The following is a 70,332-nucleotide window of genomic DNA, read 5'->3' as shown; positions in this document are numbered from 1 at the left end:
ATGATTCTAGGACTGCACAGTTGTTTCCCTCTCGCCTCAGCAGCCCCTGGCTCGTCTGCCTCAGGCTTCAAGTGTCCTGCAGTATACCCAGCATGTCTCAGGCTACACCACCCACATGGAAGAACAGGTATGGGTAGCGGTCAAGGGCCACTGCAGGCTAGGACATTTCTTAGTGATGTCCTGAACCTGGGCCCCAGGGGGGCAGCAGTCTTCCCTAAGAGGAGGGTCTGTCTGGCATATTGGACCCTCTGTTCCCCGCAGAAGGGAGTCACCTACAACTGTACCCTGTCTTTTTCCTCCCTCATGGAGGCAGTCACGATCTGCGGGTAGGCCTTTCTGACCTTGGCAACAGCTCTGGTGTAGATGGACCATCACCCACATCATCCATTGACTGGCCTGCCACAGCCAGAGCCTCACACCTGTTCTACAGAGGCACCTGGGAAGGCAAGAAGGGGGTTCACCTGCCACCCCAAGCACGGACTGGCCTCCACTCGCTCCTTTCCTTTAAAACACTGCCTCCAGCCTGGCAGGGGGAGGGTTCAGGATCCCCTTGATCTGGGTTTTTTTCTGGTGGCTGTCCCTGTTCCTGTCTCAGGGAAGGCGGAGCGTGGCTCCACCAGCCTCTTTCTCAGGCTCCCTGATGCTCCTTTTTTTCTGTTTCCTCCCGTGGCTCTGCCACCAGGCTGAGCAGGTTGTCTACCCGGTCACACCTCGCACAGCTGCGCTCACTCCTGCCGTCCCTTACCAGCCTGCGAAGGGCTCTGGCATGCCCTGCGGCCCGAGGCCTGGGTGGCTGCACGCTTTCCTGGGAGCTCTGCCCGGGCTGCCAGAGGACAGGGCTTTCTGCCGGGCGGACCCAGAGCCAAGCTCCTGCCGGGAGGGCGGTGACCAGCAGCGAGACTCACCTCTCGGGCTGGGAGGCTGCCGGCGCCCTCCCGCACCAGCCGCCGCTCCGGCCCCGGCCCCGGCGCCCCCGCTCGCCGGCGCTCCCCAGCCCGCTCTCTGCAGGCGCGGGGACTGCCGCGGCCCGGGACCTGCCGCTCGGCCGCGGACGGGACCGGGACCCGCCCCGGCGCGGCTCCCCTCGGCAACTGACAGCTCGCCGTTGTGACCGCGCCTTTAAACCTCCCGCCGTTGCCGCGGCAACGCCCCCGCCTCGCGGCGTCCCTCGCGACGGCTGCCGTGGCGCGGCGGGTCTCTCACCGCCCCGGCCCGTGCGGCGGCTGCGTCGCGTGCCCCTCGGCCGCCCCTTCCCCAGGCAGGGGCGACCCGGCGCCCTCCTGTGCCCTCCTCGGCCGGGGCCGCACCCGAAGGGCTTCCCGGCCGGCGCGGGGGGCCCGAGACCACGGCCGCGGGGGTCCCTCGCCTCCTACGTTGCCGCATTAGTACCTCTCAAAATATTTTCAGCTGTTATTCAGGGACCTGGCATCCCGGGTAGCAGCCCCAGGCTCCTCCAAAGAATCTACCCAAGCCTATTTCTCCTTTGAAAAATAAGACCATTGCTCTGGGAGCCAAACAAGATTCCTAGCAGGCTGCTCCTAAACTCCTTTCACTTCAGCTTTAGGGACCTGCGATCCTGGGCAGCAGCCCCACACTCCTCCAAGAAAGCTATCCCAGGTGCTTTTTTCATCTTCAAAGGTTGTCTCACCTCTGGGATCCACCCAACCCTCCTCCCAGGAGTCTCCCAGAGTCTCTTCAGCTGCACTTTAGAGACCCGAGTTCCTTGGTAGCAGCCTCAGCCCCCTCTAAGATACCCAGATGCTTTTTCAGCTTTAAAGGATGTCTCTCCCCTGGGATCTGCCTAGGTTTCCTCTATTGCACCTCCCAGAGTCATTTGTTCTGCTAGTTAGGCACCTGACATCCCAGGTAGCAGCCCCAGACTCCTCCAAAGAATCTACCCGAGCTGATTTCCCCTTTGGAAAACAAGGCCACCGCTCTGGGATACAACCAAGATTCCTCCCAGGCATGCCCTAGATACCTTTGCCTTCTGCGTTAGGGACCTGACGACCTGGGTGGTGGCACCTCAGACTCCTCATGAGAAAGTTACCAGAAGTGCTTTTTCTCCTTTAAAGAAGCTGCCTTCAACATGAACCACCTGACACACCTCCCTCACTGCTCCTAGGGTCCTTTCCCTTCTGCTTTGGGGACCTGAGATCCTGGGTAGCAGCCCCACACGCCTCCAAGGAAGCTACCCGAGGTGCTTTTTTTTCTTTAAAGATTCCCTCTCCTCTGGGATCTGCCTATGACTCCCCCCAGGTATTTCCAAGGTTTTTGACCTCTGCTTTACTGACTTGATGTCCCTCATAGGAGCCCCACACTCCTCCAAGAAAGCTACCCAAGGTGGTTTTTTTCCTTTAAAATAACCTCTTTCTCCTCTGGGAAGCCTCACCCCTGTGAGTCCTCCCAGGCATCTGTTGCCGCCTTTTCCTGATTTCTTACTCTTGGGGAGGAAGAGCATGGCCAGCAGGTCAAGGGAGGTGATTCTGGCCCTCTACTCTGATCTGCCAAAACCTTACCTGGAATACTGTGTCCAGCTCTGGCGTCCTCAGCAAAGGACTGACATGGACTGAGCTGGTCCAGAGGAGGGCCACGAAGACGATCAGTGGGGTGGAACGCCTCTTCCTGTGCTGACAGGCTGAGAGAGCTGGGGTTGTTCAGCCTGGAGAAGAGAAGGCTCCTGGGAATCCTTACTGCGCAGGCTTTCAATACTTAAAGGGCGCCTACAAGAAAGATGGGGACAGACTTGTTAGGATGGCCCGTAGCGATAAGATAGGGGGCAATGGTTTTAAACTCAAAGAGGGTAGATTGACACTAGATACGAGGAAGACGTTTTTTTAGGATGAGGGTGGTGAAACACTGGCACAGGTTGCCCAGAGCAGTGGTAGATGTCCCATTCCTGGAAACATTCACGGTCAGGCTAGAAAGGACTCGGAGAAACCTGGTCTGGTTGAAGATGTCCCTGCTCACTGCAGGAGGGATAGGACTAGGTGACCTCCAAAGGTCCCTTGCAGCCCAAATGATTCTAGGACTGCACAGTTGTTTCCCTCTCGCCTCAGCAGCCCCTGGCTCGTCTGCCTCAGGCTTCAAGTGTCCTGCAGTATACCCAGCATGTCTCAGGCTACACCACCCACATGGAAGAACAGGTATGGGTAGCGGTCAAGGGCCACTGCAGGCTAGGACATTTCTTAGTGATGTCCTGAACCTGGGCCCCAGGGGGGCAGCAGTCTTCCCTAAGAGGAGGGTCTGTCTGGCATATTGGACCCTCTGTTCCCCGCAGAAGGGAGTCACCTACAACTGTACCCTGTCTTTTTCCTCCCTCATGGAGGCAGTCACGATCTGCGGGTAGGCCTTTCTGACCTTGGCAACAGCTCTGGTGTAGATGGACCATCACCCACATCATCCATTGACTGGCCTGCCACAGCCAGAGCCTCACACCTGTTCTACAGAGGCACCTGGGAAGGCAAGAAGGGGGTTCACCTGCCACCCCAAGCACGGACTGGCCTCCACTCGCTCCTTTCCTTTAAAACACTGCCTCCAGCCTGGCAGGGGGAGGGTTCAGGATCCCCTTGATCTGGGTTTTTTTCTGGTGGCTGTCCCTGTTCCTGTCTCAGGGAAGGCAGAGCGTGGCTCCACCAGCCTCTCTCTTTCTCAGGCTCCCTGATGCTCCTTAACCTTTCTGTTTCCTCCCGTGGCTCTGCCACCAGGCTGAGCAGGTTGTCTACCTGGTCACACCTCGCACAGCTGCGCTCACTCCTGCCGTCCCTTACCAGCCTGCGAAGGGCTCTGGCATGCCCTGCGGCCCGAGGCCTGGGTGGCTGCACGCTTTCCTGGGAGCTCTGCCCGGGCTGCCAGAGGACAGGGCTTTCTGCCGGGCGGACCCAGAGCCAAGCTCCTGCCGGGAGGGCGGTGACCAGCAGCGAGACTCACCTCTCGGGCTGGGAGGCTGCCGACGCCCTCCCGCACCAGCCGCCGCTCCGGCCCCGGCCCCGGCCCCGGCGCCCCCGCTCGCCGGCGCTCCCCGGCCCGCTCTCTGCAGGCGCGGGGACTGCCGCGGCCCGGGACCTGCCGCTCGGCCGCGGACGGGACCGGGACCCGCCCCGGCGCGGCTCCCCTCGGCAACTGACAGCTCGCCGTTGTGACCGCGCCTTTAAACCTCCCGCCGTTGCCGCGGCAACGCCCCCGCCTCGCGGCGTCCCTCGCGACGGCTGCCGTGGCGCGGCGGGTCTCTCACCGCCCCGGCCCGTGCGGCGGCTGCGTCGCGTGCCCCTCGGCCGCCCCTTCCCCAGGCAGGGGCGACCCGGCGCCCTCCTGTGCCCTCCTCGGCCGGGGCCGCACCCGAAGGGCTTCCCGGCCGGCGCGGGGGGCCCGAGACCACGGCCGCGGGGGTCCCTCGCCTCCTACGTTGCCGCATTAGTACCTCTCAAAATATTTTCAGCTGTTATTCAGGGACCTGGCATCCCGGGTAGCAGCCCCAGGCTCCTCCAAAGAATCTACCCAAGCCTATTTCTCCTTTGAAAAATAAGACCATTGCTCTGGGAGCCAAACAAGATTCCTAGCAGGCTGCTCCTAAACTCCTTTCACTTCAGCTTTAGGGACCTGCGATCCTGGGCAGCAGCCCCACACTCCTCCAAGAAAGCTATCCCAGGTGCTTTTTTCATCTTCAAAGGTTGTCTCACCTCTGGGATCCACCCAACCCTCCTCCCAGGAGTCTCCCAGAGTCTCTTCAGCTGCACTTTAGAGACCCGAGTTCCTTGGTAGCAGCCTCAGCCCCCTCTAAGATACCCAGATGCTTTTTCAGCTTTAAAGGATGTCTCTCCCCTGGGATCTGCCTAGGTTTCCTCTATTGCACCTCCCAGAGTCATTTGTTCTGCTAGTTAGGCACCTGACATCCCAGGTAGCAGCCCCAGACTCCTCCAAAGAATCTACCCGAGCTGATTTCCCCTTTGGAAAACAAGGCCACCGCTCTGGGATACAACCAAGATTCCTCCCAGGCATGCCCTAGATACCTTTGCCTTCTGCGTTAGGGACCTGACGACCTGGGTGGTGGCACCTCAGACTCCTCATGAGAAAGTTACCAGAAGTGCTTTTTCTCCTTTAAAGAAGCTGCCTTCAACATGAACCACCTGACACACCTCCCTCACTGCTCCTAGGGTCCTTTCCCTTCTGCTTTGGGGACCTGAGATCCTGGGTAGCAGCCCCACACGCCTCCAAGGAAGCTACCCGAGGTGCTTTTTTTTCTTTAAAGATTCCCTCTCCTCTGGGATCTGCCTATGACTCCCCCCAGGTATTTCCAAGGTTTTTGACCTCTGCTTTACTGACTTGATGTCCCTCATAGGAGCCCCACACTCCTCCAAGAAAGCTACCCAAGGTGGTTTTTTTCCTTTAAAATAACCTCTTTCTCCTCTGGGAAGCCTCACCCCTGTGAGTCCTCCCAGGCATCTGTTGCCGCCTTTTCCTGATTTCTTACTCTTGGGGAGGAAGAGCATGGCCAGCAGGTCAAGGGAGGTGATTCTGGCCCTCTACTCTGATCTGCCAAAACCTTACCTGGAATACTGTGTCCAGCTCTGGCGTCCTCAGCAAAGGACTGACATGGACTGAGCTGGTCCAGAGGAGGGCCACGAAGACGATCAGTGGGGTGGAACGCCTCTTCCTGTGCTGACAGGCTGAGAGAGCTGGGGTTGTTCAGCCTGGAGAAGAGAAGGCTCCTGGGAATCCTTACTGCGCAGGCTTTCAATACTTAAAGGGCGCCTACAAGAAAGATGGGGACAGACTTGTTAGGATGGCCCGTAGCGATAAGATAGGGGGCAATGGTTTTAAACTCAAAGAGGGTAGATTGACACTAGATACGAGGAAGACGTTTTTTTAGGATGAGGGTGGTGAAACACTGGCACAGGTTGCCCAGAGCAGTGGTAGATGTCCCATTCCTGGAAACATTCACGGTCAGGCTAGAAAGGACTCGGAGAAACCTGGTCTGGTTGAAGATGTCCCTGCTCACTGCAGGAGGGATAGGACTAGGTGACCTCCAAAGGTCCCTTGCAGCCCAAATGATTCTAGGACTGCACAGTTGTTTCCCTCTCGCCTCAGCAGCCCCTGGCTCGTCTGCCTCAGGCTTCAAGTGTCCTGCAGTATACCCAGCATGTCTCAGGCTACACCACCCACATGGAAGAACAGGTATGGGTAGCGGTCAAGGGCCACTGCAGGCTAGGACATTTCTTAGTGATGTCCTGAACCTGGGCCCCAGGGGGGCAGCAGTCTTCCCTAAGAGGAGGGTCTGTGGCATATTGGACCCTCTGTTCCCCGCAGAAGGGAGTCACCTACAACTGTACCCTGTCTTTTTCCTCCCTCATGGAGGCAGTCACGATCTGCGGGTAGGCCTTTCTGACCTTGGCAACAGCTCTGGTGTAGATGGACCATCACCCACATCATCCACTGACTGGCCTTCCACAGCCAGAGCCTCACACCTGTTCTACAGAGGCACCTGGGAAGGCAAGAAGGGGGTTCACCTGCCACCCCAAGCACGGACTGGCCTCCACTCGCTCCTTTCCTTTAAAACACTGCCTCCAGCCTGGCAGGGGGAGGGTTCAGGATCCCCTTGATCTGGGTTTTTTTCTGGTGGCTGTCCCTGTTCCTGTCTCAGGGAAGGCGGAGCGTGGCTCCACCAGCCTCTCTCTTTCTCAGGCTCCCTGATGCTCCTTAACCTTTCTGTTTCCTCCCGTGGCTCTGCCACCAGGCTGAGCAGGTTGTCTACCCGGTCACACCTCGCACAGCTGCGCTCACTCCTGCCGTCCCTTACCAGCCTTCGAAGGGCTCTGGCATGCCCTGCGGCCCGAGGCCTGGGTGGCTGCACGCTTTCCTGGGAGCTCTGCCCGGGCTGCCAGAGGACAGGGCTTTCTGCCGGGCGGACCCAGAGCCAAGCTCCTGCCGGGAGGGCGGTGACCAGCAGCGAGACTCACCTCTCGGGCTGGGAGGCTGCCGACGCCCTCCCGCACCAGCCGCCGCTCCGGCCCCGGCGCCCCCGCTCGCCGGCGCTCCCCAGCCCGCTCTCTGCAGGCGCGGGGACTGCCGCGGCCCGGGACCTGCCGCTCGGCCGCGGACGGGACCGGGACCCGCCCCGGCGCGGCTCCCCTCGGCAACTGACAGCTCGCCGTTGTGACCGCGCCTTTAAACCTCCCGCCGTTGCCGCGGCAACGCCCCCGCCTCGCGGCGTCCCTCGCGACGGCTGCCGTGGCGCGGCGGGTCTCTCACCGCCCCGGCCCGTGCGGCGGCTGCGTCGCGTGCCCCTCGGCCGCCCCTTCCCCAGGCAGGGGCGACCCGGCGCCCTCCTGTGCCCTCCTCGGCCGGGGCCGCACCCGAAGGGCTTCCCGGCCGGCGCGGGGGGCCCGAGACCACGGCCGCGGGGGTCCCTCGCCTCCTACGTTGCCGCATTAGTACCTCTCAAAATATTTTCAGCTGTTATTCAGGGACCTGGCATCCCGGGTAGCAGCCCCAGGCTCCTCCAAAGAATCTACCCAAGCCTATTTCTCCTTTGAAAAATAAGACCATTGCTCTGGGAGCCAAACAAGATTCCTAGCAGGCTGCTCCTAAACTCCTTTCACTTCAGCTTTAGGGACCTGCGATCCTGGGCAGCAGCCCCACACTCCTCCAAGAAAGCTATCCCAGGTGCTTTTTTCATCTTCAAAGGTTGTCTCACCTCTGGGATCCACCCAACCCTCCTCCCAGGAGTCTCCCAGAGTCTCTTCAGCTGCACTTTAGAGACCCGAGTTCCTTGGTAGCAGCCTCAGCCCCCTCTAAGATACCCAGATGCTTTTTCAGCTTTAAAGGATGTCTCTCCCCTGGGATCTGCCTAGGTTTCCTCTATTGCACCTCCCAGAGTCATTTGTTCTGCTAGTTAGGCACCTGACATCCCAGGTAGCAGCCCCAGACTCCTCCAAAGAATCTACCCGAGCTGATTTCCCCTTTGGAAAACAAGGCCACCGCTCTGGGATACAACCAAGATTCCTCCCAGGCATGCCCTAGATACCTTTGCCTTCTGCGTTAGGGACCTGACGACCTGGGTGGTGGCACCTCAGACTCCTCATGAGAAAGTTACCAGAAGTGCTTTTTCTCCTTTAAAGAAGCTGCCTTCAACATGAACCACCTGACACACCTCCCTCACTGCTCCTAGGGTCCTTTCCCTTCTGCTTTGGGGACCTGAGATCCTGGGTAGCAGCCCCACACGCCTCCAAGGAAGCTACCCGAGGTGCTTTTTTTTCTTTAAAGATTCCCTCTCCTCTGGGATCTGCCTATGACTCCCCCCAGGTATTTCCAAGGTTTTTGACCTCTGCTTTACTGACTTGATGTCCCTCATAGGAGCCCCACACTCCTCCAAGAAAGCTACCCAAGGTGGTTTTCTTCCTTTAAAATAACCTCTTTCTCCTCTGGGAAGCCTCACCCCTGTGAGTCCTCCCAGGCATCTGTTGCCGCCTTTTCCTGATTTCTTACTCTTGGGGAGGAAGAGCATGGCCAGCAGGTCAAGGGAGGTGATTCTGGCCCTCTACTCTGATCTGCCAAAACCTTACCTGGAATACTGTGTCCAGCTCTGGCGTCCTCAGCAAAGGACTGACATGGACTGAGCTGGTCCAGAGGAGGGCCACGAAGACGATCAGTGGGGTGGAACGCCTCTTCCTGTGCTGACAGGCTGAGAGAGCTGGGGTTGTTCAGCCTGGAGAAGAGAAGGCTCCTGGGAATCCTTACTGCGCAGGCTTTCAATACTTAAAGGGCGCCTACAAGAAAGATGGGGACAGACTTGTTAGGATGGCCCGTAGCGATAAGATAGGGGGCAATGGTTTTAAACTCAAAGAGGGTAGATTGACACTAGATACGAGGAAGACGTTTTTTTAGGATGAGGGTGGTGAAACACTGGCACAGGTTGCCCAGAGCAGTGGTAGATGTCCCATTCCTGGAAACATTCACGGTCAGGCTAGAAAGGACTCGGAGAAACCTGGTCTGGTTGAAGATGTCCCTGCTCACTGCAGGAGGGATAGGACTAGGTGACCTCCAAAGGTCCCTTGCAGCCCAAATGATTCTAGGACTGCACAGTTGTTTCCCTCTCGCCTCAGCAGCCCCTGGCTCGTCTGCCTCAGGCTTCAAGTGTCCTGCAGTATACCCAGCATGTCTCAGGCTACACCACCCACATGGAAGAACAGGTATGGGTAGCGGTCAAGGGCCACTGCAGGCTAGGACATTTCTTAGTGATGTCCTGAACCTGGGCCCCAGGGGGGCAGCAGTCTTCCCTAAGAGGAGGGTCTGTCTGGCATATTGGACCCTCTGTTCCCCGCAGAAGGGAGTCACCTACAACTGTACCCTGTCTTTTTCCTCCCTCATGGAGGCAGTCACGATCTGCGGGTAGGCCTTTCTGACCTTGGCAACAGCTCTGGTGTAGATGGACCATCACCCACATCATCCACTGACTGGCCTTCCACAGCCAGAGCCTCACACCTGTTCTACAGAGGCACCTGGGAAGGCAAGAAGGGGGTTCACCTGCCACCCCAAGCACGGACTGGCCTCCACTCGCTCCTTTCCTTTAAAACACTGCCTCCAGCCTGGCAGGGGGAGGGTTCAGGATCCCCTTGATCTGGGTTTTTTTCTGGTGGCTGTCCCTGTTCCTGTCTCAGGGAAGGCGGAGCGTGGCTCCACCAGCCTCTTTCTCAGGCTCCCTGATGCTCCTTAACCTTTCTGTTTCCTCCCGTGGCTCTGCCACCAGGCTGAGCAGGTTGTCTACCCGGTCACACCTCGCACAGCTGCGCTCACTCCTGCCGTCCCTTACCAGCCTTCGAAGGGCTCTGGCATGCCCTGCGGCCCGAGGCCTGGGTGGCTGCACGCTTTCCTGGGAGCTCTGCCCGGGCTGCCAGAGGACAGGGCTTTCTGCCGGGCGGACCCAGAGCCAAGCTCCTGCCGGGAGGGCGGTGACCAGCAGCGAGACTCACCTCTCGGGCTGGGAGGCTGCCGACGCCCTCCCGCACCAGCCGCCGCTCCGGCCCCGGCCCCGGCGCCCCCGCTCGCCGGCGCTCCCCAGCCCGCTCTCTGCAGGCGCGGGGACTGCCGCGGCCCGGGACCTGCCGCTCGGCCGCGGACGGGACCGGGACCCGCCCCGGCGCGGCTCCCCTCGGCAACTGACAGCTCGCCGTTGTGACCGCGCCTTTAAACCTCCCGCCGTTGCCGCGGCAACGCCCCCGCCTCGCGGCGTCCCTCGCGACGGCTGCCGTGGCGCGGCGGGTCTCTCACCGCCCCGGCCCGTGCGGCGGCTGCGTCGCGTGCCCCTCGGCCGCCCCTTCCCCAGGCAGGGGCGACCCGGCGCCCTCCTGTGCCCTCCTCGGCCGGGGCCGCACCCGAAGGGCTTCCCGGCCGGCGCGGGGGGCCCGAGACCACGGCCGCGGGGGTCCCTCGCCTCCTACGTTGCCGCATTAGTACCTCTCAAAATATTTTCAGCTGTTATTCAGGGACCTGGCATCCCGGGTAGCAGCCCCAGGCTCCTCCAAAGAATCTACCCAAGCCTATTTCTCCTTTGAAAAATAAGACCATTGCTCTGGGAGCCAAACAAGATTCCTAGCAGGCTGCTCCTAAACTCCTTTCACTTCAGCTTTAGGGACCTGCGATCCTGGGCAGCAGCCCCACACTCCTCCAAGAAAGCTATCCCAGGTGCTTTTTTCATCTTCAAAGGTTGTCTCACCTCTGGGATCCACCCAACCCTCCTCCCAGGAGTCTCCCAGAGTCTCTTCAGCTGCACTTTAGAGACCCGAGTTCCTTGGTAGCAGCCTCAGCCCCCTCTAAGATACCCAGATGCTTTTTCAGCTTTAAAGGATGTCTCTCCCCTGGGATCTGCCTAGGTTTCCTCTATTGCACCTCCCAGAGTCATTTGTTCTGCTAGTTAGGCACCTGACATCCCAGGTAGCAGCCCCAGACTCCTCCAAAGAATCTACCCGAGCTGATTTCCCCTTTGGAAAACAAGGCCACCGCTCTGGGATACAACCAAGATTCCTCCCAGGCATGCCCTAGATACCTTTGCCTTCTGCGTTAGGGACCTGACGACCTGGGTGGTGGCACCTCAGACTCCTCATGAGAAAGTTACCAGAAGTGCTTTTTCTCCTTTAAAGAAGCTGCCTTCAACATGAACCACCTGACACACCTCCCTCACTGCTCCTAGGGTCCTTTCCCTTCTGCTTTGGGGACCTGAGATCCTGGGTAGCAGCCCCACACGCCTCCAAGGAAGCTACCCGAGGTGCTTTTTTTTCTTTAAAGATTCCCTCTCCTCTGGGATCTGCCTATGACTCCCCCCAGGTATTTCCAAGGTTTTTGACCTCTGCTTTACTGACTTGATGTCCCTCATAGGAGCCCCACACTCCTCCAAGAAAGCTACCCAAGGTGGTTTTTTTCCTTTAAAATAACCTCTTTCTCCTCTGGGAAGCCTCACCCCTGTGAGTCCTCCCAGGCATCTGTTGCCGCCTTTTCCTGATTTCTTACTCTTGGGGAGGAAGAGCATGGCCAGCAGGTCAAGGGAGGTGATTCTGGCCCTCTACTCTGATCTGCCAAAACCTTACCTGGAATACTGTGTCCAGCTCTGGCGTCCTCAGCAAAGGACTGACATGGACTGAGCTGGTCCAGAGGAGGGCCACGAAGACGATCAGTGGGGTGGAACGCCTCTTCCTGTGCTGACAGGCTGAGAGAGCTGGGGTTGTTCAGCCTGGAGAAGAGAAGGCTCCTGGGAATCCTTACTGCGCAGGCTTTCAATACTTAAAGGGCGCCTACAAGAAAGATGGGGACAGACTTGTTAGGATGGCCCGTAGCGATAAGATAGGGGGCAATGGTTTTAAACTCAAAGAGGGTAGATTGACACTAGATACGAGGAAGACGTTTTTTTAGGATGAGGGTGGTGAAACACTGGCACAGGTTGCCCAGAGCAGTGGTAGATGTCCCATTCCTGGAAACATTCACGGTCAGGCTAGAAAGGACTCGGAGAAACCTGGTCTGGTTGAAGATGTCCCTGCTCACTGCAGGAGGGATAGGACTAGGTGACCTCCAAAGGTCCCTTGCAGCCCAAATGATTCTAGGACTGCACAGTTGTTTCCCTCTCGCCTCAGCAGCCCCTGGCTCGTCTGCCTCAGGCTTCAAGTGTCCTGCAGTATACCCAGCATGTCTCAGGCTACACCACCCACATGGAAGAACAGGTATGGGTAGCGGTCAAGGGCCACTGCAGGCTAGGACATTTCTTAGTGATGTCCTGAACCTGGGCCCCAGGGGGGCAGCAGTCTTCCCTAAGAGGAGGGTCTGTCTGGCATATTGGACCCTCTGTTCCCCGCAGAAGGGAGTCACCTACAACTGTACCCTGTCTTTTTCCTCCCTCATGGAGGCAGTCACGATCTGCGGGTAGGCCTTTCTGACCTTGGCAACAGCTCTGGTGTAGATGGACCATCACCCACATCATCCATTGACTGGCCTGCCACAGCCAGAGCCTCACACCTGTTCTACAGAGGCACCTGGGAAGGCAAGAAGGGGGTTCACCTGCCACCCCAAGCACGGACTGGCCTCCACTCGCTCCTTTCCTTTAAAACACTGCCTCCAGCCTGGCAGGGGGAGGGTTCAGGATCCCCTTGATCTGGGTTTTTTTCTGGTGGCTGTCCCTGTTCCTGTCTCAGGGAAGGCAGAGCGTGGCTCCACCAGCCTCTCTCTTTCTCAGGCTCCCTGATGCTCCTTAACCTTTCTGTTTCCTCCCGTGGCTCTGCCACCAGGCTGAGCAGGTTGTCTACCTGGTCACACCTCGCACAGCTGCGCTCACTCCTGCCGTCCCTTACCAGCCTGCGAAGGGCTCTGGCATGCCCTGCGGCCCGAGGCCTGGGTGGCTGCACGCTTTCCTGGGAGCTCTGCCCGGGCTGCCAGAGGACAGGGCTTTCTGCCGGGCGGACCCAGAGCCAAGCTCCTGCCGGGAGGGCGGTGACCAGCAGCGAGACTCACCTCTCGGGCTGGGAGGCTGCCGACGCCCTCCCGCACCAGCCGCCGCTCCGGCCCCGGCCCCGGCCCCGGCGCCCCCGCTCGCCGGCGCTCCCCGGCCCGCTCTCTGCAGGCGCGGGGACTGCCGCGGCCCGGGACCTGCCGCTCGGCCGCGGACGGGACCGGGACCCGCCCCGGCGCGGCTCCCCTCGGCAACTGACAGCTCGCCGTTGTGACCGCGCCTTTAAACCTCCCGCCGTTGCCGCGGCAACGCCCCCGCCTCGCGGCGTCCCTCGCGACGGCTGCCGTGGCGCGGCGGGTCTCTCACCGCCCCGGCCCGTGCGGCGGCTGCGTCGCGTGCCCCTCGGCCGCCCCTTCCCCAGGCAGGGGCGACCCGGCGCCCTCCTGTGCCCTCCTCGGCCGGGGCCGCACCCGAAGGGCTTCCCGGCCGGCGCGGGGGGCCCGAGACCACGGCCGCGGGGGTCCCTCGCCTCCTACGTTGCCGCATTAGTACCTCTCAAAATATTTTCAGCTGTTATTCAGGGACCTGGCATCCCGGGTAGCAGCCCCAGGCTCCTCCAAAGAATCTACCCAAGCCTATTTCTCCTTTGAAAAATAAGACCATTGCTCTGGGAGCCAAACAAGATTCCTAGCAGGCTGCTCCTAAACTCCTTTCACTTCAGCTTTAGGGACCTGCGATCCTGGGCAGCAGCCCCACACTCCTCCAAGAAAGCTATCCCAGGTGCTTTTTTCATCTTCAAAGGTTGTCTCACCTCTGGGATCCACCCAACCCTCCTCCCAGGAGTCTCCCAGAGTCTCTTCAGCTGCACTTTAGAGACCCGAGTTCCTTGGTAGCAGCCTCAGCCCCCTCTAAGATACCCAGATGCTTTTTCAGCTTTAAAGGATGTCTCTCCCCTGGGATCTGCCTAGGTTTCCTCTATTGCACCTCCCAGAGTCATTTGTTCTGCTAGTTAGGCACCTGACATCCCAGGTAGCAGCCCCAGACTCCTCCAAAGAATCTACCCGAGCTGATTTCCCCTTTGGAAAACAAGGCCACCGCTCTGGGATACAACCAAGATTCCTCCCAGGCATGCCCTAGATACCTTTGCCTTCTGCGTTAGGGACCTGACGACCTGGGTGGTGGCACCTCAGACTCCTCATGAGAAAGTTACCAGAAGTGCTTTTTCTCCTTTAAAGAAGCTGCCTTCAACATGAACCACCTGACACACCTCCCTCACTGCTCCTAGGGTCCTTTCCCTTCTGCTTTGGGGACCTGAGATCCTGGGTAGCAGCCCCACACGCCTCCAAGGAAGCTACCCGAGGTGCTTTTTTTTCTTTAAAGATTCCCTCTCCTCTGGGATCTGCCTATGACTCCCCCCAGGTATTTCCAAGGTTTTTGACCTCTGCTTTACTGACTTGATGTCCCTCATAGGAGCCCCACACTCCTCCAAGAAAGCTACCCAAGGTGGTTTTTTTCCTTTAAAATAACCTCTTTCTCCTCTGGGAAGCCTCACCCCTGTGAGTCCTCCCAGGCATCTGTTGCCGCCTTTTCCTGATTTCTTACTCTTGGGGAGGAAGAGCATGGCCAGCAGGTCAAGGGAGGTGATTCTGGCCCTCTACTCTGATCTGCCAAAACCTTACCTGGAATACTGTGTCCAGCTCTGGCGTCCTCAGCAAAGGACTGACATGGACTGAGCTGGTCCAGAGGAGGGCCACGAAGACGATCAGTGGGGTGGAACGCCTCTTCCTGTGCTGACAGGCTGAGAGAGCTGGGGTTGTTCAGCCTGGAGAAGAGAAGGCTCCTGGGAATCCTTACTGCGCAGGCTTTCAATACTTAAAGGGCGCCTACAAGAAAGATGGGGACAGACTTGTTAGGATGGCCCGTAGCGATAAGATAGGGGGCAATGGTTTTAAACTCAAAGAGGGTAGATTGACACTAGATACGAGGAAGACGTTTTTTTAGGATGAGGGTGGTGAAACACTGGCACAGGTTGCCCAGAGCAGTGGTAGATGTCCCATTCCTGGAAACATTCACGGTCAGGCTAGAAAGGACTCGGAGAAACCTGGTCTGGTTGAAGATGTCCCTGCTCACTGCAGGAGGGATAGGACTAGGTGACCTCCAAAGGTCCCTTGCAGCCCAAATGATTCTAGGACTGCACAGTTGTTTCCCTCTCGCCTCAGCAGCCCCTGGCTCGTCTGCCTCAGGCTTCAAGTGTCCTGCAGTATACCCAGCATGTCTCAGGCTACACCACCCACATGGAAGAACAGGTATGGGTAGCGGTCAAGGGCCACTGCAGGCTAGGACATTTCTTAGTGATGTCCTGAACCTGGGCCCCAGGGGGGCAGCAGTCTTCCCTAAGAGGAGGGTCTGTGGCATATTGGACCCTCTGTTCCCCGCAGAAGGGAGTCACCTACAACTGTACCCTGTCTTTTTCCTCCCTCATGGAGGCAGTCACGATCTGCGGGTAGGCCTTTCTGACCTTGGCAACAGCTCTGGTGTAGATGGACCATCACCCACATCATCCACTGACTGGCCTTCCACAGCCAGAGCCTCACACCTGTTCTACAGAGGCACCTGGGAAGGCAAGAAGGGGGTTCACCTGCCACCCCAAGCACGGACTGGCCTCCACTCGCTCCTTTCCTTTAAAACACTGCCTCCAGCCTGGCAGGGGGAGGGTTCAGGATCCCCTTGATCTGGGTTTTTTTCTGGTGGCTGTCCCTGTTCCTGTCTCAGGGAAGGCGGAGCGTGGCTCCACCAGCCTCTCTCTTTCTCAGGCTCCCTGATGCTCCTTAACCTTTCTGTTTCCTCCCGTGGCTCTGCCACCAGGCTGAGCAGGTTGTCTACCCGGTCACACCTCGCACAGCTGCGCTCACTCCTGCCGTCCCTTACCAGCCTTCGAAGGGCTCTGGCATGCCCTGCGGCCCGAGGCCTGGGTGGCTGCACGCTTTCCTGGGAGCTCTGCCCGGGCTGCCAGAGGACAGGGCTTTCTGCCGGGCGGACCCAGAGCCAAGCTCCTGCCGGGAGGGCGGTGACCAGCAGCGAGACTCACCTCTCGGGCTGGGAGGCTGCCGACGCCCTCCCGCACCAGCCGCCGCTCCGGCCCCGGCCCCGGCCCCGGCGCCCCCGCTCGCCGGCGCTCCCCAGCCCGCTCTCTGCAGGCGCGGGGACTGCCGCGGCCCGGGACCTGCCGCTCGGCCGCGGACGGGACCGGGACCCGCCCCGGCGCGGCTCCCCTCGGCAACTGACAGCTCGCCGTTGTGACCGCGCCTTTAAACCTCCCGCCGTTGCCGCGGCAACGCCCCCGCCTCGCGGCGTCCCTCGCGACGGCTGCCGTGGCGCGGCGGGTCTCTCACCGCCCCGGCCCGTGCGGCGGCTGCGTCGCGTGCCCCTCGGCCGCCCCTTCCCCAGGCAGGGGCGACCCGGCGCCCTCCTGTGCCCTCCTCGGCCGGGGCCGCACCCGAAGGGCTTCCCGGCCGGCGCGGGGGGCCCGAGACCACGGCCGCGGGGGTCCCTCGCCTCCTACGTTGCCGCATTAGTACCTCTCAAAATATTTTCAGCTGTTATTCAGGGACCTGGCATCCCGGGTAGCAGCCCCAGGCTCCTCCAAAGAATCTACCCAAGCCTATTTCTCCTTTGAAAAATAAGACCATTGCTCTGGGAGCCAAACAAGATTCCTAGCAGGCTGCTCCTAAACTCCTTTCACTTCAGCTTTAGGGACCTGCGATCCTGGGCAGCAGCCCCACACTCCTCCAAGAAAGCTATCCCAGGTGCTTTTTTCATCTTCAAAGGTTGTCTCACCTCTGGGATCCACCCAACCCTCCTCCCAGGAGTCTCCCAGAGTCTCTTCAGCTGCACTTTAGAGACCCGAGTTCCTTGGTAGCAGCCTCAGCCCCCTCTAAGATACCCAGATGCTTTTTCAGCTTTAAAGGATGTCTCTCCCCTGGGATCTGCCTAGGTTTCCTCTATTGCACCTCCCAGAGTCATTTGTTCTGCTAGTTAGGCACCTGACATCCCAGGTAGCAGCCCCAGACTCCTCCAAAGAATCTACCCGAGCTGATTTCCCCTTTGGAAAACAAGGCCACCGCTCTGGGATACAACCAAGATTCCTCCCAGGCATGCCCTAGATACCTTTGCCTTCTGCGTTAGGGACCTGACGACCTGGGTGGTGGCACCTCAGACTCCTCATGAGAAAGTTACCAGAAGTGCTTTTTCTCCTTTAAAGAAGCTGCCTTCAACATGAACCACCTGACACACCTCCCTCACTGCTCCTAGGGTCCTTTCCCTTCTGCTTTGGGGACCTGAGATCCTGGGTAGCAGCCCCACACGCCTCCAAGGAAGCTACCCGAGGTGCTTTTTTTTCTTTAAAGATTCCCTCTCCTCTGGGATCTGCCTATGACTCCCCCCAGGTATTTCCAAGGTTTTTGACCTCTGCTTTACTGACTTGATGTCCCTCATAGGAGCCCCACACTCCTCCAAGAAAGCTACCCAAGGTGGTTTTCTTCCTTTAAAATAACCTCTTTCTCCTCTGGGAAGCCTCACCCCTGTGAGTCCTCCCAGGCATCTGTTGCCGCCTTTTCCTGATTTCTTACTCTTGGGGAGGAAGAGCATGGCCAGCAGGTCAAGGGAGGTGATTCTGGCCCTCTACTCTGATCTGCCAAAACCTTACCTGGAATACTGTGTCCAGCTCTGGCGTCCTCAGCAAAGGACTGACATGGACTGAGCTGGTCCAGAGGAGGGCCACGAAGACGATCAGTGGGGTGGAACGCCTCTTCCTGTGCTGACAGGCTGAGAGAGCTGGGGTTGTTCAGCCTGGAGAAGAGAAGGCTCCTGGGAATCCTTACTGCGCAGGCTTTCAATACTTAAAGGGCGCCTACAAGAAAGATGGGGACAGACTTGTTAGGATGGCCCGTAGCGATAAGATAGGGGGCAATGGTTTTAAACTCAAAGAGGGTAGATTGACACTAGATACGAGGAAGACGTTTTTTTAGGATGAGGGTGGTGAAACACTGGCACAGGTTGCCCAGAGCAGTGGTAGATGTCCCATTCCTGGAAACATTCACGGTCAGGCTAGAAAGGACTCGGAGAAACCTGGTCTGGTTGAAGATGTCCCTGCTCACTGCAGGAGGGATAGGACTAGGTGACCTCCAAAGGTCCCTTGCAGCCCAAATGATTCTAGGACTGCACAGTTGTTTCCCTCTCGCCTCAGCAGCCCCTGGCTCGTCTGCCTCAGGCTTCAAGTGTCCTGCAGTATACCCAGCATGTCTCAGGCTACACCACCCACATGGAAGAACAGGTATGGGTAGCGGTCAAGGGCCACTGCAGGCTAGGACATTTCTTAGTGATGTCCTGAACCTGGGCCCCAGGGGGGCAGCAGTCTTCCCTAAGAGGAGGGTCTGTCTGGCATATTGGACCCTCTGTTCCCCGCAGAAGGGAGTCACCTACAACTGTACCCTGTCTTTTTCCTCCCTCATGGAGGCAGTCACGATCTGCGGGTAGGCCTTTCTGACCTTGGCAACAGCTCTGGTGTAGATGGACCATCACCCACATCATCCACTGACTGGCCTTCCACAGCCAGAGCCTCACACCTGTTCTACAGAGGCACCTGGGAAGGCAAGAAGGGGGTTCACCTGCCACCCCAAGCACGGACTGGCCTCCACTCGCTCCTTTCCTTTAAAACACTGCCTCCAGCCTGGCAGGGGGAGGGTTCAGGATCCCCTTGATCTGGGTTTTTTTCTGGTGGCTGTCCCTGTTCCTGTCTCAGGGAAGGCGGAGCGTGGCTCCACCAGCCTCTCTCTTTCTCAGGCTCCCTGATGCTCCTTAACCTTTCTGTTTCCTCCCGTGGCTCTGCCACCAGGCTGAGCAGGTTGTCTACCCGGTCACACCTCGCACAGCTGCGCTCACTCCTGCCGTCCCTTACCAGCGAAGGGCTCTGGCATGCCCTGCGGCCCGAGGCCTGGGTGGCTGCACGCTTTCCTGGGAGCTCTGCCCGGGCTGCCAGAGGACAGGGCTTTCTGCCGGGCGGACCCAGAGCCAAGCTCCTGCCGGGAGGGCGGTGACCAGCAGCGAGACTCACCTCTCGGGCTGGGAGGCTGCCGGCGCCCTCCCGCACCAGCCGCCGCTCCGGCCCCGGCCCCGGCCCCGGCGCCCCCGCTCGCCGGCGCTCCCCAGCCCGCTCTCTGCAGGCGCGGGGACTGCCGCGGCCCGGGACCTGCCGCTCGGCCGCGGACGGGACCGGGACCCGCCCCGGCGCGGCTCCCCTCGGCAACTGACAGCTCGCCGTTGTGACCGCGCCTTTAAACCTCCCGCCGTTGCCGCGGCAACGCCCCCGCCTCGCGGCGTCCCTCGCGACGGCTGCCGTGGCGCGGCGGGTCTCTCACCGCCCCGGCCCGTGCGGCGGCTGCGTCGCGTGCCCCTCGGCCGCCCCTTCCCCAGGCAGGGGCGACCCGGCGCCCTCCTGTGCCCTCCTCGGCCGGGGCCGCACCCGAAGGGCTTCCCGGCCGGCGCGGGGGGCCCGAGACCACGGCCGCGGGGGTCCCTCGCCTCCTACGTTGCCGCATTAGTACCTCTCAAAATATTTTCAGCTGTTATTCAGGGACCTGGCATCCCGGGTAGCAGCCCCAGGCTCCTCCAAAGAATCTACCCAAGCCTATTTCTCCTTTGAAAAATAAGACCATTGCTCTGGGAGCCAAACAAGATTCCTAGCAGGCTGCTCCTAAACTCCTTTCACTTCAGCTTTAGGGACCTGCGATCCTGGGCAGCAGCCCCACACTCCTCCAAGAAAGCTATCCCAGGTGCTTTTTTCATCTTCAAAGGTTGTCTCACCTCTGGGATCCACCCAACCCTCCTCCCAGGAGTCTCCCAGAGTCTCTTCAGCTGCACTTTAGAGACCCGAGTTCCTTGGTAGCAGCCTCAGCCCCCTCTAAGATACCCAGATGCTTTTTCAGCTTTAAAGGATGTCTCTCCCCTGGGATCTGCCTAGGTTTCCTCTATTGCACCTCCCAGAGTCATTTGTTCTGCTAGTTAGGCACCTGACATCCCAGGTAGCAGCCCCAGACTCCTCCAAAGAATCTACCCGAGCTGATTTCCCCTTTGGAAAACAAGGCCACCGCTCTGGGATACAACCAAGATTCCTCCCAGGCATGCCCTAGATACCTTTGCCTTCTGCGTTAGGGACCTGACGACCTGGGTGGTGGCACCTCAGACTCCTCATGAGAAAGTTACCAGAAGTGCTTTTTCTCCTTTAAAGAAGCTGCCTTCAACATGAACCACCTGACACACCTCCCTCACTGCTCCTAGGGTCCTTTCCCTTCTGCTTTGGGGACCTGAGATCCTGGGTAGCAGCCCCACACGCCTCCAAGGAAGCTACCCGAGGTGCTTTTTTTTCTTTAAAGATTCCCTCTCCTCTGGGATCTGCCTATGACTCCCCCCAGGTATTTCCAAGGTTTTTGACCTCTGCTTTACTGACTTGATGTCCCTCATAGGAGCCCCACACTCCTCCAAGAAAGCTACCCAAGGTGGTTTTTTTCCTTTAAAATAACCTCTTTCTCCTCTGGGAAGCCTCACCCCTGTGAGTCCTCCCAGGCATCTGTTGCCGCCTTTTCCTGATTTCTTACTCTTGGGGAGGAAGAGCATGGCCAGCAGGTCAAGGGAGGTGATTCTGGCCCTCTACTCTGATCTGCCAAAACCTTACCTGGAATACTGTGTCCAGCTCTGGCGTCCTCAGCAAAGGACTGACATGGACTGAGCTGGTCCAGAGGAGGGCCACGAAGACGATCAGTGGGGTGGAACGCCTCTTCCTGTGCTGACAGGCTGAGAGAGCTGGGGTTGTTCAGCCTGGAGAAGAGAAGGCTCCTGGGAATCCTTACTGCGCAGGCTTTCAATACTTAAAGGGCGCCTACAAGAAAGATGGGGACAGACTTGTTAGGATGGCCCGTAGCGATAAGATAGGGGGCAATGGTTTTAAACTCAAAGAGGGTAGATTGACACTAGATACGAGGAAGACGTTTTTTTAGGATGAGGGTGGTGAAACACTGGCACAGGTTGCCCAGAGCAGTGGTAGATGTCCCATTCCTGGAAACATTCACAGTCAGGCTAGAAAGGACTCGGAGAAACCTGGTCTGGTTGAAGATGTCCCTGCTCACTGCAGGAGGGATAGGACTAGGTGACCTCCAAAGGTCCCTTGCAGCCCAAATGATTCTAGGACTGCACAGTTGTTTCCCTCTCGCCTCAGCAGCCCCTGGCTCGTCTGCCTCAGGCTTCAAGTGTCCTGCAGTATACCCAGCATGTCTCAGGCTACACCACCCACATGGAAGAACAGGTATGGGTAGCGGTCAAGGGCCACTGCAGGCTAGGACATTTCTTAGTGATGTCCTGAACCTGGGCCCCAGGGGGGCAGCAGTCTTCCCTAAGAGGAGGGTCTGTCTGGCATATTGGACCCTCTGTTCCCCGCAGAAGGGAGTCACCTACAACTGTACCCTGTCTTTTTCCTCCCTCATGGAGGCAGTCACGATCTGCGGGTAGGCCTTTCTGACCTTGGCAACAGCTCTGGTGTAGATGGACCATCACCCACATCATCCATTGACTGGCCTTCCACAGCCAGAGCCTCACACCTGTTCTACAGAGGCACCTGGGAAGGCAAGAAGGGGGTTCACCTGCCACCCCAAGCACGGACTGGCCTCCACTCGCTCCTTTCCTTTAAAACACTGCCTCCAGCCTGGCAGGGGGAGGGTTCAGGATCCCCTTGATCTGGGTTTTTTTCTGGTGGCTGTCCCTGTTCCTGTCTCAGGGAAGGCGGAGCGTGGCTCCACCAGCCTCTCTCTTTCTCAGGCTCCCTGATGCTCCTTAACCTTTCTGTTTCCTCCCGTGGCTCTGCCACCAGGCTGAGCAGGTTGTCTACCCGGTCACACCTCGCACAGCTGCGCTCACTCCTGCCGTCCCTTACCAGCCTGCGAAGGGCTCTGGCATGCCCTGCGGCCCGAGGCCTGGGTGGCTGCACGCTTTCCTGGGAGCTCTGCCCGGGCTGCCAGAGGACAGGGCTTTCTGCCGGGCGGACCCAGAGCCAAGCTCCTGCCGGGAGGGCGGTGACCAGCAGCGAGACTCACCTCTCGGGCTGGGAGGCTGCCGGCGCCCTCCCGCACCAGCCGCCGCTCCGGCCCCGGCCCCGGCCCCGGCGCCCCCGCTCGCCGGCGCTCCCCAGCCCGCTCTCTGCAGGCGCGGGGACTGCCGCGGCCCGGGACCTGCCGCTCGGCCGCGGACGGGACCGGGACCCGCCCCGGCGCGGCTCCCCTCGGCAACTGACAGCTCGCCGTTGTGACCGCGCCTTTAAACCTCCCGCCGTTGCCGCGGCAACGCCCCCGCCTCGCGGCGTCCCTCGCGACGGCTGCCGTGGCGCGGCGGGTCTCTCACCGCCCCGGCCCGTGCGGCGGCTGCGTCGCGTGCCCCTCGGCCGCCCCTTCCCCAGGCAGGGGCGACCCGGCGCCCTCCTGTGCCCTCCTCGGCCGGGGCCGCACCCGAAGGGCTTCCCGGCCGGCGCGGGGGGCCCGAGACCACGGCCGCGGGGGTCCCTCGCCTCCTACGTTGCCGCATTAGTACCTCTCAAAATATTTTCAGCTGTTATTCAGGGACCTGGCATCCCGGGTAGCAGCCCCAGGCTCCTCCAAAGAATCTACCCAAGCCTATTTCTCCTTTGAAAAATAAGACCATTGCTCTGGGAGCCAAACAAGATTCCTAGCAGGCTGCTCCTAAACTCCTTTCACTTCAGCTTTAGGGACCTGCGATCCTGGGTAGCAGCCCCACACTCCTCCAAGAAAGCTACCCGAGGTGCTTTTTTTTCTTTAAAGATTCCCTCTCCTCTGGGATCTGCCTATGACTCCCCCCAGGTATTTCCAAGGTTTTTGACCTCTGCTTTACTGACTTGATGTCCCTCATAGGAGCCCCACACTCCTCCAAGAAAGCTACCCAAGGTGGTTTTCTTCCTTTAAAATAACCTCTTTCTCCTCTGGGAAGCCTCACCCCTGTGAGTCCTCCCAGGCATCTGTTGCCGCCTTTTCCTGATTTCTTACTCTTGGGGAGGAAGAGCATGGCCAGCAGGTCAAGGGAGGTGATTCTGGCCCTCTACTCTGATCTGCCAAAACCTTACCTGGAATACTGTGTCCAGCTCTGGCGTCCTCAGCAAAGGACTGACATGGACTGAGCTGGTCCAGAGGAGGGCCACGAAGACGATCAGTGGGGTGGAACGCCTCTTCCTGTGCTGACAGGCTGAGAGAGCTGGGGTTGTTCAGCCTGGAGAAGAGAAGGCTCCTGGGAATCCTTACTGCGCAGGCTTTCAATACTTAAAGGGCGCCTACAAGAAAGATGGGGACAGACTTGTTAGGATGGCCCGTAGCGATAAGATAGGGGGCAATGGTTTTAAACTCAAAGAGGGTAGATTGACACTAGATACGAGGAAGACGTTTTTTTAGGATGAGGGTGGTGAAACACTGGCACAGGTTGCCCAGAGCAGTGGTAGATGTCCCATTCCTGGAAACATTCACGGTCAGGCTAGAAAGGACTCGGAGAAACCTGGTCTGGTTGAAGATGTCCCTGCTCACTGCAGGAGGGATAGGACTAGGTGACCTCCAAAGGTCCCTTGCAGCCCAAATGATTCTAGGACTGCACAGTTGTTTCCCTCTCGCCTCAGCAGCCCCTGGCTCGTCTGCCTCAGGCTTCAAGTGTCCTGCAGTATACCCAGCATGTCTCAGGCTACACCACCCACATGGAAGAACAGGTATGGGTAGCGGTCAAGGGCCACTGCAGGCTAGGACATTTCTTAGTGATGTCCTGAACCTGGGCCCCAGGGGGGCAGCAGTCTTCCCTAAGAGGAGGGTCTGTCTGGCATATTGGACCCTCTGTTCCCCGCAGAAGGGAGTCACCTACAACTGTACCCTGTCTTTTTCCTCCCTCATGGAGGCAGTCACGATCTGCGGGTAGGCCTTTCTGACCTTGGCAACAGCTCTGGTGTAGATGGACCATCACCCACATCATCCATTGACTGGCCTGCCACAGCCAGAGCCTCACACCTGTTCTACAGAGGCACCTGGGAAGGCAAGAAGGGGGTTCACCTGCCACCCCAAGCACGGACTGGCCTCCACTCGCTCCTTTCCTTTAAAACACTGCCTCCAGCCTGGCAGGGGGAGGGTTCAGGATCCCCTTGATCTGGGTTTTTTTCTGGTGGCTGTCCCTGTTCCTGTCTCAGGGAAGGCGGAGCATCTCCCAGACTCTTTGGACCTGATCTTTAGGGACCTGTGATCCTGGGTAGCAGCCCCAGACTCCTCCAAGGAAGCTACCCGAGATGATTTTTCCTCTTGAAAAAAGATTTCTCCTCTGATATCCACCTCAGACTCCTCCCAAGCATATCCAAGAGGCTTCTGACCTGTTCTTTAATGACACCAGATGCTCCGTAGCAGCCCCAGACTCCTCCAAGGAAGCGACACAAGTTGCTTTTTCTTCTTCGAAAGGTACCCCTATCCTCAACGACTGAGCAGAGAATCATCCCATGCATGTCCTAGTGACTTCTGACTTCTGCTTCTGTGACCTGAGATCCTGGGTAGCAGCGCCAGACTCCTCCAAGAAGCTACCCGAGGTGCTTTTTCCTCTTGAAAGCATGTTTCCCTGCCGCGTGGCAGCCCCCGGCTCCTCCAAGGAAGCTACGCAAGATGATTTTTCCTCTTCAAAGGCTGTTGCCCCTCTGCATCCACACGAGACTCCTCCCAGGTATCTCCCAAACAGTTGTGTCATATTCTTTAGAGAGAAAATACCTGGCGTAGCAGCCCCAGACTCCTCCAAGGAAGCTACCCGAGGTGCTTTTTCTTCTTCAAAGAAGTGCTATCCTCCACGACTCAGCAGACAATCATTCCAGACATGTCCTAGTGACTTCTGACTTGTGCTTGTGGGTCCCGAGATCCTGGGTAGCAGCCCCAGACTCCTCCAAGGAAGCTACCCGAGGTGCTGCCTCATTCTGAAACATTCCCTCTCCTTTGGGATCTGCCTGAGACTCCTCCCAAGCATCTCCCAGGCTCTTTGGACCTGATCTTTAGGGACCTGTGATCCTGGGTAGCAGCCCCAGACTACTCCAAGGAAGCTACCCGAGGTGCTTTTTCCTCTTGAAAGCATGTTTCCCTGCCGCGTGGCAGCCCCAGGCTCCTCCAAGAAACTTAAGCAAGATGATTTTTCCTCTTTAAAGGACGTTTCGCCTCTAGCATCCACCTGAGACTCCTCCCAAGCATCTCCCAGGCTCTTCTGACCTATCATTTAGAGGCAAGAGATCTCTAGTAGCAGCTCCAGGCTCCTCGAAGAAAATTAAGCCAGATGATTTTTCCTCTTTCAAGGACGTTTCGCCTCTAGCATCCACCTGAGACTCCTCCCAAGCATCTCCCAGACTCTTCTGACCTATCATTTAGAGGCACGAGATCTCTAGTAGCAGCTCCAGACTCCTCCAAGGAAGCTACGCCAGATGATTTTCCTTCTTCAAAGAAAGCGCTATCCTCCACGATCCAGCGCAGAATCATCCCAGGCATGGCCTAGTGTCTTTTGACTTCTGCTTCTGTGACCTGAGGTCCTGGGTAGCAGCGCCAGACTCCGCCAACGAAGCTACCCGAGGTGCTTTATCCTCTTGAAAGCATGATTGTCTGCCGCGTGGCAGCCCCAGGCTCCTCCAAGAAACTTACGCAAGATGATTTTTCCTCTTTCAAGGATGTTTAGCCTCTGGCATCCACCTGAGACTCCTCCCAAGCATCTCCCAGACTCTTCTGACCTATCATTTAGAGGCACGAGATCTCTAGTAGCAGCCCCAGGCTCCTCCAAGAAACCTACGCCAGATGATTTTTCTTCTTCAAAGGAAGCGCTATCCTCCACGATCCAGCGCAGAATCATCCCAGGCATGTCCTGCTGACTTTTGACTTCTGCTTCTGTGACCTGAGGTCCTGGGTAGCAGCGCCAGACTCCTCCAAGAAGCTACCCGAGGTGCTTTTTCCTCTTGAAATCATGTTTCCCTGCCGCGTGGCAGCCCCTAGGCTCCTCCAAGGAAGCTACGCAAGATGATTTTTCCTCTTCAAAGGCTGTTGCCCCTCTGCATCCACACGAGACTCCTCCCAGGTATTTCCCAAACAGTTGTGACATATTCTTTAGAGAGAAAATACCTGGCGTAGCAGCCCCAGACTCCTCCAAGGAAGCTACCCGAGGTGCTTTTTCTTCTTCAAAGAAGTGCTATCCTCCACGACTCAGCAGACAATCATTCCAGGCATGTCCTACTGACTTCTGACTTGTGCTTATGGGTCCCGAGATCCTGGGTAGCAGCCCCAGAATCCTCCAAGGAAGCTACCCGAGGTGCTGCCTCCTTCTGAAACATTCCCTCTCCTTTGGGATCTGCCTGAGACTCCTCCCAAGCATCTCCCAGACTCTCGTGACCTGATTTTTAGGGACCTGTGATCCTGGGTAGCAGCCCCAGACTCCTCCAAGGAAGCTACCCGAGGTGCTTTTTCCTCTTGAAAAAAGATTTCTCCTCTGATATCCGCCTCAGACTCCTCCCAAGCATCTCCAAGAGGCTTCTGACCTGTGCTTTAAATGACACTAGATGCTCCGTAGCAGCCCCAGACTCCTCCAAGGAAGCGACACAAGGTGCTTTTTCTTCTTCAAAAGGAACTCCTATCCTCAACGACTGAGCAGAGAATCATCCCAGGCATGTCCTAGTGACTTTTGACTTCTACTTGTGGGTCCCGAGATCCTGGGTAGCAGGGCCAGACTCCTCCAAGGAAGCTACCCGAGGTGCTTTTTCCTCTTGAAAGCATGTTTCCCTGCCGCGTGGCAGCCCCAGGCTCCTCCAAGAAACTTAAGCAAGATGATTTTTCCTCTTTAAAGGACGTTTCGCCTCTAGCATCCACCTGAGACTCCTCCCAAGCATCTCCCAGGCTCTTCTGACCTATCATTTAGAGGCAAGAGATCTCTAGTAGCAGCTCCAAGCTCCTCCAAGAAACTTAAGCCAGATGATTTTTCCTCTTTCAAGGACGTTTCGCCTCTAGCATCCACCTGAGACTCCTCCCAAGCATCTCCCAGACTCTTCTGACCTATCATTTAGAGGCACGAGATCTCTAGTAGCAGCTCCAGACTCCTCCAAGGAAGCTACGCCAGATGATTTTCCTTCTTCAAAGGAAGCGCTATCCTCCACGATCCAGCGCAGAATCATCCCAGGCATGTCCTAGTGTCTTTTGACTTCTGCTTCTGTGACCTGAGGTCCTGGGTAGCAGCGCCAGACTCCTCCAAGGAAGCTACCCGAGGTGCTGCCTCATTCTGAAACATTCCCTCTCCTTTGGGATCTGCCTGAGACTCCTCCCAAGCATCTCCCAGACTCTTTGGACCTGATCTTTAGGGACCTGTGATCCTGGGTAGCAGCCCCAGACTCCTCCAAGGAAGCTACCCGAGGTGCTTTTTCCTCTTGAAAAGAGATTTCTCCTCTGATATCCGCCTCAGACTCCTCCCAAGCATCTCCAAGAGGCTTCTGACCTGTGCTTTAACGACACCAGATGCTCCGTAGCAGCCCCAGACTCCTCCAAGGAAGCGACACAAGTTGCTTTTTCTTCTTCAAAAGGAACCCCTATCCTCAACGACTGAGCAGAGAATCATCCCAGGCATGTCCTATGACTTTTGACTTCTGCTTCTGTGACCTGAGGTCCTGGGTAGCAGGGCCAGACTCCTCCAAGGAAGCTACCCGAGGTGCTTTTTCCTCTTGAAAGCATGTTTCCCTGCCACGTGGCAGCCCCCGGCTCCTCCAAGGAAGCTACGCAAGATGATTTTTCCTCTTCAAGGGCTGTTGCTCCTCTGCATCCACAAGAGACTCCTCCCAAGTATTTCCCAAACAGTTGTGACATATTCTTTAGAGAGAAAATACCTGGCGTAGCAGCCCCAGACTCCTCCAAGGAAGCTACCCGAGGTGCTTTTTCTTCTTCAAAGAAGTGCTATCCTCCACGACTCAGCAGACAATCATTCCAGGCATGTCCTAGTGTCTTTTGACTTCTGCTTCTGTGACCTGAGGTCCTGGGTAGCAGCGCCAGACTCCGCCAAGGAAGCTACCCGAGGTGCTGCCTCATTCTGAAACATTCCCTCTCCTTTGGGATCTGCCTGAGACTCCTCCCAAGCATCTCCCAGACTCTTTGGACCTGATCTTTAGGGACCTGTGATCCTGGGTAGCAGCCCCAGACTCCTCCAAGGAAGCTACCCGAGGTGCTTTTTCCTCTTGAAAAAAGATTTCTCCTCTGATGTCCGCCTCAGACTCCTCCCAAGCATCTCCAAGAGGCTTCTGACCTGTTCTTTAACGACACCAGATGCTCCATAGCAGCCCCAGACTCCTCCAAGGAAGCGACACAAGTTGCTTTTTCTTCTTCAAAAGGAACCCCTATCCTCAACGACTGAGCAGAGAATCATCCCAGGCATGTCCTAGTGACTTCTGACTTTTGCTTGTGGGTCCCGAGATCCTGGGTAGCAGCGCCAGACTCCTCCAACGAAGCTACCCGAGGTGCTTTTTCCTCTTGAAAGCATGTTTCCCTGCCGCGTGGCAGCCCCAGGCTCCTCCAAGAAACTTAAGCAAGATGATTTTTCCTCTTTAAAGGACGTTTCGCCTCTGGCATCCACCTGAGACTCCTCCCAAGCATCTCCCAGACTCTTCTGACCTATCATTTAGAGGCACGAGATCTCTAGTAGCAGCTCCAGGCTCCTCCAAGAACCTACGCCAGATGATTTTTCTTCTTCAAAGGAAGCGCTATCCTCCACGATCCAGCGCAGAATCATCCCAGGCATCTCCTACTGACTTTTGACTTCTGCTTCTGTGACCTGAGGTCCTGGGTAGCAGCGCCAGACTCCTCCAAGGAAGCTATCTGAGGTGCTTTTTCCTCTTGAAAGCATGTTTCCCTGCCGCGTGGCAGCCCCAGGCTCCTCCAAGAAACTTAAGCAAGATGATTTTTACTCTTTCAAGGACGTTTCGCCTCTAGCATCCACCTGAGACTCCTCCCAAGCATCTCCCAGGCTCTTCTGACCTATCATTTAGAGGCAAGAGATCTCTAGTAGCAGCTCCAAGCTCCTCCAAGAAACTTAAGCCAGATGATTTTTCCTCTTTCAAGGACGTTTCGCCTCTAGCATCCACCTGAGACTCCTCCCAAGCATCTCCCAGACTCTTCTGACCTATCATTTAGAGGCACGAGATCTCTAGTAGCAGCTCCAGACTCCTCCAAGGAAGCTACGCCAGATGATTTTCCTTCTTCAAAGGAAGCGCTATCCTCCACGATCCAGCGCAGAATCATCCCAGGCATGTCCTAGTGTCTTTTGACTTCTGCTTCTGTGACCTGAGGTCCTGGGTAGCAGCGCCAGACTCCTCCAAGGAAGCTACCCGAGGTGCTGCCTCATTCTGAAACATTCCCTCTCCTTTGGGATCTGCCTGAGACTCCTCCCAAGCATCTCCCAGACTCTTTGGACCTGATCTTTAGGGACCTGTGATCCTGGGTAGCAGCCCCAGACTCCTCCAAGGAAGCTACCCGAGGTGCTTTTTCCTCTTGAAAAGAGATTTCTCCTCTGATATCCGCCTCAGACTCCTCCCAAGCATCTCCAAGAGGCTTCTGACCTGTGCTTTAACGACACCAGATGCTCCGTAGCAGCCCCAGACTCCTCCAAGGAAGCGACACAAGTTGCTTTTTCTTCTTCAAAAGGAACCCCTATCCTCAACGACTGAGCAGAGAATCATCCCAGGCATGTCCTATGACTTTTGACTTCTGCTTCTGTGACCTGAGGTCCTGGGTAGCAGGGCCAGACTCCTCCAAGGAAGCTACCCGAGGTGCTTTTTCCTCTTGAAAGCATGTTTCCCTGCCACGTGGCAGCCCCAGGCTCCTCCAAGGAAGCTACGCAAGATGATTTTTCCTCTTCAAGGGCTGTTGCTCCTCTGCATCCACAAGAGACTCCTCCCAAGTATTTCCCAAACAGTTGTGACATATTCTTTAGAGAGAAAATACCTGGCGTAGCAGCCCCAGACTCCTCCAAGGAAGCTACCCGAGGTGCTTTTTCTTCTTCAAAGAAGTGCTATCCTCCACGACTCAGCAGACAATCATTCCAGGCATGTCCTAGTGTCTTTTGACTTCTGCTTCTGTGACCTGAGGTCCTGGGTAGCAGCGCCAGACTCCGCCAAGGAAGCTACCCGAGGTGCTGCCTCATTCTGAAACATTCCCTCTCCTTTGGGATCTGCCTGAGACTCCTCCCAAGCATCTCCCAGACTCTTTGGACCTGATCTTTAGGGACCTGTGATCCTGGGTAGCAGCCCCAGACTCCTCCAAGGAAGCTACCCGAGGTGCTTTTTCCTCTTGAAAAAAGATTTCTCCTCTGATGTCCGCCTCAGACTCCTCCCAAGCATCTCCAAGAGGCTTCTGACCTGTTCTTTAACGACACCAGATGCTCCATAGCAGCCCCAGACTCCTCCAAGGAAGCGACACAAGTTGCTTTTTCTTCTTCAAAAGGAACCCCTATCCTCAACGACTGAGCAGAGAATCATCCCAGGCATGTCCTAGTGACTTCTGACTTTTGCTTGTGGGTCCCGAGATCCTGGGTAGCAGCGCCAGACTCCTCCAACGAAGCTACCCGAGGTGCTTTTTCCTCTTGAAAGCATGTTTCCCTGCCGCGTGGCAGCCCCAGGCTCCTCCAAGAAACTTAAGCAAGATGATTTTTCCTCTTTAAAGGACGTTTCGCCTCTGGCATCCACCTGAGACTCCTCCCAAGCATCTCCCAGACTCTTCTGACCTATCATTTAGAGGCACGAGATCTCTAGTAGCAGCTCCAGGCTCCTCCAAGAACCTACGCCAGATGATTTTTCTTCTTCAAAGGAAGCGCTATCCTCCACGATCCAGCGCAGAATCATCCCAGGCATCTCCTACTGACTTTTGACTTCTGCTTCTGTGACCTGAGGTCCTGGGTAGCAGCGCCAGACTCCTCCAAGGAAGCTATCTGAGGTGCTTTTTCCTCTTGAAAGCATGTTTCCCTGCCGCGTGGCAGCCCCAGGCTCCTCCAAGAAACTTAAGCAAGATGATTTTTACTCTTTCAAGGACGTTTCGCCTCTAGCATCCACCTGAGACTCCTCCCAAGCATCTCCCAGGCTCTTCTGACCTATCATTTAGAGGCAAGAGATCTCTAGTAGCAGCTCCAAGCTCCTCCAAGAAACTTAAGCCAGATGATTTTTCCTCTTTCAAGGACGTTTCGCCTCTAGCATCCACCTGAGACTCCTCCCAAGCATCTCCCAGACTCTTCTGACCTATCATTTAGAGGCACGAGATCTCTAGTAGCAGCTCCAGACTCCTCCAAGGAAGCTACGCCAGATGATTTTCCTTCTTCAAAGGAAGCGCTATCCTCCACGATCCAGCGCAGAATCATCCCAGGCATGTCCTAGTGTCTTTTGACTTCTGCTTCTGTGACCTGAGGTCCTGGGTAGCAGCGCCAGACTCCTCCAAGGAAGCTACCCGAGGTGCTGCCTCATTCTGAAACATTCCCTCTCCTTTGGGATCTGCCTGAGACTCCTCCCAAGCATCTCCCAGACTCTTTGGACCTGATCTTTAGGGACCTGTGATCCTGGGTAGCAGCCCCAGACTCCTCCAAGGAAGCTACCCGAGGTGCTTTTTCCTCTTGAAAGCATGTTTCCCTGCCACGTGGCAGCCCCCGGCTCCTCCAAGGAAGCTACGCAAGATGATTTTTCCTCTTCAAGGGCTGTTGCTCCTCTGCATCCACAAGAGACTCCTCCCAAGTATTTCCCAAACAGTTGTGACATATTCTTTAGAGAGAAAATACCTGGCGTAGCAGCCCCAGACTCCTCCAAGGAAGCTACCCGAGGTGCTTTTTCTTCTTCAAAGAAGTGCTATCCTCCACGACTCAGCAGACAATCATTCCAGGCATGTCCTAGTGACTTCTGACTTGTGCTTATGGGTCCCGAGATCCTGGGTAGCAGCCCCAGACTCCTCCAAGGAAGCTACCCGAGGTGCTTTTTCCTCTTGAAAAAAGATTTCTCCTCTGATGTCCGCCTCAGACTCCTCCCAAGCATCTCCAAGAGGCTTCTGACCTGTTCTTTAACGACACCAGATGCTCCATAGCAGCCCCAGACTCCTCCAAGGAAGCGACACAAGTTGCTTTTTCTTCTTCAAAAGGAACCCCTATCCTCAACGACTGAGCAGAGAATCATCCCAGGCATGTCCTAGTGACTTCTGACTTGTGCTTGTGGGTCCCGAGATCCTGGGTAGCAGCGCCAGACTCCTCCAACGAAGCTACCCGAGGTGCTTTTTCCTCTTGAAAGCATGTTTCCCTGCCGCGTGGCAGCCCCAGGCTCCTCCAAGAAACTTAAGCAAGATGATTTTTCCTCTTTCAAGGATGTTTAGCCTCTGGCATCCACCTGAGACTCCTCCCAAGCATCTCCCAGACTCTTCTGACCTATCATTTAGAGGCACGAGATCTCTAGTAGCAGCTCCAGGCTCCTCCAAGAAACCTACGCCAGATGATTTTTCTTCTTCAAAGGAAGCGTTATCCTCCACGATCCAGCGCAGAATCATCCCAGGCATCTCCTACTGACTTTTGACTTCTGCTTCTGTGACCTGAGATCCTGGGTAGCAGCGCCAGACTCCTCCAAGGAAGCTATCTGAGGTGCTTTTTCCTCTTGAAAGCATGTTTCCCTGCCGCGTGGCAGCCCCAGGCTCCTCCAAGAAACTTAAGCAAGATGATTTTTCCTCTTTCAAGGACGTTTCGCCTCTAGCATCCACCTGAGACTCCTCCCAAGCATCTCCCAGGCTCTTCTGACCTATCATTTAGAGGCAAGAGATCTCTAGTAGCAGCTCCAAGCTCCTCCAAGAAACTTAAGCCAGATGATTTTTCCTCTTTCAAGGACGTTTCGCCTCTAGCATCCACCTGAGACTCCTCCCAAGCATCTCCCAGACTCTTCTGACCTATCATTTAGAGGCACGAGATCTCTAGTAGCAGCTCCAGACTCCTCCAAGGAAGCTACGCCAGATGATTTTCCTTCTTCAAAGGAAGCGCTATCCTCCACGATCCAGCGCAGAATCATCCCAGGCATGTCCTAGTGTCTTTTGACTTCTGCTTCTGTGACCTGAGGTCCTGGGTAGCAGCGCCAGACTCCTCCAAGGAAGCTACCCGAGGTGCTGCCTCATTCTGAAACATTCCCTCTCCTTTAGGATCTGCCTGAGACTCCTCCCAAGCATCTCCCAGACTCTTTGGACCTGATCTTTAGGGACCTGTGATCCTGGGTAGCAGCCCCAGACTCCTCCAAGGAAGCTACCCGAGGTGCTTTTTCCTCTTGAAAAAAGATTTCTCCTCTGATATCTGCCTCAGACTCCTCCAAAGCATCTCCAAGAGGCTTCTGACCTGTTCTTTAACGACACCAGATGCTCCGTAGCAGCCCCAGACTCCTCCAAGGAAGCGACACAAGTTGCTTTTTCTTCTTCAAAAGGAACCCCTATCCTCAACGACTGAGCAGAGAATCATCCCAGGCATGTCCTATGACTTTTGACTTCTGCTTCTGTGACCTGAGGTCCTGGGTAGCAGCGCCAGACTCCTCCAAGGAAGCTACCCGAGGTGCTTTTTCCTCTTGAAAGCATGTTTCCCTGCCACGTGGCAGCCCCAGGCTCCTCCAAGGAAGCTACGCAAGATGATTTTTCCTCTTCAAGGGCTGTTGCTCCTCTGCATCCACAAGAGACTCCTCCCAAGTATTTCCCAAACAGTTGTGACATATTCTTTAGAGAGAAAATACCTGGCGTAGCAGCCCCAGACTCCTCCAAGGAAGCTACCCGAGGTGCTTTTTCTTCTTCAAAGAAGTGCTATCCTCCACGACTCAGCAGACAATCATTCCAGGCATGTCCTAGTGACTTCTGACTTGTGCTTATGGGTCCCGAGATCCTGGGTAGCAGCCCCAGACTCCTCCAAGGAAGCTACCCGAGGTGCTGCCTCATTCTGAAACATTCCCTCTCCTTTGGGATCTGCCTGAGACTCCTCCCAAGCATCTCCCAGGCTCTTTGGACCTGATCTTTAGGGACCTGTGATCCTGGGTAGCAGCCCCAGACTCCTCCAAGGAAGCTACCCGAGGTGCTTTTTCCTCTTGAAAAAAGATTTCTCCTCTGATGTCCGCCTCAGACTCCTCCCAAGCATCTCCAAGAGGCTTCTGACCTGTTCTTTAACGACACCAGATGCTCCATAGCAGCCCCAGACTCCTCCAAGGAAGCGACACAAGTTGCTTTTTCTTCTTCAAAAGGAACCCCTATCCTCAACGACTGAGCAGAGAATCATCCCAGGCATGTCCTAGTGACTTCTGACTTGTGCTTGTGGGTCCCGAGATCCTGGGTAGCAGCGCCAGACTCCTCCAACGAAGCTACCCGAGGTGCTTTTTCCTCTTGAAAGCATGTTTCCCTGCCGCGTGGCAGCCCCAGGCTCCTCCAAGAAACTTAAGCAAGATGATTTTTCCTCTTTAAAGGACGTTTCGCCTCTGGCATCCACCTGAGACTCCTCCCAAGCATCTCCCAGACTCTTCTGACCTATCATTTAGAGGCACGAGATCTCTAGTAGCAGCTCCAGGCTCCTCCAAGAAACCTACGCCAGATGATTTTTCTTCTTCAAAGGAAGCGTTATCCTCCACGATCCAGCGCAGAATCATCCCAGGCATCTCCTACTGACTTTTGACTTCTGCTTCTGTGACCTGAGGTCCTGGGTAGCAGCGCCAGACTCCTCCAAGGAAGCTATCTGAGGTGCTTTTTCCTCTTGAAAGCATGTTTCCCTGCCGCGTGGCAGCCCCAGGCTCCTCCAAGAAACTTAAGCAAGATGATTTTTACTCTTTCAAGGACGTTTCGCCTCTAGCATCCACCTGAGACTCCTCCCAAGCATCTCCCAGGCTCTTCTGACCTATCATTTAGAGGCAAGAGATCTCTAGTAGCAGCTCCAAGCTCCTCCAAGAAACTTAAGCCAGATGATTTTTCCTCTTTCAAGGACGTTTCGCCTCTAGCATCCACCTGAGACTCCTCCCAAGCATCTCCCAGACTCTTCTGACCTATCATTTAGAGGCACGAGATCTCTAGTAGCAGCTCCAGACTCCTCCAAGGAAGCTACGCCAGATGATTTTCCTTCTTCAAAGGAAGCGCTATCCTCCACGATCCAGCGCAGAATCATCCCAGGCATGTCCTAGTGTCTTTTGACTTCTGCTTCTGTGACCTGAGGTCCTGGGTAGCAGCGCCAGACTCCTCCAAGGAAGCTACCCGAGGTGCTGCCTCATTCTGAAACATTCCCTCTCCTTTAGGATCTGCCTGAGACTCCTCCCAAGCATCTCCCAGACTCTTTGGACCTGATCTTTAGGGACCTGTGATCCTGGGTAGCAGCCCCAGACTCCTCCAAGGAAGCTACCCGAGGTGCTTTTTCCTCTTGAAAAAAGATTTCTCCTCTGATATCTGCCTCAGACTCCTCCAAAGCATCTCCAAGAGGCTTCTGACCTGTTCTTTAACGACACCAGATGCTCCGTAGCAGCCCCAGACTCCTCCAAGGAAGCGACACAAGTTGCTTTTTCTTCTTCAAAAGGAACCCCTATCCTCAACGACTGAGCAGAGAATCATCCCAGGCATGTCCTATGACTTTTGACTTCTGCTTCTGTGACCTGAGGTCCTGGGTAGCAGCGCCAGACTCCTCCAAGGAAGCTACCCGAGGTGCTTTTTCCTCTTGAAAGCATGTTTCCCTGCCACGTGGCAGCCCCAGGCTCCTCCAAGGAAGCTACGCAAGATGATTTTTCCTCTTCAAGGGCTGTTGCTCCTCTGCATCCACAAGAGACTCCTCCCAAGTATTTCCCAAACAGTTGTGACATATTCTTTAGAGAGAAAATACCTGGCGTAGCAGCCCCAGACTCCTCCAAGGAAGCTACCCGAGGTGCTTTTTCTTCTTCAAAGAAGTGCTATCCTCCACGACTCAGCAGACAATCATTCCAGGCATGTCCTAGTGACTTCTGACTTGTGCTTATGGGTCCCGAGATCCTGGGTAGCAGCCCCAGACTCCTCCAAGGAAGCTACCCGAGGTGCTGCCTCATTCTGAAACATTCCCTCTCCTTTGGGATCTGCCTGAGACTCCTCCCAAGCATCTCCCAGGCTCTTTGGACCTGATCTTTAGGGACCTGTGATCCTGGGTAGCAGCCCCAGACTCCTCCAAGGAAGCTACCCGAGGTGCTTTTTCCTCTTGAAAAAAGATTTCTCCTCTGATGTCCGCCTCAGACTCCTCCCAAGCATCTCCAAGAGGCTTCTGACCTGTTCTTTAACGACACCAGATGCTCCATAGCAGCCCCAGACTCCTCCAAGGAAGCGACACAAGTTGCTTTTTCTTCTTCAAAAGGAACCCCTATCCTCAACGACTGAGCAGAGAATCATCCCAGGCATGTCCTAGTGACTTCTGACTTGTGCTTGTGGGTCCCGAGATCCTGGGTAGCAGCGCCAGACTCCTCCAACGAAGCTACCCGAGGTGCTTTTTCCTCTTGAAAGCATGTTTCCCTGCCGCGTGGCAGCCCCAGGCTCCTCCAAGAAACTTAAGCAAGATGATTTTTCCTCTTTAAAGGACGTTTCGCCTCTGGCATCCACCTGAGACTCCTCCCAAGCATCTCCCAGACTCTTCTGACCTATCATTTAGAGGCACGAGATCTCTAGTAGCAGCTCCAGGCTCCTCCAAGAAACCTACGCCAGATGATTTTTCTTCTTCAAAGGAAGCGTTATCCTCCACGATCCAGCGCAGAATCATCCCAGGCATCTCCTACTGACTTTTGACTTCTGCTTCTGTGACCTGAGGTCCTGGGTAGCAGCGCCAGACTCCTCCAAGGAAGCTATCTGAGGTGCTTTTTCCTCTTGAAAGCATGTTTCCCTGCCGCGTGGCAGCCCCAGGCTCCTCCAAGAAACTTAAGCAAGATGATTTTTACTCTTTCAAGGACGTTTCGCCTCTAGCATCCACCTGAGACTCCTCCCAAGCATCTCCCAGGCTCTTCTGACCTATCATTTAGAGGCAAGAGATCTCTAGTAGCAGCTCCAAGCTCCTCCAAGAAACTTAAGCCAGATGATTTTTCCTCTTTCAAGGACGTTTCGCCTCTAGCATCCACCTGAGACTCCTCCCAAGCATCTCCCAGACTCTTCTGACCTATCATTTAGAGGCACGAGATCTCTAGTAGCAGCTCCAGACTCCTCCAAGGAAGCTACGCCAGATGATTTTCCTTCTTCAAAGGAAGCGCTATCCTCCACGATCCAGCGCAGAATCATCCCAGGCATGTCCTAGTGTCTTTTGACTTCTGCTTCTGTGACCTGAGGTCCTGGGTAGCAGCGCCAGACTCCTCCAAGGAAGCTACCCGAGGTGCTGCCTCATTCTGAAACATTCCCTCTCCTTTAGGATCTGCCTGAGACTCCTCCCAAGCATCTCCCAGACTCTTTGGACCTGATCTTTAGGGACCTGTGATCCTGGGTAGCAGCCCCAGACTCCTCCAAGGAAGCTACCCGAGGTGCTTTTTCCTCTTGAAAAAAGATTTCTCCTCTGATATCTGCCTCAGACTCCTCCAAAGCATCTCCAAGAGGCTTCTGACCTGTTCTTTAACGACACCAGATGCTCCGTAGCAGCCCCAGACTCCTCCAAGGAAGCGACACAAGTTGCTTTTTCTTCTTCAAAAGGAACCCCTATCCTCAACGACTGAGCAGAGAATCATCCCAGGCATGTCCTATGACTTTTGACTTCTGCTTCTGTGACCTGAGGTCCTGGGTAGCAGGGCCAGACTCCTCCAAGGAAGCTACCCGAGGTGCTTTTTCCTCTTGAAAGCATGTTTCCCTGCCACGTGGCAGCCCCAGGCTCCTCCAAGGAAGCTACGCAAGATGATTTTTCCTCTTCAAGGGCTGTTGCTCCTCTGCATCCACAAGAGACTCCTCCCAAGTATTTCCCAAACAGTTGTGACATATTCTTTAGAGAGAAAATACCTGGCGTAGCAGCCCCAGACTCCTCCAAGGAAGCTACCCGAGGTGCTTTTTCTTCTTCAAAGAAGTGCTATCCTCCACGACTCAGCAGACAATCATTCCAGGCATGTCCTAGTGACTTCTGACTTGTGCTTATGGGTCCCGAGATCCTGGGTAGCAGCCCCAGACTCCTCCAAGGAAGCTACCCGAGGTGCTGCCTCATTCTGAAACATTCCCTCTCCTTTGGGATCTGCCTGAGACTCCTCCCAAGCATCTCCCAGGCTCTTTGGACCTGATCTTTAGGGACCTGTGATCCTGGGTAGCAGCCCCAGACTCCTCCAAGGAAGCTACCCGAGGTGCTTTTTCCTCTTGAAAAAAGATTTCTCCTCTGATGTCCGCCTCAGACTCCTCCCAAGCATCTCCAAGAGGCTTCTGACCTGTTCTTTAACGACACCAGATGCTCCATAGCAGCCCCAGACTCCTCCAAGGAAGCGACACAAGTTGCTTTTTCTTCTTCAAAAGGAACCCCTATCCTCAACGACTGAGCAGAGAATCATCCCAGGCATGTCCTAGTGACTTCTGACTTGTGCTTGTGGGTCCCGAGATCCTGGGTAGCAGCGCCAGACTCCTCCAACGAAGCTACCCGAGGTGCTTTTTCCTCTTGAAAGCATGTTTCCCTGCCGCGTGGCAGCCCCAGGCTCCTCCAAGAAACTTAAGCAAGATGATTTTTCCTCTTTAAAGGACGTTTCGCCTCTGGCATCCACCTGAGACTCCTCCCAAGCATCTCCCAGACTCTTCTGACCTATCATTTAGAGGCACGAGATCTCTAGTAGCAGCTCCAGGCTCCTCCAAGAACCTACGCCAGATGATTTTTCTTCTTCAAAGGAAGCGCTATCCTCCACGATCCAGCGCAGAATCATCCCAGGCATCTCCTACTGACTTTTGACTTCTGCTTCTGTGACCTGAGGTCCTGGGTAGCAGCGCCAGACTCCTCCAAGGAAGCTATCTGAGGTGCTTTTTCCTCTTGAAAGCATGTTTCCCTGCCGCGTGGCAGCCCCAGGCTCCTCCAAGAAACTTAAGCAAGATGATTTTTACTCTTTCAAGGACGTTTCGCCTCTAGCATCCACCTGAGACTCCTCCCAAGCATCTCCCAGGCTCTTCTGACCTATCATTTAGAGGCAAGAGATCTCTAGTAGCAGCTCCAAGCTCCTCCAAGAAACTTAAGCCAGATGATTTTTCCTCTTTCAAGGACGTTTCGCCTCTAGCATCCACCTGAGACTCCTCCCAAGCATCTCCCAGACTCTTCTGACCTATCATTTAGAGGCACGAGATCTCTAGTAGCAGCTCCAGACTCCTCCAAGGAAGCTACGCCAGATGATTTTCCTTCTTCAAAGGAAGCGCTATCCTCCACGATCCAGCGCAGAATCATCCCAGGCATGTCCTAGTGTCTTTTGACTTCTGCTTCTGTGACCTGAGGTCCTGGGTAGCAGCGCCAGACTCCTCCAAGGAAGCTACCCGAGGTGCTGCCTCATTCTGAAACATTCCCTCTCCTTTGGGATCTGCCTGAGACTCCTCCCAAGCATCTCCCAGACTCTTTGGACCTGATCTTTAGGGACCTGTGATCCTGGGTAGCAGCCCCAGACTCCTCCAAGGAAGCTACCCGAGGTGCTTTTTCCTCTTGAAAAAAGATTTCTCCTCTGATGTCCGCCTCAGACTCCTCCCAAGCATCTCCAAGAGGCTTCTGACCTGTTCTTTAACGACACCAGATGCTCCGTAGCAGCCCCAGACTCCTCCAAGGAAGCGACACAAGTTGCTTTTTCTTCTTCAAAAGGAACCCCTATCCTCAACGACTGAGCAGAGAATCATCCCAGGCATGTCCTATGACTTTTGACTTCTGCTTCTGTGACCTGAGGTCCTGGGTAGCAGGGCCAGACTCCTCCAAGGAAGCTACCCGAGGTGCTTTTTCCTCTTGAAAGCATGTTTCCCTGCCACGTGGCAGCCCCCGGCTCCTCCAAGGAAGCTACGCAAGATGATTTTTCCTCTTCAAGGGCTGTTGCTCCTCTGCATCCACAAGAGACTCCTCCCAAGTATTTCCCAAACAGTTGTGACATATTCTTTAGAGAGAAAATACCTGGCGTAGCAGCCCCAGACTCCTCCAAGGAAGCTACCCGAGGTGCTTTTTCTTCTTCAAAGAAGTGCTATCCTCCACGACTCAGCAGACAATCATTCCAGGCATGTCCTAGTGACTTCTGACTTGTGCTTATGGGTCCCGAGATCCTGGGTAGCAGCCCCAGACTCCTCCAAGGAAGCTACCCGAGGTGCTGCCTCATTCTGAAACATTCCCTCTCCTTTGGGATCTGCCTGAGACTCCTCCCAAGCATCTCCCAGGCTCTTTGGACCTGATCTTTAGGGACCTGTGATCCTGGGTAGCAGCCCCAGACTCCTCCAAGGAAGCTACCCGAGGTGCTTTTTCCTCTTGAAAAAAGATTTCTCCTCTGATGTCCGCCTCAGACTCCTCCCAAGCATCTCCAAGAGGCTTCTGACCTGTTCTTTAACGACACCAGATGCTCCATAGCAGCCCCAGACTCCTCCAAGGAAGCGACACAAGTTGCTTTTTCTTCTTCAAAAGGAACCCCTATCCTCAACGACTGAGCAGAGAATCATCCCAGGCATGTCCTAGTGACTTCTGACTTGTGCTTGTGGGTCCCGAGATCCTGGGTAGCAGCGCCAGACTCCTCCAACGAAGCTACCCGAGGTGCTTTTTCCTCTTGAAAGCATGTTTCCCTGCCGCGTGGCAGCCCCAGGCTCCTCCAAGAAACTTAAGCAAGATGATTTTTCCTCTTTCAAGGATGTTTAGCCTCTGGCATCCACCTGAGACTCCTCCCAAGCATCTCCCAGACTCTTCTGACCTATCATTTAGAGGCACGAGATCTCTAGTAGCAGCTCCAGGCTCCTCCAAGAAACCTACGCCAGATGATTTTTCTTCTTCAAAGGAAGCGTTATCCTCCACGATCCAGCGCAGAATCATCCCAGGCATCTCCTACTGACTTTTGACTTCTGCTTCTGTGACCTGAGATCCTGGGTAGCAGCGCCAGACTCCTCCAAGGAAGCTATCTGAGGTGCTTTTTCCTCTTGAAAGCATGTTTCCCTGCCGCGTGGCAGCCCCAGGCTCCTCCAAGAAACTTAAGCAAGATGATTTTTACTCTTTCAAGGACGTTTCGCCTCTAGCATCCACCTGAGACTCCTCCCAAGCATCTCCCAGGCTCTTCTGACCTATCATTTAGAGGCAAGAGATCTCTAGTAGCAGCTCCAAGCTCCTCCAAGAAACTTAAGCCAGATGATTTTTCCTCTTTCAAGGACGTTTCGCCTCTAGCATCCACCTGAGACTCCTCCCAAGCATCTCCCAGACTCTTCTGACCTATCATTTAGAGGCACGAGATCTCTAGTAGCAGCTCCAGACTCCTCCAAGGAAGCTACGCCAGATGATTTTCCTTCTTCAAAGGAAGCGCTATCCTCCACGATCCAGCGCAGAATCATCCCAGGCATGTCCTAGTGTCTTTTGACTTCTGCTTCTGTGACCTGAGGTCCTGGGTAGCAGCGCCAGACTCCTCCAAGGAAGCTACCCGAGGTGCTGCCTCATTCTGAAACATTCCCTCTCCTTTAGGATCTGCCTGAGACTCCTCCCAAGCATCTCCCAGACTCTTTGGACCTGATCTTTAGGGACCTGTGATCCTGGGTAGCAGCCCCAGACTCCTCCAAGGAAGCTACCCGAGGTGCTTTTTCCTCTTGAAAAAAGATTTCTCCTCTGATATCTGCCTCAGACTCCTCCAAAGCATCTCCAAGAGGCTTCTGACCTGTTCTTTAACGACACCAGATGCTCCGTAGCAGCCCCAGACTCCTCCAAGGAAGCGACACAAGTTGCTTTTTCTTCTTCAAAAGGAACCCCTATCCTCAACGACTGAGCAGAGAATCATCCCAGGCATGTCCTATGACTTTTGACTTCTGCTTCTGTGACCTGAGGTCCTGGGTAGCAGCGCCAGACTCCTCCAAGGAAGCTACCCGAGGTGCTTTTTCCTCTTGAAAGCATGTTTCCCTGCCACGTGGCAGCCCCAGGCTCCTCCAAGGAAGCTACGCAAGATGATTTTTCCTCTTCAAGGGCTGTTGCTCCTCTGCATCCACAAGAGACTCCTCCCAAGTATTTCCCAAACAGTTGTGACATATTCTTTAGAGAGAAAATACCTGGCGTAGCAGCCCCAGACTCCTCCAAGGAAGCTACCCGAGGTGCTTTTTCTTCTTCAAAGAAGTGCTATCCTCCACGACTCAGCAGACAATCATTCCAGGCATGTCCTAGTGACTTCTGACTTGTGCTTATGGGTCCCGAGATCCTGGGTAGCAGCCCCAGACTCCTCCAAGGAAGCTACCCGAGGTGCTGCCTCATTCTGAAACATTCCCTCTCCTTTGGGATCTGCCTGAGACTCCTCCCAAGCATCTCCCAGGCTCTTTGGACCTGATCTTTAGGGACCTGTGATCCTGGGTAGCAGCCCCAGACTCCTCCAAGGAAGCTACCCGAGGTGCTTTTTCCTCTTGAAAAAAGATTTCTCCTCTGATGTCCGCCTCAGACTCCTCCCAAGCATCTCCAAGAGGCTTCTGACCTGTTCTTTAACGACACCAGATGCTCCATAGCAGCCCCAGACTCCTCCAAGGAAGCGACACAAGTTGCTTTTTCTTCTTCAAAAGGAACCCCTATCCTCAACGACTGAGCAGAGAATCATCCCAGGCATGTCCTAGTGACTTCTGACTTTTGCTTGTGGGTCCCGAGATCCTGGGTAGCAGCGCCAGACTCCTCCAACGAAGCTACCCGAGGTGCTTTTTCCTCTTGAAAGCATGTTTCCCTGCCGCGTGGCAGCCCCAGGCTCCTCCAAGAAACTTAAGCAAGATGATTTTTCCTCTTTAAAGGACGTTTCGCCTCTGGCATCCACCTGAGACTCCTCCCAAGCATCTCCCAGACTCTTCTGACCTATCATTTAGAGGCACGAGATCTCTAGTAGCAGCTCCAGGCTCCTCCAAGAAACCTACGCCAGATGATTTTTCTTCTTCAAAGGAAGCGTTATCCTCCACGATCCAGCGCAGAATCATCCCAGGCATCTCCTACTGACTTTTGACTTCTGCTTCTGTGACCTGAGGTCCTGGGTAGCAGCGCCAGACTCCTCCAAGGAAGCTATCTGAGGTGCTTTTTCCTCTTGAAAGCATGTTTCCCTGCCGCGTGGCAGCCCCAGGCTCCTCCAAGAAACTTAAGCAAGATGATTTTTACTCTTTCAAGGACGTTTCGCCTCTAGCATCCACCTGAGACTCCTCCCAAGCATCTCCCAGGCTCTTCTGACCTATCATTTAGAGGCAAGAGATCTCTAGTAGCAGCTCCAAGCTCCTCCAAGAAACTTAAGCCAGATGATTTTTCCTCTTTCAAGGACGTTTCGCCTCTAGCATCCACCTGAGACTCCTCCCAAGCATCTCCCAGACTCTTCTGACCTATCATTTAGAGGCACGAGATCTCTAGTAGCAGCTCCAGACTCCTCCAAGGAAGCTACGCCAGATGATTTTCCTTCTTCAAAGGAAGCGCTATCCTCCACGATCCAGCGCAGAATCATCCCAGGCATGTCCTAGTGTCTTTTGACTTCTGCTTCTGTGACCTGAGGTCCTGGGTAGCAGCGCCAGACTCCTCCAAGGAAGCTACCCGAGGTGCTGCCTCATTCTGAAACATTCCCTCTCCTTTAGGATCTGCCTGAGACTCCTCCCAAGCATCTCCCAGACTCTTTGGACCTGATCTTTAGGGACCTGTGATCCTGGGTAGCAGCCCCAGACTCCTCCAAGGAAGCTACCCGAGGTGCTTTTTCCTCTTGAAAAAAGATTTCTCCTCTGATATCTGCCTCAGACTCCTCCAAAGCATCTCCAAGAGGCTTCTGACCTGTTCTTTAACGACACCAGATGCTCCGTAGCAGCCCCAGACTCCTCCAAGGAAGCGACACAAGTTGCTTTTTCTTCTTCAAAAGGAACCCCTATCCTCAACGACTGAGCAGAGAATCATCCCAGGCATGTCCTATGACTTTTGACTTCTGCTTCTGTGACCTGAGGTCCTGGGTAGCAGGGCCAGACTCCTCCAAGGAAGCTACCCGAGGTGCTTTTTCCTCTTGAAAGCATGTTTCCCTGCCACGTGGCAGCCCCAGGCTCCTCCAAGGAAGCTACGCAAGATGATTTTTCCTCTTCAAGGGCTGTTGCTCCTCTGCATCCACAAGAGACTCCTCCCAAGTATTTCCCAAACAGTTGTGACATATTCTTTAGAGAGAAAATACCTGGCGTAGCAGCCCCAGACTCCTCCAAGGAAGCTACCCGAGGTGCTTTTTCTTCTTCAAAGAAGTGCTATCCTCCACGACTCAGCAGACAATCATTCCAGGCATGTCCTAGTGACTTCTGACTTGTGCTTATGGGTCCCGAGATCCTGGGTAGCAGCCCCAGACTCCTCCAAGGAAGCTACCCGAGGTGCTGCCTCATTCTGAAACATTCCCTCTCCTTTGGGATCTGCCTGAGACTCCTCCCAAGCATCTCCCAGGCTCTTTGGACCTGATCTTTAGGGACCTGTGATCCTGGGTAGCAGCCCCAGACTCCTCCAAGGAAGCTACCCGAGGTGCTTTTTCCTCTTGAAAAAAGATTTCTCCTCTGATGTCCGCCTCAGACTCCTCCCAAGCATCTCCAAGAGGCTTCTGACCTGTTCTTTAACGACACCAGATGCTCCATAGCAGCCCCAGACTCCTCCAAGGAAGCGACACAAGTTGCTTTTTCTTCTTCAAAAGGAACCCCTATCCTCAACGACTGAGCAGAGAATCATCCCAGGCATGTCCTAGTGACTTCTGACTTTTGCTTGTGGGTCCCGAGATCCTGGGTAGCAGCGCCAGACTCCTCCAACGAAGCTACCCGAGGTGCTTTTTCCTCTTGAAAGCATGTTTCCCTGCCGCGTGGCAGCCCCAGGCTCCTCCAAGAAACTTAAGCAAGATGATTTTTCCTCTTTAAAGGACGTTTCGCCTCTGGCATCCACCTGAGACTCCTCCCAAGCATCTCCCAGACTCTTCTGACCTATCATTTAGAGGCACGAGATCTCTGGTAGCAGCTCCAGGCTCCTCCAAGAAACCTACGCCAGATGATTTTTCTTCTTCAAAGGAAGCGCTATCCTCCACGATCCAGCGCAGAATCATCCCAGGCATCTCCTACTGACTTTTGACTTCTGCTTCTGTGACCTGAGGTCCTGGGTAGCAGCGCCAGACTCCTCCAAGGAAGCTATCTGAGGTGCTTTTTCCTCTTGAAAGCATGTTTCCCTGCCGCGTGGCAGCCCCAGGCTCCTCCAAGAAACTTAAGCAAGATGATTTTTACTCTTTCAAGGACGTTTCGCCTCTAGCATCCACCTGAGACTCCTCCCAAGCATCTCCCAGGCTCTTCTGACCTATCATTTAGAGGCAAGAGATCTCTAGTAGCAGCTCCAAGCTCCTCCAAGAAACTTAAGCCAGATGATTTTTCCTCTTTCAAGGACGTTTCGCCTCTAGCATCCACCTGAGACTCCTCCCAAGCATCTCCCAGACTCTTCTGACCTATCATTTAGAGGCACGAGATCTCTAGTAGCAGCTCCAGACTCCTCCAAGGAAGCTACGCCAGATGATTTTCCTTCTTCAAAGGAAGCGCTATCCTCCACGATCCAGCGCAGAATCATCCCAGGCATGTCCTAGTGTCTTTTGACTTCTGCTTCTGTGACCTGAGGTCCTGGGTAGCAGCGCCAGACTCCTCCAAGGAAGCTACCCGAGGTGCTGCCTCATTCTGAAACATTCCCTCTCCTTTAGGATCTGCCTGAGACTCCTCCCAAGCATCTCCCAGACTCTTTGGACCTGATCTTTAGGGACCTGTGATCCTGGGTAGCAGCCCCAGACTCCTCCAAGGAAGCTACCCGAGGTGCTTTTTCCTCTTGAAAAAAGATTTCTCCTCTGATATCTGCCTCAGACTCCTCCAAAGCATCTCCAAGAGGCTTCTGACCTGTTCTTTAACGACACCAGATGCTCCGTAGCAGCCCCAGACTCCTCCAAGGAAGCGACACAAGTTGCTTTTTCTTCTTCAAAAGGAACCCCTATCCTCAACGACTGAGCAGAGAATCATCCCAGGCATGTCCTATGACTTTTGACTTCTGCTTCTGTGACCTGAGGTCCTGGGTAGCAGGGCCAGACTCCTCCAACGAAGCTACCCGAGGTGCTTTTTCCTCTTGAAAGCATGTTTCCCTGCCACGTGGCAGCCCCAGGCTCCTCCAAGGAAGCTACGCAAGATGATTTTTCCTCTTCAAGGGCTGTTGCTCCTCTGCATCCACAAGAGACTCCTCCCAAGTATTTCCCAAACAGTTGTGACATATTCTTTAGAGAGAAAATACCTGGCGTAGCAGCCCCAGACTCCTCCAAGGAAGCTACCCGAGGTGCTTTTTCTTCTTCAAAGAAGTGCTATCCTCCACGACTCAGCAGACAATCATTCCAGGCATGTCCTAGTGACTTCTGACTTGTGCTTATGGGTCCCGAGATCCTGGGTAGCAGCCCCAGACTCCTCCAAGGAAGCTACCCGAGGTGCTGCCTCATTCTGAAACATTCCCTCTCCTTTGGGATCTGCCTGAGACTCCTCCCAAGCATCTCCCAGACTCTTTGGACCTGATCTTTAGGGACCTGTGATCCTGGGTAGCAGCCCCAGACTCCTCCAAGGAAGCTACCCGAGGTGCTTTTTCCTCTTGAAAAAAGATTTCTCCTCTGATGTCCGCCTCAGACTCCTCCCAAGCATCTCCAAGAGGCTTCTGACCTGTTCTTTAACGACACCAGATGCTCCATAGCAGCCCCAGACTCCTCCAAGGAAGCGACACAAGTTGCTTTTTCTTCTTCAAAAGGAACCCCTATCCTCAACGACTGAGCAGAGAATCATCCCAGGCATGTCCTAGTGACTTCTGACTTTTGCTTGTGGGTCCCGAGATCCTGGGTAGCAGCGCCAGACTCCTCCAACGAAGCTACCCGAGGTGCTTTTTCCTCTTGAAAGCATGTTTCCCTGCCGCGTGGCAGCCCCAGGCTCCTCCAAGAAACTTAAGCAAGATGATTTTTCCTCTTTCAAGGACGTTTCGCCTCTGGCATCCACCTGAGACTCCTCCCAAGCATCTCCCAGACTCTTCTGACCTATCATTTAGAGGCACGAGATCTCTAGTAGCAGCTCCAGGCTCCTCCAAGAAACCTACGCCAGATGATTTTTCTTCTTCAAAGGAAGCGCTATCCTCCACGATCCAGCGCAGAATCATCCCAGGCATCTCCTACTGACTTTTGACTTCTGCTTCTGTGACCTGAGGTCCTGGGTAGCAGCGCCAGACTCCTCCAAGGAAGCTATCTGAGGTGCTTTTTCCTCTTGAAAGCATGTTTCCCTGCCGCGTGGCAGCCCCAGGCTCCTCCAAGAAACTTAAGCAAGATGATTTTTACTCTTTCAAGGACGTTTCGCCTCTAGCATCCACCTGAGACTCCTCCCAAGCATCTCCCAGGCTCTTCTGACCTATCATTTAGAGGCAAGAGATCTCTAGTAGCAGCTCCAAGCTCCTCCAAGAAACTTAAGCCAGATGATTTTTCCTCTTTCAAGGACGTTTCGCCTCTAGCATCCACCTGAGACTCCTCCCAAGCATCTCCCAGACTCTTCTGACCTATCATTTAGAGGCACGAGATCTCTAGTAGCAGCTCCAGACTCCTCCAAGGAAGCTACGCCAGATGATTTTCCTTCTTCAAAGGAAGCGCTATCCTCCACGATCCAGCGCAGAATCATCCCAGGCATGTCCTAGTGTCTTTTGACTTCTGCTTCTGTGACCTGAGGTCCTGGGTAGCAGCGCCAGACTCCTCCAAGGAAGCTACCCGAGGTGCTGCCTCCTTCTGAAACATTCCCTCTCCTTTAGGATCTGCCTGAGACTCCTCCCAAGCATCTCCCAGACTCTTTGGACCTGATCTTTAGGGACCTGTGATCCTGGGTAGCAGCCCCAGACTCCTCCAAGGAAGCTACCCGAGGTGCTTTTTCCTCTTGAAAAAAGATTTCTCCTCTGATATCTGCCTCAGACTCCTCCAAAGCATCTCCAAGAGGCTTCTGACCTGTTCTTTAACGACACCAGATGCTCCGTAGCAGCCCCAGACTCCTCCAAGGAAGCGACACAAGTTGCTTTTTCTTCTTCAAAAGGAACCCCTATCCTCAACGACTGAGCAGAGAATCATCCCAGGCATGTCCTATGACTTTTGACTTCTGCTTCTGTGACCTGAGGTCCTGGGTAGCAGGGCCAGACTCCTCCAAGGAAGCTACCCGAGGTGCTTTTTCCTCTTGAAAGCATGTTTCCCTGCCACGTGGCAGCCCCCGGCTCCTCCAAGGAAGCTACGCAAGATGATTTTTCCTCTTCAAGGGCTGTTGCTCCTCTGCATCCACAAGAGACTCCTCCCAAGTATTTCCCAAACAGTTGTGACATATTCTTTAGAGAGAAAATACCTGGCGTAGCAGCCCCAGACTCCTCCAAGGAAGCTACCCGAGGTGCTTATTCTTCTTCAAAGAAGTGCTATCCTCCACGACTCAGCAGACAATCATTCCAGGCATGTCCTAGTGACTTCTGACTTGTGCTTATGGGTCCCGAGATCCTGGGTAGCAGCCCCAGACTCCTCCAAGGAAGCTACCCGAGGTGCTGCCTCATTCTGAAACATTCCCTCTCCTTTGGGATCTGCCTGAGACTCCTCCCAAGCATCTCCCAGGCTCTTTGGACCTGATCTTTAGGGACCTGTGATCCTGGGTAGCAGCCCCAGACTCCTCCAAGGAAGCTACCCGAGGTGCTTTTTCCTCTTGAAAAAAGATTTCTCCTCTGATGTCCGCCTCAGACTCCTCCCAAGCATCTCCAAGAGGCTTCTGACCTGTTCTTTAACGACACCAGATGCTCCGTAGCAGCCCCAGACTCCTCCAAGGAAGCGACACAAGTTGCTTTTTCTTCTTCAAAAGGAACCCCTATCCTCAACGACTGAGCAGAGAATCATCCCAGGCATGTCCTAGTGACTTCTGACTTGTGCTTGTGGGTCCCGAGATCCTGGGTAGCAGCGCCAGACTCCTCCAACGAAGCTACCCGAGGTGCTTTTTCCTCTTGAAAGCATGTTTCCCTGCCGCGTGGCAGCCCCAGGCTCCTCCAAGAAACATAAGCAAGATGATTTTTCCTCTTTCAAGGATGTTTAGCCTCTGGCATCCACCTGAGACTCCTCCCAAGCATCTCCCAGACTCTTCTGACCTATCATTTAGAGGCACGAGATCTCTAGTAGCAGCTCCAGGCTCCTCCAAGAAACCTACGCCAGATGATTTTTCTTCTTCAAAGGAAGCGCTATCCTCCACGATCCAGCGCAGAATCATCCCAGGCATCTCCTACTGACTTTTGACTTCTGCTTCTGTGACCTGAGGTCCTGGGTAGCAGCGCCAGACTCCGCCAAGGAAGCTACCCGATGTGCTTTTTCCTCTTGAAAGCATGTTTCCCTGCCACGTGGCAGCCCCAGGCTCCTCCAAGAAACTTAAGCAAGATGATTTTTCCTCTTCAAAGGCTGTTGCCCCTCTGCATCCACAAGAGACTCCTCCCAAGTATTTCCCAAACAGTTGTGACATATTCTTTAGAGAGAAAATACCTGGCGTAGCAGCCCCAGACTCCTCCAAGGAAGCTACCCGAGGTGCTTTTTCCTCTTGAAAGCATGTTTCCCTGCTGCGTGGCAGCCCCAGGCTCCTCCAAGAAACTTAAGCAAGATGATTTTTCCTCTTTCAAGGATGTTTAGCCTCTGGCATCCACACGAGACTCCTCCCAAGCATCTCCCAGACTCTTCTGACCTATCATTTAGAGGCACGAGATCTCTAGTAGCAGCTCCAGGCTCCTCCAAGAAACCTACGCCAGATGAATTTTCTTCTTCAAAGGACGCGCTATCCTCCACGATCCAGAGCAGAATCATCCCAGGCATGTCCTACTGACTTTTGACTTCTGCTTCTGTGACCTGAGGTCCTGGGTAGCAGTGCCAGACTCCGCCAAGGAAGCTACCCGAGGTGCTGCCTCATTCTGAAACACTCCCTCTCCTTTAGGATCTGCCTGAGACTCCTCCCAAGCATCTCCCAGACTCTTTGGACCTGATCTTTAGGGACCTGTGATCCTGGGTAGCAGCCCCAGACTCCTCCAAGGAAGCTACCCGAGGTGCTTTTTCCTCTTGAAAAAAGATTTCTCCTCTGATATCCGCCTCAGACTCCTCCCAAGCATCACCAAGAGGCTTCTGACCTGTGCTTTAACGACACCAGATGCTCCGTAGCAGCCCCAGACTCCTCCAAGGAAGCGACACAAGTTGTTTTTTCTTCTTCAAAAGGAACCCCTATCCTCAACGACTGAGCAGAGAATCATCCCAGGCATGTCCTAGTGACTTCTGACGTTTGCTTGTGGGTCCCGAGATCCTGGGTAGCAGCGCCAGACTCCTCCAACGAAGCTACCCGAGGTGCTTTTTCCTCTTGAAAGCATGTTTCCCTGCCGCGTGGCAGCCCCAGGCTCCTCCAAGAAACTTAAGCAAGATGATTTTTCCTCTTTCAAGGATGTTTAGCCTCTGGCATCCACACGAGACTCCTCCCAAGCATCTCCCAGACTCTTCTGACCTATCATTTAGAGGCACGAGATCTCTAGTAGCAGCTCCAGGCTCCTCCAAGAAACCTACGCCAGATGATTTTTCTTCTTCAAAGGAAGCGCTATCCTCCACAATCCAGCGCAGAATCATCCCAGGCATGTCCTAGTGTCTTTTGACTTCTGCTTCTGTGACCTGAGGTCCTGGGTAGCAGCGCCAGATTCCGCCAAGGAAGCTACCCGATGTGCTGCCTCATTCTGAAACATTCCCTCTCCTTTGGGATCTGCCTGAGACTCCTCCCAAGCATCTCCCAGACTCTTTGAACCTGATCTTTAGGGACCTGTGATCCTGGGTAGCAGCCCCAGACTCCTCCAAGGAAGCTACCCGAGGTGCTGCCTCCTTCTGAAACATTCCCTCTCCTTTGGGATCTGCCTGAGACTCCTCCCAAGCATCTCCCAGACTCTTTGGACCTGATCTTTAGGGACCTGTGATCCTGGGTAGCAGCCCCAGACTCCTCCAAGAAGCTACCCGATGTGCTTTTTCCTCTTGAAAGCATGTTTCTCTGCCGCGTGGCAGCCCCAGGCTCCTCCAAGGAAGTTACGCAAGATAATTTTTCCTCTTCAAGGGCTGTTGCTCCTCTGCATCCACACGAGACTCCTCCCAGGTATTTCCCAAACAGTTGTGACATATTCTTTAGAGAGAAAATACCTGGCGTAGCAGCCCCAGGCTCCTCCAAGGAAGTTACCCGAGGTGCTCTTTCCTCTTGAAAAAAGATTTCTCCTCTGATATCTGCCTCAGACTCCTCCCAAGAATCTCCAAGAGGCTTCTGACCTGTGCTTTAACGACACCAGATGCTCCGTAGCAGCCCCAGACTCCTCCAAGGAAGCGACACAAGTTGCTTTTTCTTCTTCAAAAGGAAACCCTATCCTCAACGACTGAGCAGAGAATCATCCCAGGCATGTCCTAGTGACTTCTGACTTTTGCTTGTGGGTCCCGAGATCCTGGGTAGCAGCCCCACACTCCTCCAAGAAAGGTCCTCCTCCCAGGAGTCTCCCAGAGTCTCTTCAGCTGCACTTTAGAGACCCGAGTTCCTTGGTAGCAGCCTCAGCCCCCTCTAAGATACCCAGATGCTTTTTCAGCTTTAAAGGATGTCTCTCCCCTGGGATCTGCCTAGGTTTCCTCTATTGCACCTCCCAGAGTCATTTGTTCTGCTAGTTAGGCACCTGACATCCCAGGTAGCAGCCCCAGACTCCTCCAAAGAATCTACCCGAGCTGATTTCCCCTTTGGAAAACAAGGCCACCGCTCTGGGATACAACCAAGATTCCTCCCAGGCATGCCCTAGATACCTTTGCCTTCTGCGTTAGGGACCTGACGACCTGGGTGGTGGCACCTCAGACTCCTCATGAGAAAGTTACCAGAAGTGCTTTTTCTCCTTTAAAGAAGCTGCCTTCAACATGAACCACCTGACACACCTCCCTCACTGCTCCTAGGGTCCTTTCCCTTCTGCTTTGGGGACCTGAGATCCTGGGTAGCAGCCCCACACGCCTCCAAGGAAGCTACCCGAGGTGCTTTTTTTTCTTTAAAGATTCCCTCTCCTCTGGGATCTGCCTATGACTCCCCCCAGGTATTTCCAAGGTTTTTGACCTCTGCTTTACTGACTTGATGTCCCTCATAGGAGCCCCACACTCCTCCAAGAAAGCTACCCAAGGTGGTTTTTTTTCCTTTAAAATAACCTCTTTCTCCTCTGGGAAGCCTCACCCCTGTGAGTCCTCCCAGGCATCTGTTGCCGCCTTTTCCTGATTTCTTACTCTTGGGGAGGAAGAGCATGGCCAGCAGGTCAAGGGAGGTGATTCTGGCCCTCTACTCTGATCTGCCAAAACCTTACCTGGAATACTGTGTCCAGCTCTGGCGTCCTCAGCAAAGGACTGACATGGACTGAGCTGGTCCAGAGGAGGGCCACGAAGACGATCAGTGGGGTGGAACGCCTCTTCCTGTGCTGACAGGCTGAGAGAGCTGGGGTTGTTCAGCCTGGAGAAGAGAAGGCTCCTGGGAATCCTTACTGCGCAGGCTTTCAATACTTAAAGGGCGCCTATAAGAAAGATGGGGACAGACTTGTTAGGATGGCCCGTAGCGATAAGATAGGGGGCAATGGTTTTAAACTCAAAGAGGGTAGATTGACACTAGATACGAGGAAGACGTTTTTTTAGGATGAGGGTGGTGAAACACTGGCACAGGTTGCCCAGAGCAGTGGTAGATGTCCCATTCCTGGAAACATTCACGGTCAGGCTAGAAAGGACTCGGAGAAACCTGGTCTGGTTGAAGATGTCCCTGCTCACTGCAGGAGGGATAGGACTAGGTGACCTCCAAAGGTCCCTTGCAGCCCAAATGATTCTAGGACTGCACAGTTGTTTCCCTCTCGCCTCAGCAGCCCCTGGCTCGTCTGCCTCAGGCTTCAAGTGTCCTGCAGTATACCCAGCATGTCTCAGGCTACACCACCCACATGGAAGAACAGGTATGGGTAGCGGTCAAGGGCCACTGCAGGCTAGGACATTTCTTAGTGATGTCCTGAACCTGGGCCCCAGGGGGGCAGCAGTCTTCCCTAAGAGGAGGGTCTGTCTGGCATATTGGACCCTCTGTTCCCCGCAGAAGGGAGTCACCTACAACTGTACCCTGTCTTTTTCCTCCCTCATGGAGGCAGTCACGATCTGCGGGTAGGCCTTTCTGACCGTGGCAACAGCTCTGGTGTAGATGGACCATCACCCACATCATCCATTGACTGGCCTTCCACAGCCAGAGCCTCACACCTGTTCTACAGAGGCACCTGGGAAGGCAAGAAGGGGGTTCACCTGCCACCCCAAGCACGGACTGGCCTCAACTCGCTCCTTTCCTTTAAAACACTGCCTCCAGCCTGGCAGGGGGAGGGTTCAGGATCCCCTTGATCTGGGATTTTTTCTGGTGGCTGTCCCTGTTCCTGTCTCAGGGAAGGCGGAGCATCTCCCAGACTCTTTGGACCTGATCTTTAGGGACCTGTGATCCTGGGTAGCAGCCCCAGACTCCTCCAAGGAAGCTACCCGAGATGATTTTTCCTCTTGAAAAAAGATTTCTCCTCTGATATCCGCCTCAGACTCCTCCCAAGCATATCCAAGAGGCTTCTGACCTGTTCTTTAATGACACCAGATGCTCCGTAGCAGCCCCAGACTCCTCCAAGGAAGCGACACAAGTTGCTTTTTCTTCTTCGAAAGGTACCCCTATCCTCAACGACTGAGCTGAGAATCATCCCATGCATGTCCTAGTGACTTCTGACTTCTGCTTCTGTGACCTGAGGTCCTGGGTAGCAGCGCCAGACTCCTCCAAGAAGCTACCCGAGGTGCTTTTTCCTCTTGAAAGCATGTTTCCCTGCCGCGTGGCAGCCCCCGGCTCCTCCAAGGAAGCTACGCAAGATGATTTTTCCTCTTTAAAGGACGTTTCGCCTCTAGCATCCACCTGAGACTCCTCCCAAGCATCTCCCAGACTCTTCTGACCTATCATTTAGAGGCACGAGATCTCTAGTAGCAGCTCCAGACTCCTCCAAGGAAGCTACGCCAGATGATTTTCCTTCTTCAAAGGAAGCGCTATCCTCCACGATACAGCGCAGAATCATCCCAGGCATGTCCTAGTGTCTTTTGACTTCTGCTTCTGTGACCTGAGGTCCTGGGTAGCAGCGCCAGACTCCGCCAAGAAGCTACCCGAGGTGCTTTATCCTCTTGAAAGCATGATTGTCTGCCGCGTGGCAGCCCCAGGCTCCTCCAAGAAACTTACGCAAGATGATTTTTCCTCTTTCAAGGATGTTTAGCCTCTGGCATCCACCTGAGACTCCTCCCAAGCATCTCCCAGACTCTTCTGACCTATCATTTAGAGGCACGAAATCTCTAGTAGCAGCCCCAGACTCCTCCAAGAAACCTACGCCAGATGATTTTTCTTCTTCAGAGGAAGCGCTATCCTCTACGATCCAGCGCAGAATCATCCCAGGCATGTCCTGCTGACTTTTGACTTCTGCTTCTGTGACCTGAGGTCCTGGGTAGCAGCGCCAGACTCCTCCAAGAAGCTACCCGAGGTGCTTTTTCCTCTTGAAAGCATGTTTCTCTGCCGCGTGGCAGCCCCTCGGCTCCTCCAAGGAAGCTACGCAAGATGATTTTTCCTCTTCAAAGGCTGTTGCCCCTCTGCATCCACACGAGACTCCTCCCAGGTATTTCCCAAACAGTTGTGACATATTCTTTAGAGAGAAAATACCTGGCGTAGCAGCCCCAGACTCCTCCAAGGAAGCTACCCGAGGTGCTTTTTCTTCTTCAAAGAAGTGCTATCCTCCACGACTCAGCAGACAATCATGCCAGGCATGTCCTAGTGACTTCTGACTTGTGCTTATGGGTCCCGAGATCCTGGGTAGCAGCCCCAGACTCCTCCAAGGAAGCTACCCGAGGTGCTGCCTCCTTCTGAAACATTCCCTCTCCTTTGGGATCTGCCTTAGACTCCTCCCAAGCATCTCCCAGACTCTTTGGACCTGATTTTTAGGGACCTGTGATCCTGGGTAGCAGCCCCAGACTCCTCCAAGGAAGCTACCCGAGGTGCTTTTTCCTCTTGAAAAAAGATTTCTCCTCTGATATCCGCCTCAGACTCCTCCCAAGCATCTCCAAGAGGCTTCTGACCTGTGCTTTAACGACACTAGATGCTCCGTAGCAGCCCCAGCCTCCTCCAAGGAAGCGACACAAGGTGCTTTTTCTTCTTCAAAAGGAACCCCTATCCTCAACGACTGAGCAGAGAATCATCCCAGGCATGTCCTACTGACTTTTGACTTCTACTTCTGGGTCCCGAGATCCTGGGTAGCAGCGCCAGACTCCTCCAAGGAAGCTACCCAAGGTGCTTTTTCCTCTTGAAAGCATGTTTCCCTGCCGCGTGGCAGCCCCAGGCTCCTCCAAGAAACTTAAGCAAGATGATTTTTCCTCTTTCAAGGACGTTTCGCCTCTAGCATCCACCTGAGACTCCTCCCAAGCATCTCCCAGGCTCTTCTGACCTATCATTTAGAGGCAAGAGATCTCTAGTTGCAGCTCCAAGCTCCTCCAAGAAACTTAAGCCAGATGATTTTTCCTCTTTCAAGGACGTTTCGCCTCTAGCATCCACCTGAGACTCCTCCCAAGCATCTCCCAGACTCTTCTGACCTATCATTTAGAGGCACGAGATCTCTAGTAGCAGCTCCAGACTCCTCCAAGGAAGCTACGCCAGATGATTTTCCTTCTTCAAAGGAAGCGCTATCCTCCACGATCCAGCGCAGAATCATCCCAGGCATGTCCTAGTGTCTCTTGACTTCTGCTTCTGTGACCTGAGGTCCTGGGTAGCAGCGCCAGACTCCTCCAAGGAAGCTACCCGAGGTGCTGCCTCATTCTGAAACATTCCCTCTCCTTTGGGATCTGCCTGAGACTCCTCCCAAGCATCTCCCAGACTCTTTGGACCTGATCTTTAGGGACCTGTGATCCTGGGTAGCAGCCCCAGACTCCTCCAAGGAAGCTACCCGAGATGATTTTTCCTCTTGAAAAAAGATTTCTCCTCTGATATCCGCCTCAGACTCCTCCCAAGCATCTCCAAGAGGCTTCTGACCTGTGCTTTAACGACACCAGATGCTCCGTAGCAGCCCCAGACTCCTCCAAGGAAGCGACACAAGTTGCTTTTTCTTCTTCAAAAGGAACCCCTGTCCTCAACGACTGAGCAGAGAATCATCCCAGGCATGTCCTAGTGACTTCTGACTTCTGCTTCTGTGACCTGAGGTCCTGGGTAGCAGCGCCAGACTCCTCCAAGGAAGCTACCCGAGGTGCTTTTTCCTCTTGAAAGCATGTTTCCCTGCCACGTGGCAGCCCCCGGCTCCTCCAAGGAAGCTACGCAAGATGATTTTTCCTCTTCAAGGGCTGTTGCCCCTCTGCATCCACAAGAGACTCCTCCCAAGTATTTCCCAAACAGTTGTGACATATTCTTTAGAGAGAAAATACCTGGCGTAGCAGCCCCAGACTCCTCCAAGGAAGCTACCCGAGGTGCTTTTTCTTCTTCAAAGAAGTGCTATCCTCCACAACTCAGCAGACAATCATGCCAGGCATGTCCTAGTGACTTCTGACTTGTGCTTGTGGGTTCCGAGATCCTGGGTAGCATCCCCAGACTCCTCCAAGGAAGCTACCCGAGGTGCTGCCTCATTCTGAAACATTCCCTCTCCTTTGGGATCTGCCTGAGACTCCTCCCAAGCATCTCCCAGGCTCTTTGGACCTGATTTTTAGGGACCTGTGATCCTGGGTAGCAGCCCCAGACTCCTCCAAGGAAGCTACCCGAGGTGCTTTTTCCTCTTGAAAAAAGATTTCTCCTCTGATATCCGCCTCAGACTCCTCCCAAGCATCTCCAAGAGGCTTCTGACCTGTGCTTTAACGACACTAGATGCTCCGTAGCAGCCCCAGACTCCTCCAAGGAAGCGACACAAGGTGCTTTTTCTTCTTCAAAAGGAACCCCTATCCTCAACGACTGAGCAGAGAATCATCCCAGGCATGTCCTACTGACTTTTGACTTCTACTTCTGGGTCCCGAGATCCTGGGTAGCAGGGCCAGACTCCTCCAAGGAAGCTACCCAAGGTGCTTTTTCCTCTTGAAAGCATGTTTCCCTGCCGCGTGGCAGCCCCAGGCTCCTCCAAGAAACTTAAGCAAGATGATTTTTCCTCTTTCAAGGATGTTTCGCCTCTAGCATCCACCTGAGACTCCTCCCAAGCATCTCCCAGGCTCTTCTGACCTATCATTTAGAGGCAAGAGATCTCTAGTTGCAGCTCCAAGCTCCTCCAAGAAACTTAAGCCAGATGATTTTTCCTCTTTCAAGGACGTTTCGCCTCTAGCATCCACCTGAGACTCCTCCCAAGCATCTCCCAGACTCTTCTGACCTATCATTTAGAGGCACGAGATCTCTAGTAGCAGCTCCAGACTCCTCCAAGGAAGCTACGCCAGATGATTTTCCTTCTTCAAAGGAAGCGCTATCCTCCACGATCCAGCGCAGAATCATCCCAGGCATGTCCTAGTGTCTCTTGACTTCTGCTTCTGTGACCTGAGGTCCTGGGTAGCAGCGCCAGACTCCTCCAAGGAAGCTACCCGAGGTGCTGCCTCATTCTGAAACATTCCCTCTCCTTTGGGATCTGCCTGAGACTCCTCCCAAGCATCTCCCAGACTCTTTGGACCTGATCTTTAGGGACCTGTGATCCTGGGTAGCAGCCCCAGACTCCTCCAAGGAAGCTACCCGAGATGATTTTTCCTCTTGAAAAAAGATTTCTCCTCTGATATCCGCCTCAGACTCCTCCCAAGCATCTCCAAGAGGCTTCTGACCTGTGCTTTAACGACACCAGATGCTCCGTAGCAGCCCCAGACTCCTCCAAGGAAGCGACACAAGTTGCTTTTTCTTCTTCAAAAGGAACCCCTGTCCTCAACGACTGAGCAGAGAATCATCCCAGGCATGTCCTAGTGACTTCTGACTTCTGCTTCTGTGACCTGAGGTCCTGGGTAGCAGCGCCAGACTCCTCCAAGGAAGCTACCCGAGGTGCTTTTTCCTCTTGAAAGCATGTTTCCCTGCCACGTGGCAGCCCCCGGCTCCTCCAAGGAAGCTACGCAAGATGATTTTTCCTCTTCAAGGGCTGTTGCTCCTCTGCATCCACAAGAGACTCCTCCCAAGTATTTCCCAAACAGTTGTGACATATTCTTTAGAGAGAAAATACCTGGCGTAGCAGCCCCAGACTCCTCCAAGGAAGCTACCCGAGGTGCTTTTTCTTCTTCAAAGAAGTGCTATCCTCCACAACTCAGCAGACAATCATGCCAGGCATGTCCTAGTGACTTCTGACTTGTGCTTGTGGGTTCCGAGATCCTGGGTAGCATCCCCAGACTCCTCCAAGGAAGCTACCCGAGGTGCTGCCTCATTCTGAAACATTCCCTCTCCTTTGGGATCTGCCTGAGACTCCTCCCAAGCATCTCCCAGGCTCTTTGGACCTGATCTTTAGGGACCTATGATCCTGGGTAGCAGCCCCAGACTCCTCCAAGGAAGCTACCCGAGGTGCTTTTTCCTCTTGAAAGCATGTTTCCCTGCCCCGTGGCAGCCCCAGGCTCCTCCAAGAAACTTAAGCAAGATGATTTTTCCTCTTTAAAGGACGTTTCGCCTCTAGCATCCACTTGAGACTCCTCCCAAGCATCTCCCAGGCTCTTCTGACCTATCATTTAGAGGCAAGAGATCTCTAGTAGCAGCTCCAAGCTCCTCGAAGAAAATTAAGCCAGATGATTTTTCCTCTTTCAAGGACGTTTCGCCTCTAGCATCCACCTGAGACTCCTCCCAAGCATCTCCCAGACTCTTCTGACCTATCATTTAGAGGCACGAGATCTCTAGTAGCAGCTCCAGACTCCTCCAAGGAAGCTACGCCAGATGATTTTCCTTCTTCAAAGGAAGCGCTATCCTCCACGATCCAGCGCAGAATCATCCCAGGCATGTCCTAGTGTCTTTTGACTTCTGCTTCTGTGACCTGAGGTCCTGGGTAGCAGCGCCAGACTCCGCCAAGAAGCTACCCGAGGTGCTTTATCCTCTTGAAAGCATGATTGTCTGCCGCGTGGCAGCCCCAGGCTCCTCCAAGAAACCTACGCAAGATGATTTTTCTTCTTCAAAGGAAGCGCTATCCTCCACGATCCAGCGCAGAATCATCCCAGGCATGTCCTGCTGACTTTTGACTTCTGCTTCTGTGACCTGAGGTCCTGGGTAGCAGCCCCAGACTCCTCCAAAGAATCTACCCGAGCTGATTTCCCCTTTGGAAAACAAGGCCACCGCTCTGGGATACAACCAAGATTCCTCCCAGGCATGCCCTAGATACCTTTGCCTTCTGCGTTAGGGACCTGACGACCTGGGTGGTGGCACCTCAGACTCCTCATGAGAAAGTTACCAGAAGTGCTTTTTCTCCTTTAAAGAAGCTGCCTTCAACATGAACCACCTGACACACCTCCCTCACTGCTCCTAGGGTCCTTTCCCTTCTGCTTTGGGGACCTGAGATCCTGGGTAGCAGCCCCACACGCCTCCAAGGAAGCTACCCGAGGTGCTTTTTTTTCTTTAAAGATTCCCTCTCCTCTGGGATCTGCCTATGACTCCCCCCAGGTATTTCCAAGGTTTTTGACCTCTGCTTTACTGACTTGATGTCCCTCATAGGAGCCCCACACTCCTCCAAGAAAGCTACCCAAGGTGGTTTTCTTCCTTTAAAATAACCTCTTTCTCCTCTGGGAAGCCTCACCCCTGTGAGTCCTCCCAGGCATCTGTTGCCGCCTTTTCCTGATTTCTTACTCTTGGGGAGGAAGAGCATGGCCAGCAGGTCAAGGGAGGTGATTCTGGCCCTCTACTCTGATCTGCCAAAACCTTACCTGGAATACTGTGTCCAGCTCTGGCGTCCTCAGCAAAGGACTGACATGGACTGAGCTGGTCCAGAGGAGGGCCACGAAGACGATCAGTGGGGTGGAACGCCTCTTCCTGTGCTGACAGGCTGAGAGAGCTGGGGTTGTTCAGCCTGGAGAAGAGAAGGCTCCTGGGAATCCTTACTGCGCAGGCTTTCAATACTTAAAGGGCGCCTATAAGAAAGATGGGGACAGACTTGTTAGGATGGCCCGTAGCGATAAGATAGGGGGCAATGGTTTTAAACTCAAAGAGGGTAGATTGACACTAGATACGAGGAAGACGTTTTTTAGGATGAGGGTGGTGAAACACTGGCACAGGTTGCCCAGAGCAGTGGTAGATGTCCCATTCCTGGAAACATTCACGGTCAGGCTAGAAAGGACTCGGAGAAACCTGGTCTGGTTGAAGATGTCCCTGCTCGCTGCAGGAGGGATAGGACTAGGTGACCTCCAAAGGTCCCTTGCAGCCCAAATGATTCTAGGACTGCACAGTTGTTTCCCTCTCGCCTCAGCAGCCCCTGGCTCGTCTGCCTCAGGCTTCAAGTGTCCTGCAGTATACCCAGCATGTCTCAGGCTACACCACCCACATGGAAGAACAGGTATGGGTAGCGGTCAAGGGCCACTGCAGGCTAGGACATTTCTTAGTGATGTCCTGAACCTGGGCCCCAGGGGGGCAGCAGTCTTCCCTAAGAGGAGGGTCTGTCTGGCATATTGGACCCTCTGTTCCCCGCAGAAGGGAGTCACCTACAACTGTACCCTGTCTTTTTCCTCCCTCATGGAGGCAGTCACGATCTGCGGGTAGGCCTTTCTGACCGTGGCAACAGCTCTGGTGTAGATGGACCATCACCCACATCATCCATTGACTGGCCTTCCACAGCCAGAGCCTCACACCTGTTCTACAGAGGCACCTGGGAAGGCAAGAAGGGGGTTCACCTGCCACCCCAAGCACGGACTGGCCTCCACTCGCTCCTTTCCTTTAAAACACTGCCTCCAGCCTGGCAGGGGGAGGGTTCAGGATCCCCTTGATCTGGGATTTTTTCTGGTGGCTGTCCCTGTTCCTGTCTCAGGGAAGGCGGAGCATCTCCCAGACTCTTTGGACCTGATCTTTAGGGACCTGTGATCCTGGGTAGCAGCCCCAGACTCCTCCAAGGAAGCTACCCGAGATGATTTTTCCTCTTGAAAAAAGATTTCTCCTCTGATATCCGCCTCAGACTCCTCCCAAGCATATCCAAGAGGCTTCTGACCTGTTCTTTAATGACACCAGATGCTCCGTAGCAGCCCCAGACTCCTCCAAGGAAGCGACACAAGTTGCTTTTTCTTCTTCGAAAGGTACCCCTATCCTCAACGACTGAGCAGAGAATCATCCCATGCATGTCCTAGTGACTTCTGACTTCTGCTTCTGTGACCTGAGATCCTGGGTAGCAGCGCCAGACTCCTCCAAGAAGCTACCCGAGGTGCTTTTTCCTCTTGAAAGCATGTTTCCCTGCCGCGTGGCAGCCCCCGGCTCCTCCAAGGAAGCTACGCAAGATGATTTTTCCTCTTTAAAGGACGTTTCGCCTCTAGCATCCACCTGAGACTCCTCCCAAGCATCTCCCAGACTCTTCTGACCTATCATTTAGAGGCACGAGATCTCTAGTAGCAGCACCAGACTCCTCCAAGGAAGCTACGCCAGATGATTTTCCTTTTTCGAAGGAAGCGCTATCCTCCACGATACAGCGCAGAATCATCCCAGGCATGTCCTAGTGTCTTTTGACTTCTGCTTCTGTGACCTGAGGTCCTGGGTAGCAGCGCCAGACTCCGCCAAGAAGCTACCCGAGGTGCTTTATCCTCTTGAAAGCATGATTGTCTGCCGCGTGGCAGCCCCAAGCTCCTCCAAGAAACTTAAGCCAGATGATTTTTCCTCTTTCAAGGACGTTTCGCCTCTAGCATCCACCTGAGACTCCTCCCAAGCATCTCCCAGGCTCTTCTGACCTATCATTTAGAGGCACGAGATCTCTAGTAGCAGCTCCAGGCTCCTCCAAGGAACCTACGCCAGATGATTTTCCTTCTTCAAAGGAAGCGCTATCCTCCACGATCCAGCGCAGAATCATCCCAGGCATGTCCTAGTGTCTCTTGACTTCTGCTTCTGTGACCTGAGGTCCTGGGTAGCAGCGCCAGACTCCTCCAAGGAAGCTACCCGAGGTGCTGCCTCATTCTGAAACATTCCCTCTCCTTTGGGATCTGCCTGAGACTCCTCCCAAGCATCTCCCAGACTCTTTGGACCTGATCTTTAGGGACCTGTGATCCTGGGTAGCAGCCCCAGACTCCTCCAAGGAAGCTACCCGAGGTGCTTTTTCCTCTTGAAAAAAGATTTCTCCTCTGATATCCGCCTCAGACTCCTCCCAAGCATCTCCAAGAGGCTTCTGACCTGTGCTTTAACGACACCAGATGCTCCGTAGCAGCCCCAGACTCCTCCAAGGAAGCGACACAAGTTGCTTTTTCTTCTTCAAAAGGAACCCCTATCCTCAACGACTGAGCAGAGAATCATCCCAGGCATGTCCTATGACTTTTGACTTCTGCTTCTGTGACCTGAGGTCCTGGGTAGCAGGGCCAGACTCCTCCAAGGAAGCTACCCGAGGTGCTTTTTCCTCTTGAAAGCATGTTTCCCTGCCACGTGGCAGCCCCCGGCTCCTCCAAGGAAGCTACGCAAGATGATTATTCCTCTCCAAGGGCTGTTGCTCCTCTGCATCCACAAGAGACTCCTCCCAAGTATTTCCCAAACAGTTGTGACATATTCTTTAGAGAGAAAATACCTGGCGTAGCAGCCCCAGACTCCTCCAAGGAAGCTACCCGAGGTGCTTTTTCTTCTTCAAAGAAGTGCTATCCTCCACGACTCAGCAGACAATCATTCCAGGCATGTCCTACTGACTTCTGACTTGTGCTTATGGGTCCCGAGATCCTGGGTAGCAGCCCCAGACTCCTCCAAGGAAGCTACCCGAGGTGCTGCCTCATTCTGAAACATTCCCTCTCCTTTGGGATCTGCCTGAGACTCCTCCCAAGCATCTCCCAGGCTCTTTGGACCTGATCTTTAGGGACCTGTGATCCTGGGTAGCAGCCCCAGACTCCTCCAAGGAAGCTACCCGAGGTGCTTTTTCCTCTTGAAAAAAGATTTCTCCTCTGATGTCCGCCTCAGACTCCTCCCAAGCATCTCCAAGAGGCTTCTGACCTGTTCTTTAACGACACCAGATGCTCCGTAGCAGCCCCAGACTCCTCCAAGGAAGCGACACAAGTTGCTTTTTCTTCTTCAAAAGGAACCCCTATCCTCAACGACTGAGCAGAGTATCATCCCAGGCATGTCCTAGTGACTTCTGACTTTTGCTTGTGGGTCCCGAGATCCTGGGTAGCAGCGCCAGACTCCTCCAACGAAGCTACCCGAGGTGCTTTTTCCTCTTGAAAGCATGTTTCCCTGCCGCGTGGCAGCCCCAGGCTCCTCCAAGAAACTTAAGCAAGAAGATTTTTACTCTTTCAAGGACGTTTCGCCTCTAGCATCCACCTGAGACTCCTCCCAAGCATCTCCCAGGCTCTTCTGACCTATCATTTAGAGGCAAGAGATCTCTAGTAGCAGCTCCAAGCTCCTCCAAGAAACTTAAGCCAGATGATTTTTCCTCTTTCAAGGACGTTTCGCCTCTAGCATCCACCTGAGACTCCTCCCAAGCATCTCCCAGACTCTTCTGACCTATCATTTAGAGGCACGAGATCTCTAGTAGCAGCTCCAGGCTCCTCCAAGGAAGCTACGCCAGATGATTTTCCTTCTTCAAAGGAAGCGCTATCCTCCACGATCCAGCGCAGAATCATGCCAGGCATGTCCTAGTGTCTTTTGACTTCTGCTTCTGTGACCTGAGGTCCTGGGTAGCAGCGCCAGACTCCTCCAAGGAAGCTACCCGAGGTGCTGCCTCCTTCTGAAACATTCCCTCTCCTTTAGGATCTGCCTGAGACTCCTCCCAAGCATCTCCCAGACTCTTTGGACCTGATCTTTAGGGACCTGTGATCCTGGGTAGCAGCCCCAGACTCCTCCAAGGAAGCTACCCGAGGTGCTTTTTCCTCTTGAAAAAAGATTTCTCCTCTGATGTCCGCCTCAGACTCCTCCCAAGCATCTCCAAGAGGCTTCTGACCTGTTCTTTAACGACACCAGATGCTCCGTAGCAGCCCCAGACTCCTCCAAGGAAGCGACACAAGTTGCTTTTTCTTCTTCAAAAGGAACCCCTATCCTCAACGTCTGAGCAGAGAATCATCCCAGGCATGTCCTATGACTTTTGACTTCTGCTTCTGTGACCTGAGGTCCTGGGTAGCAGCGCCAGACTCCTCCAAGGAAGCTACCCAAGGTGCTTTTTCCTCTTGAAAGCATGTTTCCCTGCCACGTGGCAGCCCCAGGCTCCTCCAAGAAACTTAAGCAAGATGATTTTTCGTCTTTCAAGGATGTTTAGCCTCTGGCATCCACCTGAGACTCCTCCCAAGCATCTCCCAGACTCTTCTGACCTATCATTTAGAGGCACGAGATCTCTAGTAGCAGCTCCAGGCTCCTCCAAAAAACCTACGCCAGATGATTTTTCTTCTTCAAAGGAAGCGCTATCCTCCACAATCCAGCGCAGAATCATCCCAGGCATGTCCTAGTGTCTTTTGACTTCTGCTTCTGTGACCTGAGGTCCTGGGTAGCAGCGCCAGACTCCTCCAAGGAAGCTACCCGAGGTGCTTTTTCCTCTTGAAAGCATGTTTCCCTGCCGCGTGGCAGCCCCAGGCTCCTCCAAGAAACTTAAGCAAGATGATTTTTACTCTTTCAAGGAAGGACGTTTCGCCTCTAGCATCCACCTGAGACTCCTCCCAAGCATCTCCCAGGCTCTTCTGACCTATCATTTAGAGGCAAGAGATCTCTAGTAGCAGCTCCAAGCTCCTCCAAGAAACTTAAGCCAGATGATTTTTCCTCTTTCAAGGACGTTTCGCCTCTAGCATCCACCTGAGACTCCTCCCAAGCATCTCCCAGACTCTTCTGACCTATCATTTAGAGGCACGAGATCTCTAGTAGCAGCTCCAGGCTCCTCCAAGAAACCTACGCCAGATGATTTTCCTTCTTCAAAGGAAGCGCTATCCTCCACGATCCAGCGCAGAATCATCCCAGGCATGTCCTAGTGACTTCTGACTTCTGCTTCTGTGACCTGAGGTCCTGGGTAGCAGCGCCAGACTCCTCCAAGGAAGCTACCCGAGGTGCTGCCTCCTTCTGAAACATTCCCTCTCCTTTAGGATCTGCCTGAGACTCCTCCCAAGCATCTCCCAGACTCTTTGGACCTGATCTTTAGGGACCTGTGATCCTGGGTAGCAGCCCCAGACTCCTCCAAGGAAGCTACCCGAGGTGCTTTTTCCTCTTGAAAAAAGATTTCTCCTCTGATATCCGCCTCAGACTCCTCCCAAGCATCTCCAAGAGGCTTCTGACCTGTTCTTTAACGACACCAGATGCTCCGTAGCAGCCCCAGACTCCTCCAAGGAAGCGACACAAGTTGCTTTTTCTTCTTCAAAAGGAACCCCTATCCTCAACGACTGAGCAGAGAATCATCCCAGGCATGTCCTATGACTTTTGACTTCTGCTTCTGTGACCTGAGGTCCTGGGTAGCAGCGCCAGACTCCTCCAAGGAAGCTACCCGAGGTGCTTTATCCTCTTGAAAGCATGTTTCCCTGCCACGTGGCAGCCCCCGGCTCCTCCAAGGAAGCTACGCAAGATGATTTTTCCTCTTCAAGGGCTGTTGCTCCTCTGCATCCACACGAGACTCCTCCCAAGTATTTCCCAAACAGTTGTGACATATTCTTTAGAGAGAAAATACCTGGTGTAGCAGCCCCAGACTCCTCCAAGGAAGCTACCCGAGGTGCTTTTTCTTCTTCAAAGAAGTGCTATCCTCCACGACTCAGCAGACAATCATTCCAGGCATGTCCTAGTGACTTCTGACTTGTGCTTATGGGTCCCGAGATCCTGGGTAGCAGCCCCAGACTCCTCCAAGGAAGCTACGCCAGATGATTTTCCTTCTTCAAAGGAAGCGCTATCCTCCACGATCCAGCGCAGAATCATGCCAGGCATGTCCTAGTGTCTTTTGACTTCTGCTTCTGTGACCTGAGGTCCTGGGTAGCAGCGCCAGACTCCTCCAAGGAAGCTACCCGAAGTGCTGCCTCCTTCTGAAACATTCCCTCTCCTTTAGGATCTGCCTGAGACTCCTCCCAAGCATCTCCCAGACTCTTTGGACCTGATCTTTAGGGACCTGTGATCCTGGGTAGCAGCCCCAGACTCCTCCAAGGAAGCTACCCGAGGTGCTTTTTCCTCTTGAAAAAAGATTTCTCCTCTGATGTCCGCCTCAGACTCCTCCCAAGCATCTCCAAGAGGCTTCTGACCTGTTCTTTAACGACACCAGATGCTCCGTAGCAGCCCCAGACTCCTCCAAGGAAGCGACACAAGTTGCTTTTTCTTCTTCAAAAGGAACCCCTATCCTCAACGTCTGAGCAGAGAATCATCCCAGGCATGTCCTATGACTTTTGACTTCTGCTTCTGTGACCTGAGGTCCTGGGTAGCAGCGCCAGACTCCTCCAAGGAAGCTACCCAAGGTGCTTTTTCCTCTTGAAAGCATGTTTCCCTGCCACGTGGCAGCCCCAGGCTCCTCCAAGAAACTTAAGCAAGATGATTTTTCCTCTTTCAAGGATGTTTAGCCTCTGGCATCCACCCGAGACTCCTCCCAAGCATCTCCCAGACTCTTCTGACCTATCATTTAGAGGCACGAGATCTCTAGTAGCAGCTCCAGGCTCCTCCAAAAAACCTACGCCAGATGATTTTTCTTCTTCAAAGGAAGCGCTATCCTCCACAATCCAGCGCAGAATCATCCCAGGCATGTCCTACTGACTTTTGACTTCTGCTTCTGTGACCTGAGGTCCTGGGTAGCAGCGCCAGACTCCTCCAAGGAAGCTACCCGAGGTGCTTTTTCCTCTTGAAAGCATGTTTCCCTGCCGCGTGGCAGCCCCAGGCTCCTCCAAGAAACTTAAGCAAGATGATTTTTACTCTTTCAAGGAAGGACGTTTCGCCTCTAGCATCCACCTGAGACTCCTCCCAAGCATCTCCCAGGCTCTTCTGACCTATCATTTAGAGGCAAGAGATCTCTAGTAGCAGCTCCAAGCTCCTCCAAGAAACTTAAGCCAGATGATTTTTCCTCTTTCAAGGATGTTTCGCCTCTAGCATCCACCTGAGACTCCTCCCAAGCATCTCCCAGACTCTTCTGACCTATCATTTAGAGGCACGAGATCTCTAGTAGCAGCTCCAGGCTCCTCCAAGAAACCTACGCCAGATGATTTTCCTTCTTCAAAGGAAGCGCTATCCTCCACGATCCAGCGCAGAATCATCCCAGGCATGTCCTAGTGACTTCTGACTTCTGCTTCTGTGACCTGAGGTCCTGGGTAGCAGCCCCAGACTCCTCCAAGGAAGCTACCCGAGGTGCTGCCTCCTTCTGAAACATTCCCTCTCCTTTAGGATCTGCCTGAGACTCCTCCCAAGCATCTCCCAGACTCTTTGGACCTGATCTTTAGGGACCTGTGATCCTGGGTAGCAGCCCCAGACTCCTCCAAGGAAGCTACCCGAGGTGCTTTTTCCTCTTGAAAAAAGATTTCTCCTCTGATATCCGCCTCAGACTCCTCCCAAGCATCTCCAAGAGGCTTCTGACCTGTGCTTTAACGACACCAGATGCTCCGTAGCAGCCCCAGACTCCTCCAAGGAAGCGACACAAGTTGCTTTTTCTTCTTCAAAAGGAACCCCTATCCTCAACGACTGAGCAGAGAATCATCCCAGGCATGTCCTATGACTTTTGACTTCTGCTTCTGTGACCTGAGGTCCTGGGTAGCAGGGCCAGACTCCTCCAAGGAAGCTACCCGAGGTGCTTTATCCTCTTGAAAGCATGTTTCCCTGCCACGTGGCAGCCCCCGGCTCCTCCAAGGAAGCTACGCAAGATGATTTTTCCTCTTCAAGGGCTGTTGCTCCTCTGCATCCACAAGAGACTCCTCCCAAGTATTTCCCAAACAGTTGTGACATATTCTTTAGAGAGAAAATACCTGGTGTAGCAGCCCCAGACTCCTCCAAGGAAGCTACCTGAGGTGCTTTTTCTTCTTCAAAGAAGTTCTATCCTCCACGACTCAGCAGACAATCATTCCAGGCATGTCCTAGTGACTTCTGACTTGTGCTTATGGGTCCCGAGATCCTGGGTAGCAGCCCCAGACTCCTCCAAGGAAGCTACGCCAGATGATTTTCCTTCTTCAAAGGAAGCGCTATCCTCCACGATCCAGCGCAGAATCATGCCAGGCATGTCCTAGTGTCTTTTGACTTCTGCTTCTGTGACCTGAGGTCCTGGGTAGCAGCGCCAGACTCCTCCAAGGAAGCTACCCGAAGTGCTGCCTCCTTCTGAAACATTCCCTCTCCTTTAGGATCTGCCTGAGACTCCTCCCAAGCATCTCCCAGACTCTTTGGACCTGATCTTTAGGGACCTGTGATCCTGGGTAGCAGCCCCAGACTCCTCCAAGGAAGCTACCCGAGGTGCTTTTTCCTCTTGAAAAAAGATTTCTCCTCTGATGTCCGCCTCAGACTCCTCCCAAGCATCTCCAAGAGGCTTCTGACCTGTTCTTTAACGACACCAGATGCTCCGTAGCAGCCCCAGACTCCTCCAAGGAAGCGACACAAGTTGCTTTTTCTTCTTCAAAAGGAACCCCTATCCTCAACGTCTGAGCAGAGAATCATCCCAGGCATGTCCTATGACTTTTGACTTCTGCTTCTGTGACCTGAGGTCCTGGGTAGCAGCGCCAGACTCCTCCAAGGAAGCTACCCAAGGTGCTTTTTCCTCTTGAAAGCATGTTTCCCTGCCACGTGGCAGCCCCAGGCTCCTCCAAGAAACTTAAGCAAGATGATTTTTCCTCTTTCAAGGATGTTTAGCCTCTGGCATCCACCTGAGACTCCTCCCAAGCATCTCCCAGACTCTTCTGACCTATCATTTAGAGGCACGAGATCTCTAGTAGCAGCTCCAGGCTCCTCCAAAAAACCTACGCCAGATGATTTTTCTTCTTCAAAGGAAGCGCTATCCTCCACAATCCAGCGCAGAATCATCCCAGGCATGTCCTACTGACTTTTGACTTCTGCTTCTGTGACCTGAGGTCCTGGGTAGCACCGCCAGACTCCTCCAAGGAAGCTACCCGAGGTGCTTTTTCCTCTTGAAAGCATGTTTCCCTGCCGCGTGGCAGCCCCAGGCTCCTCCAAGAAACTTAAGCAAGATGATTTTTACTCTTTCAAGGAAGGACGTTTCGCCTCTAGCATCCACCTGAGACTCCTCCCAAGCATCTCCCAGGCTCTTCTGACCTATCATTTAGAGGCAAGAGATCTCTAGTAGCAGCTCCAAGCTCCTCCAAGAAACTTAAGCAAGATGATTTTTCCTCTTTCAAGGATGTTTCGCCTCTAGCATCCACCTGAGACTCCTCCCAAGCATCTCCCAGACTCTTCTGACCTATCATTTAGAGGCACGAGATCTCTAGTAGCAGCTCCAGGCTCCTCCAAGAAACCTACGCCAGATGATTTTCCTTCTTCAAAGGAAGCGCTATCCTCCACGATCCAGCGCAGAATCATCCCAGGCATGTCCTAGTGACTTCTGACTTCTGCTTCTGTGACCTGAGGTCCTGGGTAGCAGCGCCAGACTCCTCCAAGGAAGCTACCCGAGGTGCTGCCTCCTTCTGAAACATTCCCTCTCCTTTAGGATCTGCCTGAGACTCCTCCCAAGCATCTCCCAGACTCTTTGGACCTGATCTTTAGGGACCTGTGATCCTGGGTAGCAGCCCCAGACTCCTCCAAGGAAGCTACCCGAGGTGCTTTTTCCTCTTGAAAAAAGATTTCTCCTCTGATATCCGCCTCAGACTCCTCCCAAGCATCTCCAAGAGGCTTCTGACCTGTGCTTTAACGACACCAGATGCTCCGTAGCAGCCCCAGACTCCTCCAAGGAAGCGACACAAGTTGCTTTTTCTTCTTCAAAAGGAAACCCTATCCTCAACGACTGAGCAGAGAATCATCCCAGGCATGTCCTATGACTTTTGACTTCTGCTTCTGTGACCTGAGGTCCTGGGTAGCAGGGCCAGACTCCTCCAAGGAAGCTACCCGAGGTGCTTTATCCTCTTGAAAGCATGTTTCCCTGCC

This window comes from Phalacrocorax carbo, chromosome 15 (assembly GCF_963921805.1).
Source record: "Phalacrocorax carbo chromosome 15, bPhaCar2.1, whole genome shotgun sequence".
NCBI lineage: Eukaryota > Metazoa > Chordata > Aves > Suliformes > Phalacrocoracidae > Phalacrocorax > Phalacrocorax carbo.
The sequence above is the reverse complement of the archived record's forward strand: the minus strand, read 5'-3'. Positions refer to the sequence as shown.